Raw genomic sequence first — 72,089 nt, 5'->3', positions numbered from 1 at the left:
ACAATGGACTTGAACCAAGCTAGGGAATGTGTACAAAACGGACTTAGTATATTGGTTAGCAAGGGACATGAACCATGCTTGGGAGTGTGCGCAAAATGGACTTTCTGTATTGGTTTGTTAGGGACATGAATCGCACCGTACACAAGATGACCACCTGCATACATAAGCTTCTTCCCGAAGTGAAGACCCTGATGAAAGAAAAAGTGCTATTAAATAGATACCATGCATTTAATGAAAGCCACGATTGTGTATTTGTTGAATGAAGGATTGTAGCGGTCGGCCTGCACGTGCCTGACATGGGGGCAGCTGCATCGTACATGTTCAAGCCGTATTTTAGAGGTCCTTAACAACAATACTGGACATGGAACACCACTGTATCACTAAAGATGCGACCTGGCACAATCCAATGCTTCAGTCTGAGTGAAGGAACCTGGCCTAACCCAATGCTACATCTCTGAGTGAAGGAAGCCAACCCAATGCTTCATCTCTGAGTGAAGGACGCTAACCCAATGCTTCATCTCTGAGTGAAGGAAGCCAACCCAATGCATCAGCTTTGAGTGATGGAACCTGGCCCAACCCAGTGCTTCATCTCTGAGTGAAGGAAGCCAACCTAATGCTTCATTTCTGAGTGAAGGAAGCCTACCCAATGCATTACCTCTGGATGAAGGAACCTGGCCCAATCCAATGCTTCATCTTCAAGGGAAGGAACCTGGCCCAACCCAATGCTCCAGCTTTGAGTGAAGGAACCTGGCCCAACCCAATGCTTCATCTTTAAGGGAAGGAACCTGGCCCAACCCAATGCTTCAGCTTTGAGTGGAGGAACCTACCCACCCCAGTGCTTCATCTCTGAGTGAAGGAAGCCAACCCAATGCTTCATTTCTGAGTGAAGGAAGCCTAACCAATGCATTACCTCTGGGTGAAGGAACCTGGCCCAATCCAATGCTTCAGCTTTAAGTGAAGGAAAGCTTTTTGGAGTGCAGGTCAAAAAGTGCGGAAGGAAATTCATGTTGCAGGAGAGGCTGTATTGGTAAGTGGGAACGTCTGTGTATGTCATCCATGAAAATAAAATACGAACATGAGGAAGCACATGCGAGGACAAACTAAGCCGGCTCCGTACCTTCTTTACCTCTGCACAGTTGTTGACTTTATACGCTGGTTTTATTCGCCCCTGTACAGAGTACAAAATAATCTCATGTGTGAGGAGGCTCCCCACATACAGCTCTTCTCAACAAGGTGGAGTCAAAGGCTTTTCGTCTTATTAGCTCTCCTCCTCTTACTGGCTTCCTTCAACCTCTGCCTCTTCGCCATGCTGCTGCATCTTTATCTCTTTTCTATCGCTACTTCAACGGTCACTGCTCCTCTGAACTGTCTGCTACTTCGTAGCATCCCTCCACCACTACGATGGATGCGTAGCACACGTCTAGTAACAAACTCTCCTTCCTTTTCTGTCCAACTCTCTAATGCAAGAATTAACCGTTACTCCCAGTCCTCCATTTATCCAACAGGTCAACTTTGGAGCTGTCTCCCTCTGTCTGTATTTCCTACTGCCTATGATCTCCAGTCTTTTAAAAGCAGTGTGTCCAGGCATCTCGAAATGAACGGATCGTGAAATTGGCTCTCTGATATCTTGCTTTTATTTTTTCTTGGAGGCAGCATTTTATTGGCTTCTGTCCTTTGGTTCCTTCTTCTTTGCATTAAAAAAAATATCTGATGTACCTTCTTAAATACCCGCCTCCAGATATGATGGAACCTAGATCCGGGAGTCTGGAACACGCATGCGCTATCGATCCGACCCGAGGTTCCAGTGAATTAATTAATCCTTATGACAAACGTTAATATGGAATTGAGATCAGAATTTCAAAAGCCCTTTCATGCGCCTGGTGAATTACAGGAAAAAAATGGCAGGCAAATTCATTGGCCAGTCAAAACCCGTATTAAAAAAAAAAAAAAAAAAAAAAAAAAAAGCAATTAAGCGTGAGGCTAAGCTCAGCTGCTCAATTAAGCTCCAATCTCCGCTGTTCTCTTTCAGTCTCCAGGGCAAACACGTCTCTGATATCTATTATTATTTTTTCCACGGCGGATAAAAAAAAATGTAAAAATATACACCACCGAGAAAGGGATTATCATGGGCCTTTTTATAAAAGGAAATTATTCCCCTCTATCCTAATACAAAAGTGATCAGCAATCATTTTTGAGGATACCATTTTATTTATACATACACATATGAAATCTGAAGCTAGCTTAGGAGTTATTATGCTAACTGCAATGTAACAGAGATTGGGAAGGGACAATACAGACATACAAGAATAAATCTGTTACACACACAGTTGAATATACTGAAAACACATGGGTAGGTGTAAACAGGAATGAACTACGTACTGTACATCTCCATATATACATCATCTACCCATGCATAGCCATTGACAGATCATCTGCTTACACACCTCACTTCTTAGCTATGCATTCACTGATATTATCCATCCACATTATTCTTAGTCTTCCAAGCCTCATCGTACCGTTCATCATTATTCAGTCACGGTTTAAGTCTTACTATGTGGCTGATTTCATTGTGGCTGATGATTTAAATGAAACCGATTCCCGCTTACTATAAAGTTTCCGAATCTGTGACCCAGGAGGCATTTAATTAAACAATGGAACAAATACATTGGGTTCGTATGTCGGCATTAAAGCGTAAAAATGCAGATATTTGCTGTAGGACCGTGCAATCACGTAACGCTTCCAGCACGAGGATGTTGTCTCAGTTTGATATTGCCAGCGTAACACTATTATAGTCATCATCACTGCGAGTAATACTTCGACTGAATATCGCCAGGAAACAGCAACAACAAAGCTCGATCAAATATGCTAAGACATCCTTACGCGTGACCTTGACCTGTGACTGATCTGATCCCCTCCCTTATTCAGTTATTCTAATTCCTGCCCTCACACTGAATCTCTCCCTCAATGCCTGTTCCTTAATTTATCATTTTAATCTCTCCCTGCTTCTTTCACAACGTCCCCCTCCTCCCCAAATACTGACCCATGCCTCTCCCTGATACTGACTCCCTACCTATCTCCCTCATTCTGCCTCTCCCCCTCCGCTCCCTGCCAAATACTTACCACCTCCCTTTCGTGTCTCCCACCTGTATACTGACCTCTCCCTCCCTTCCACTCTTTCTCATTTCGTTATACTCACCATTCTCTCTCTTACTCAATATGATTTTCTCCCTCACACTCAGCCTCAACCTTCACCTCCCTTTCTTTTACACACACACACACACACACACACACACACACACACACACACACACACACACACACTATACCACTTACCACAGAACGTACTACACCTATCACGCTACAAGCCACACGACCGCACCACGTACCACACAACGTGTACCACACCAGCAGAGCTGCAGGGAGCGGTGAGGAGGCAACACTCACCTGTGGTTTTTATGGAAGGTGTGGATGAGGAAGGTCATCAGGTGAATGTCACTACCCTGCGTCCGGTGCCCCCCCACCTGATGGGGTAGAGGGAAGGGCCTGAGTATGGAGAGGTCACTCACACGATGCATTACAATAACAATACACAATAAAGTAGATAGGTCGTATTTTTAAGCGGAAGTTATACGTACACGTGGTGTTGATATGAAGAGCGTCCAGATTGGGTCAAACCTGTTGTATCTAATCAATAAGCAATATTTTCACACGTAAGTATGGTAGCAGCCGTGGTGCAGTGGGTTAGAGCGCTCCGTTCTGACCGTCGGAGGTTCGAGTCCACCCAAGGGTCACTGGTAGACATCAGGAAGAGTATCCGGCCATAAAATGCTACACGCACCAAACCTAAGTCCTGTACCCAGGTGCAATGCCTTAACTATTATCGAAAAAAGAGGACACGGCGTAAAACTCAAAAAAGTATAATTCTTCCACCTGAACAACTCACGGTACTGTGAAATGAACAAAATGCACATTACACTCAGTGCCATGACGTCGTCGTACTCGCTTAGTCTTGCTCTCTTCAGACGATATTATTCAGCCTTAAAGAGCCTCATAAATGGAGGAGCTGATGAAGGCTAATTTTAATCAATTTAATTCGATACTATTCTCTTAAGAACAAAAAGGTTGTAGAAGTAACAACAATAAAATAAGGAGTCATAGCAATCAATGATATACTTAAGAGTGTTTTGAGCTCTTTCACTTTGAGATCAATCCTATGGTAAGTATAATCGTCCGGTGGCAGCAAGAGCAAAATTATAAACCCTCTCATGCTCGGTAGTAGTTCTGAATAATCTAAAGTCTGACGATTTCATTTAGTCAAGTTATGATGAGTTGGTATTTTCACCAATAATTATCTCATTGTCAAAACAACTATGGTAATTTTAGTTACCACCAGTCATTTACTCGTATATTCAGCTGGGAAAGTGTCATGCATGTTAAAGGAGTCGTGGCACTGAATGGGATGATGAAAAGTGACTGGAACGCCTTCACTTCGAGGGGTCTGACCCAAGCTTTCCTGATCCACCTGAAGTCCGCCAAAAAAAAATAATAATAATAATAAAAAAAAATAAATAAATAAAAAAACACGTCACTTAAAAGCTAGACCCGATAACGGTTATCAGTATTCTGCTACGATCCAGTTTCAAAACACCGATACGTAAACTAAAATACAAACATGCAAAATCTCGGAGATGCACTTTTTTCAAGAAATTTATTCATCTTATTTTGATCTGGCTTATCCATTATTATCTGGAAATTTCTCTCTCTCTCTCTCTCTCTCTCCCTTAGCAATAACTATAAACACATATCTTGCACTCCGTTCCTTTCCGTTCTTTCCTCTCCCGTCTTCTCCCCATTTCTCTCTCCCCTGTTTTTTACCCCTTGCCTCATGTACTCTACTGCAAAATTATTGGAGACGTAGTGTCCGTTTTCTTTTTCCTTCTGTTATATAAATCCCTATTCTTTCCTCCATTTTTTACTAATTTCTGCTGTTTAGCCTACAAATTTTACAGGTGTATTCCAGATTAGTTTTACTTCCATATATCTTGTTTCTGGATTAACGTCAATAAAAACTTTCTTGTATTCCACTCCTTCCCTCTTTACTTCCTTGTTTCGTTTTCAGACCTCTCCTTCATCCCCCCTTTTCACACAATTACTCTATACTTTTCCTTTTCATTTTTGCAATCGATCACACGTGTCATTTTTTAATTTGCCTACCTACCTTTTTTTTTTCTCTTCCCCATCCCTTCTTTTCAACCTTCTTTTCTTTTGTGCGCTTCCCTTAGTAACTACCCATTTTTTTTTTCTTTGTTGGAAATGTCTATATTTCTTGTACCTCTTTCCTTTCTTCCTTCGTCCTCCCTCTTCCTCCCTTTCTTGGTCCTCTCTGTTTCTTCTTTCCTTCTTCCTCTCCCTGCCTCCCCTCCTCTTTCCTCTCCCCTCCCTCCTTTCTTCCTTCGTCATCGTTCTTCCTCCCTTTCTTTCTTCCTTCCAAGTTTATTCTTCCCTTCCTTTCATCTTTCCTTCCCTACTGCCATCCATCCAAACTTTCTGCTGTCTTATCTCCATGCCTTCTTTCGTTTTTCCAATTTTTTGTCCTTTTGACGTTTAATTTTTTCTATTCCGTTACACTTATATACTCTGGTTAAATTTTGTTTCCATTATATTCCCTTTCCCACATATTCTTAGTGGTAGGAGGAAGGCATCGATTACAAATGCTTCATGCACAAATGCTCTCTTTCCTTTCCTTCCCTTGTCTTTCATCTGTGTTCCTCTTTATAACAAAACTATTCTTTGTCTGCTCAAAACATGCAATTATTTTTTCCCTTCTACCGGTAAGGCTTTTCACAATTCTAAGTCCAGACGATTTAATTCAGTGCGAGGACGCCCTTATACTGTATAACTTCTACCGCCAGAACGTTTTATTCAGGTTATGGGAGAACTCTGGTAGTAAACGAGATAAATTCTGTGATACAATTCTGCGCTAGTTTTGCACTGCGAAAAGTTCTGAGAGAAATACTTATGTCTATGAATTTAGATAGAGCATTATGGCTGGGTAATTGTTATGAGTTTTGGTATGAGAAAGAGAGAGAGAGAGAGAGAGAGAGAGAGAGAGAGAGATGAATTCAAGAGAGTCTGCATGTGCGTTTCGTACATACGCCAATCAGAATGTACAGCCTCACTCTAATATCTAAAGGGAATACCACAAATGTAAACGAGACCATTTTACTGCCCCCAACCCCCTTTTACTGCCCCTCCCTCTCTCTCCCTCTCTGTTTGTCTGTCTGTCTGTCTGTCTGTCTGTCTGTCTCTCTGTCTCTGTCTCTCTCTCTCTCTCTCTCTCTCTCCCTCTCTCTCTCTCTCTCTCTCTCTCTCTCTCTCCTTCTCTCTCTCTCAGCAATATATATATCTATACTCATTTCAAAGCCAAAGGTGGCTGTTGTGTATACATACGCAACGACTTATCTTGCTCTCGTGTTCCTGAACTTGATTCTTCTGAATTCTCCACACACTGGCTTCGGCTTTCCTGTCATTCTCTGACTAAATATATCTGTGCTGTTTACTTATCCCCTAATTCTACTGACTATCAAAAATTCTTCGACTATCTTACTTCTACGATGGAACACATTCTGTCCATTTCTCCTTTCTCTGAAATCTCCATTCTTGGAGATTTCAATGTTCACCACCACCTTTGGCTCTCCTCTCCTTTCACGGATCCACCTGGTGAACAAGCCTACATCTTTTCTATCATTAATGACCTAGAGCAGCTTGTACAGCACCCTACCCGTATCCCTGACCGCCTTGGAGAGAGCTCCAACATACTTGACCTCTTCCTCACAACTAATCCTTCTGCTTACTCTGTTAATCTTTTCTCTCCGTTGGGCTCCTCCGATCACAACCTTATTACCTTAACCTGTCCTATCACTCCGGTACGGCCTGTGGACCCTCCAGGGAAACGTCGTCTGTGGCATTTTTGGAGCCGCGGACTGGGAGGCCCTCAGGCAGTACTTCTTTGATTTTCCCTGGAATGATTATTGCTTCCATGGCCGTGAGCCATCTGAGTGTGCCTTGCGCATTACGGAGGTTATTCTCTCGGGCATGGAAGCATACATTCCTTTCTCATATCCTTTGACTAACGCAAGAAAGCCTTGGTTTAATCACACTTGTTCTAATGCTGTCCGCAACAAGGAGAAGGTCTACAAAAGGTACCGGAGCCAACCCACCCCTGAATCACATAATCTTTACGTTTCTGCCCGGAATCGTGCTAAGTCTGTTCTTCGCTCTACTAAAAATAATTTCATCCATACTAAATGCTCTCAACTCTCCAACTCGAATTCTTCCCGCTCCTTCTGGCACCTTGCCAAAAATCTTTCTAACAACTTTACCTCATCATCCTTCCCTCCTCTTTTCTACTCTGATGGTTCTGTAGCTACAGTATTTCTTCTACTGATAAAGCAGATCTCTTCGCACAGACTTTCTCCTCCAATTCCACCTTAGACGATTCCGGTGCTGTTCCTCCATCACTTCCCCCCTCTGACTTCCTCATGGCTGACATTAAAATTTCTTCAGTTGATGTATTTTCTGCCATCACTGGCCTCAGTACTAACAAGGCATATGGGCCTGATGGGGTCCCTCCTGTTGTTCTCAAGAACTGTGCTTCTGTGCTTACACCCTGCCTAAGCAAACTATTTCGCCTTTGTCTGTCAACTTGTACCTTTCCTTCTTGCTGGAAGTTTGCTCTCATTCAGCCAGTCCCAAAGAAGGGTGACCACTCCCAACCCTCCAACTATCGTCCAATTGCTTTTACCGTCCTGGATTTCAAAAGTTTTCGAGTCAATTCTTAATAGAAAAATTTTAAGGCATCTTTCCTATCACAACCTTCTTTCCGATCGTCAGTATGGGTTCCGTCAGGGACGCTCAACTGGCGATCTTCTCACCTACCTTTCAGACTCCTGGTCATCCTCCTTTCGGGACTTTGGCGAAAGCTTTGCCATTGCACTTGACATCTCAAAGGCTTTCGATCGAGTCTGGCATAAATCTTTAATTTCCAAACTGCCCTCCTATGGTTTCTATCCTTCTATCTGTGCCTTCATCGCTAGCTTCCTTTCTGGTCGTTCTATAGCCGCTGTTGTAGACGGCCATCGTTCTTCTCCTAGATCTATTAACAGTGGTGTTCCTCAGGGCTCTGTCCTATCACCAACTCTCTTCCTTTTATTCATCAATGATCTTCTAAGCTGTACATCTAACCCTATCCACTCATACGCTGATGACTCCACCCTTCACCTTTCCATTCGGTTCCCGCAACGCCCATCTCAACAGTTACTTCAACAAACAAGGGATGAGGCTATGGCACACCTAATGTCTGACTTGGCTCATATCTCTGACTGGGGTAAAAATAATATGGTTGTCTTTAATGCATCTAAGACTCAGTTCTTACACCTATCAACCCGACATAATCTTCCACAGGTATACCCACTAATGTTTAATGTTGAAAAAATTTAGTTTTCATGTGATAACAGTGTCGGTTCCTCTGTTTCACCAGAGTCCTCGCCGTTACGGATATCCAGACTTGTGTTCATCATCATCAGGACCACCATCGTCCACTACCAGCAGGTACTCTGGGTCAGTAGGGTCAGGAAGGAACCTAAGATGGTCACTGTCAGATATATAAATGTCCACTCAGCCAACCAGATTGGTCAATTTCCTGGATGTTTTCGAGGTGATGAAACAAAGGACTCATTTATAGAGTGATGGAGGAGCTGGCAAAATGGAACGTGGGACCAGACAGTACACTCTAGATCTAAGGAAGACCCGGACCCGTACCCGTACCCGTATAGGATAGCCACCGTCTAGACTGAACACTAAAGGGTCTGCGTCTTTACTCACGTGGGACAACCAACAACGTCTTTATGACATCCTCTCAACAGAATCTCGTCATATATTTGTACTGTAGTGTTAACGATATGTATGGGTGTCGTGGGGGTGTGGAAAATATTTAGCTCGTCATTAGTTAGAGCAAATTCTTTTTGCCTGAATCGTGGGACGACAGCAGCACGAGTGTTGTGTGCCAATTTTGTTGTTGTTGTTGTTGTGCTTACCAGTGCCATGCCCAATTTCACCGAGTTCACCAATCCCACCCTGCTTCATCACCAGCCACTATCCTCGGCCATCCCTTTCCACCACCTTACCCTCTTTCTGCCCCTCACCCTTTCCTATCGAAGCTTTAGGAGAAGTTATTTCCAGTGCCAGTACCACCCTTCACACAACACATATCTTCACAGGATGTTCTCGTGTCTACCTGCCCCCCCATCCCACGCACCATCCCACTCACTCATCCTGTTCACCCCTTTCCACTAACCCCACCTTCTTTTCTACTCATCAACTCCTCCCCCCCCACACGCACACACACATTAAAGAAATATGTCCCCACTGCCAACACCGTTTCTAAAGCAGTACCCTTCCTCACAGTCATCCTGCCCTGGATATACTGTACAGTACTGTAGACATACAGTGGTCGACCACAAAATGCTTTTCCCCTGCATTATTCCCGTATGACTTCATATATAATTCTGGTTTTCCCGGTTGGTTTTATTTTCCCCGGATGTTTTTTTGCAGCCTAGGAAGGGTGTTATAGTGCAGGTGGTAAACTTGTCCTTTGTTCCTAAACGTTTTCAGTCTTGCTCCGCCATGCTGCCTGTCTTACGGATGGCATAATTTTTATACGCCACTGTCTGCTGTCTTACTAGTGTTCGACTCGAACTTAAGTTTATTAAGCCTATCACTAAGATTGCCGTCTTTATAATATTTTACTGTTACCGGACTATTATGGGCCGTGATTATGTACATTTTCTTTATCAATATCTTATCACATCATCCTATGTATTCTTCCCAGGCCCTTCATCTTCCTTGCGCCATCCTTGCTTCAGATCACCTCGTCTTTATTGATTTCCGTCCCATCAGCATTCCATCTCATCCCTTGTCCTCCTTCCTCCTCCTCAGCCTCTGTTTGCCAAATACAAAAGTGGAACCGTCCGGGACATTCACGTCAAAATAACACCCTCGTTATGTTCTGACCCGTTGTCAGTAATCTTCAAAATACAGTAGGAAAGAGATATTTATGACTGCCTGGGTCTCTTTGTCTTCCCTTTTTTAGTTCTGTTGCGTCAGTAGGCATTTTTATTACACTGACACAAGACCATTATGTTGTATCACTCCAAGGGCACCGTATGAGCACTTTTCATTGTTATGGACGCTTTTAGGTTATTTGGGCTATCGTCCAGTGACAGCTTTCAGTTTAGAGACATCATGGCAATCAGATGGTTAATTATCTCCCCTCAGTTCTCTTTACACCATCCATTAGTGTTTATGTGGAGTCAGAACAGTCTAATTAAGCGTGACTATAAGGTTTACCAAGGCCAAGATTTCTTTGTTTTCCCTTTGTCGTGGGACGCAGATACATACAAGAGTGATCCGTGATTACTTTTTTGTTTTTTATGTACTGTTTAGAGCATTGATTTAAATATTCGTCTCATCTATATCACCCAGCCTGCAATACCCATCTTCACATAGAGTATTACCCTTACCCTACCTCACCACCCACCACAGTCAGAGCCCATCCCGCACACTCCTCATCACCCATCTCATCGTTTTCGTATGGCTTTCTCCCATCACAATAAACATATGAATAAACTGTTGTTGAATTACTTTTTTTCTTCCTTACCAACAGCTATGAGCTACTGGGATTAGATTACAGCTCTTCTAACCCCGTTGAATATTAATTGTTGGTTCAGCAAGTTTTCATTAGATGTGAACACAATGTCAATGCAGTGTAAAGAAAAAAAAATCTACCAGTTGCTTTTGTGCTCGCTGAATTTACACTCACATGCGCACACATTATAAGGGAAGTGCGAGTGAGGCGTAAGTGGGACATAAAATGCTGAAATGCACAGGATTAATAATGTGTAAGGAAGCATGAGCCAGGGAAAGGGGTATAAAAATGAAACTGTTCGTAGGCTTCCGCCTCGCTGCGTATTGCACACACTGCTATTTTCATTCGTGTCACTTGCCCTTCCGAATTTTTAAACCAGTAACTTTGTGTTAGGTAATAACATATTTAGCAGCTTAGTACATTTATCTTACGGTTTATGTCCACACCTGTATGGTCATACCCCTTTAGCAAATAGACAAATGAATATATATATATATATATATATATATATATATATATATATATATATATATATATATATATAGTTGTATGCGGCTTTCATGGATTTGGAGAAAGCATATGACAGGGTGGATAGACAAGGATTGTGGAAAGTATTAAGAATAAATGAAGTAGATGGAAAGTTGTTGAATGCTGTGAAGTGTATGTATGATGGTGCGAAGGCTGCAGTGCGTGTGGATGGTGAACTGAGTGAATTTTTCTCTTTGAAGGTTGGGTTGAAACAGGGATGTGTCATGTCTCCATGGTTGTTCAATCTGTTCATGGATGGGGTAATAAAAGAGGTACAAGGTAGGGTAGTGGATGTTGGAGTCGCTCTGGTGAGAGAGGATAATGTTTGGAAACTCCCTGTACTGTTGTTTGCAGATGATACTGTGTTGTTGAGTGAAGACGAAGGGGAGCTGCAAGGCTTGGTGGATGAGTCTGAGAGAGTGTGCAAGAAACGGAATCTAAAGGTGAATGTAGGGAAGAGTAAAGTGATGGTCTTTGAGAGAGGTGAAGTCAGTGAATGTAAAGTGAGGTTGGATGGTGAGGAATTGGAAAATGTGAGTACGTTTAAGTACTTGGGTAATGTGATGAGTAAGGATGGAGGTTTGGAGAGTGAAGTGCTTGAAAGGGTACAGCAGGGAAGAAAAGTTGCTGGTTCTTTGAAAGCAGTGATAAGAAACAGGGAAGTGAGCATGGAAGTGAAAAAGTTACTACATAACAGTATTGTGATACCAACTGTAACGTATGGAAGTGAAGCTTGGACATTGTTGGAAGGACACAAGTCAAGAGTGAGAGCAGTGGAAATGCGTTACTTAAGAGGAGCCTGTGGAGTCACATGGAGAGACAGGCTGACGAATGAGGATATAAAGGAGCATTGTGGTGTGGATGTGGATGTGATAGGAAGTGTTATGAGGAATACACTGAGGTGGTTTGGCCATGTGGAGAGGATGGAGGGTGAAAGACTGACGAAGAGAGTGTATGTGAGTGAGGTGGAGGGGGGAAGAGGGAGGGAGAGGCCGAGGATGAGATGGAGGGATGGGGTGGAGAGGTATATGAGAGAGAGGGGTGTGAGTTGGGAGCAGGGCAGTGAAATGGCGGGGGACAGGACGACGTGGATGCGATTTGTTTGTGGCCACCCCAAACGGGATTGAGGCGTCTGGCAATATATATATATATATATATATATATATATATATATATATATATATATATATATATATATATATGTATATATATATATATATATATATATATATATATATATATATATATATATATATATATATATATATAATGAGGTACAGTGATAAAGTGTGCGTTTTCGTACATGGGAGAACCAGGGTTCACGCCCCGCCAGGGTAAGAAACTTTGGGAGTGTTCTCCCGGCCACGTACTGATTTGGTGGACATAAAGGGTGCTTTGGTTGAACCAGTGTCGCATATTCTAAAGTATGCTTGCACCCAGTCGGCTTGTACGGGCCGATTGCACTTGGTTCCAAAGCCACTCAAGCATTACATTCACACTTAAAAGCACTTCTCACCCTACATACAATCTCTACCAGACATCCAAAGCCGCTTGGTAGAGATACATAGGCTGTATCGTCCCGACTTCTGTCGGGATAGGCCGGTCTTGCATTGGACACTCAAACGGCTGATAATCTAAGAGGAATGGAGGAGTAACTGAACTACACAAAATAAAAGGTGGAACTAAGAATGTAAGAAAACGTGATGAATTAGGGTATCAGGGAACTGCCATAATATGAGGAACGATATATGAAAGTGTGTGAGAGGAATGAAATGTGGTGAAGAGACAGTGGAAGTGTGAGGGAGTGAGGAGTGAATTACATGTGTGTGAGTTAATGAATGATGTGATTGCTTCATGCTTCACTTTTTTGTGTGTTCAGCTCTGGGCATAGATTTAACCGACCGTTCCCTAAGGCAGTTCCCCAATGTATCACTCACCTTCATATGTCACCATTTAGGCACTAATGCCTGCGGTCCGTATGGAATTCATGTTTCGGCTGTGCCACTCAGACCTGGTATGATGGCTTTAGCTGGGGTGACAATGACATGCTTGTCTTGTTGCAGAACAGCCAATGTCTGTTGTAAATAAATTCGCATAATAAACTGTTCCCTGTCCTTGCGTGGGCTCGAATTTGCGCCCTGTCGAACAGCGTGGTGTATGGAATATTATGAATGTGTGAGTTAAGAGTGCAATAACAGTGAAAGCGTGAAGTATAAGAGTGAATTTTAAGGAAATGCTGGCGCAAAGCGTTAGAGAGAGAGAGAGAGAGAGAGAGAGAGAGAGAGAGAGAGAGAGTATAGTAGAGTGCAAGAGTTAATGTTACAATGTGAGGAAGACAGCAAGCCTTAACAACCCGGAAATTGCATTATATTGTGTGTGTACATTTACTAATGGGATGCTGTTTCCTTTGTGTATAATTGTATGCGTGAGCGTGTATGTATTATGTATGTGCCGTCCGCTGCAAGTGTGTCTGCTTAATTACATTGTGTGTGTGTGTGTGTGTGTGTGTGTGTGTGTGTGTGTGTGTGTGTGTGTGTGTGTGTGTGTGTGTGTGTGTGTGTGTGTATTTTCTCTGTATACGTGTATGCTTGAGCGTGATTAGATGTGCCTTCCAGTGCAAGTGTGTCCGCTTAATTACATTGTGTGTGTGTGTGTGTGTGTGTGTGTGTGTGTGTGTGTGTGTGTGTGTGAGCGTGATTAGATGTGCCTTCCGGTGCAAGTGTGTCTGCTTAATTACATTGTGTGTGTGTGTGTGTGTGTGTGTGTGTGTGTGTGTGTGTGTGTGTGTGTGTGTGTGTAAGATAGATAGATAGATAGAGAGAGAGAGAGAGAGAGAGAGAGAGGCGCGGGATACGGGGAGAGTGAAAAGGTATGGTGAGAGAGGAGAAGAAAGGGGAGAGGAGAGGGATGAGTGAGAGTTTAATAGTAAGTGGAGGGGGGAAAGATGAGATGAGAGGGAACTACTGTAGAATGAGTGGAGGGATAATGGTTGTGAGTACGGGGGAAGGAAGAAGCACTGAGGGGAAAAGAGTGAGGTGTGAGGAACGGGAAAACGCGAGTTGCGAGGGTTGCAGGGAGTAAAGAGTGAGAGGGAGGAGTGGGTATTGAAGGGAGTGGGGATAAGAGCGAGGTTTACGGAAAGGAATAATAGGCCACTGACTGACTGGAGGTGGATAGGGTAAGATCACGTGAGCAGGGAAACTGAGGGATGAACAGAGGGTAGTATGTGTGAGGATTAAGGAGGGTGAGGGTAACGGGTGACGGTGGCGAACATTCGAAAGGACAAGGAAGTGATGTATGAGGATGAGAAGTGATGGGTAAGGTGTGAGGTGGAATGTGAGGCGTGAAAGATGAGTTGTAAGGGTGAGATGTGCTGGTGAGCAGTGTGTGAGGTGAAGTGTGAAGGGTGGGATACGGAGGGAGGGTCGCCAAGTGTGAAGTAAGACGTGTAGGGTGAGGTGAGAGCGTGAGTCGTGCAGCGTGAGGGTAAAATGTCAGTTGATTTGGGATGAGGGGGGAAAGTGAGGTGTGAAGGATAGGGATGAGATGTGATGGTGTAAAATATGGTGTGAGGTGTGTGGGAAGGGCAGTGAGGAGCGAGGTACTAAGGTGTGAAGAATGAAGACATGTGAACAGTGAGGTGTAAGAGATGAGCACTGGAAGGCGAATCAGAGGGTGTATATAGAAAGATGAAGGGTGAGGGTGCTGGGTGAGAGTTACGGGATGATATGGGATGGGTAGGTAAATTGAGAGATGGATAGGGAGACGCAAAAGGTGTGTAGCGAAGGGCGATGCAGGCGAAAACGGACCCAGTTGAAAACGGCCCTCACCAAAACGGCCCCACTCAAACCAAAACGGCCCCACCCTATGACCTGAATTTACACTGGCATACTGTACAGTATTGTGAACAAAAATCCAATTTGATCTCACAGATATGATCTGCTATTTTTTTTTTAGTCATAACATTATTGCCAACATATTAGGTTAGGTTAGGTTAGGTTAGGTTTTGGTTTAAGTGGCAGCATTGCAGTATGCAGAAAATGCGAATACAAGGAGAGATCACAGGGTGGGGCCGTTTTGTTCATAGGGTGGGGCCGTTTTGGTCATAGGGTGGGGTCGTTTTGGTCATAGGGTGGGGCCGTTTTGGTCATAGGGTGGGGTCGTTTTTGTTTAAGCGGGGCCGTTTCGGTGAAGGCCGTTTTCAACAGGGGTCGTTTTCTCTCGAAACCGCGAAGGGTGCGGGGGTGAGCATGGAGGCGTGCAGGGTGAGATGTGGAAGGTGAGAGTTAAGGCATAAGGGTGAGGGGATAAGGATTTTGGGTTGAGTATCAAAGACCGAGAGTGGAGCAGCGAGGAGAGATGGGGCGGGATGAATATAAAAGACGACTTTCCCGCGCTTAGTTTGCATATTGACGACACTGCCAGTATACACGAATTCAGATTTTAAAAAAGGAAGTAAAAGTTAAATGTTTATACTGTAAATGCACCCTATAAATGAGAAACCCATGACAAGTTGAAAAAAAAAAAAAAATCCACTGATACTGGAATGTTTTAAATTCAGAGAAAATAGCATGTGAATGTGGATCGGGGCGTTTCTCCCAACTCTCGAGTCTCATTCAGTAAATGAATGTATATGAATGTATGCAAGTATCTATTTTGTTCACCTTGGTCCAAAAGACTTCGTATCGTCTGGCAGTGTAAAAGAAGATACACGAATATTTAAATGAAATGAATGAATGCATGTCTAGATGTAAGTTTAAACAGTAGGGAATTATATTTATGGCCACATAAGCCATATTCAAGGGAAGGTAAGGGCACCTTTGGGTCATTTTCCGGTTCACTGAAAGTAGTGTATTAATCACTGTATGTAGGTATGGGCACCCATGATCCACTCACTCGATGTAGTGCAGCCTTCTGGTGACACTCTACACTGAGCGACAAGCGAATTGATTTACTGTAACTCAGGAAACCATTTACCACATGACGCCTGGAGGTCTAGTGGGTTAAGTCACTTCAGATGGATGATGCCCACAGTGATAATGCTGATATAAATGCCATTCAAGAGCAAGTGACATGGTCACCTTCGCCTGAAAATTAGGGATTTTTTTTTTTTTATGTGCCCCACTCTGGGCATAGGCTTCACAACCTGCTCCCAAGGCCCAGTAGTCCTACATTCCATACACCTCTATGTTTCACCACTTCGGGGCTAACACCCACCGTCCATATTGAATACATGCTAGGGCTGTCTCATACAGGACTGGTGTATTGGTATTAGCGGGGGTATTTTTACATGTCGGCGGGTCTTCTGGTAGATCAGTAAAGTCTGCATTTAGTAAAGTCAAATCCTTAAACTGTTCCCTGCCTCAGCGGGGATTTGAACCTGCGTTCGGTAGGACTGCAGGCCACCTCTCTACCGACGGAACTGCGTTGCCTAGCCCCGGACCTCTTAATTGCATGGAAAAGTATTGGATGGTAATGATGGAATTAACTGTGTGTGTGTGTGTGTGTGTGTGTGTGTGTGTGTGTGTGTGTGTGTGTGTGTGTGTGTGTGTGTGTGTGTGTGTGTGTGCACGCGTGTATGCTGTCCTCTGTTGGTGTTGAGCGTTGTATGCATTTTCTTGAAGGAAGCTGCATGTCTTGAATGGATAAATTAGCCTTTCTTTATAAAACCATTATTACGCTTGTATCTGTCTGGTGATTAATATTTTACTTGCTGTCACGTCGCTACATTGCCCGTGTTGAGTTGCCACCGTATATACTCCAGTTGGCGTGGCAGGCTCGCCTGAATAATTCTAACCAGTTTATATTTGGATGTTGCATGTTAGATATTCCACCTTCGTGCTGTCGTATCCTCTTTGACTGATAGAATAATAATTACGTTAGTTATAATCTACCCAATAACAAGCTGCCTTTAAAGGACTGGTAGATCTGTTGTTGCTCTACCTTGTGCTCCTTTGTATCCTTAAAAGTTACTTATGCATTCCATATTAATATTTCAAAGATTTGTATATTATCTAACACGGTGTTGACTTATTACGCGCTAAATACGTCGCTAGAGAAATTGACAAGGAGTCTGCAGATTCAACGAAAAAATGACCCTTAGTATAAAATTCCCTGTGCACGTTACAGAGAGAGAGAGAGAGAGAGAGAGAGAGAGAGAGAGAGGGAGAGGAAAGGAGATGTAAAGGAGAGGGAGAGGAAAGAGTGGGGTAAGCAACGTGTAGAAATGTGTATTAAATAATTAAGGTGGAGCTTAGGGACCTGCAGTCCCAGAGAACAAGTCGTCAGTGTACAGCATGTAAGTATGTCTCGGGGCGCGCGTGTTGCCCAAGAAACGACGACGTCTCACTCAAAGTTAGGAAACCATGACTGTGGAGTTTGACTGTGCTTCTTGTGAACCGAATACCTCAAACTTTCCCTCTGATTAAGTTTCCCAGTTTCAGCAAAGCACTGATTGTTCTCGTTATTATCCTCACGGGTTGGACTACATTGATGTCAGAAGTGGACGAAAGTGTAATGTTTGCACTTTTCAGTACATCTTTCTATACTCTATACATATAATACTCCGGTATCGGTATATAATATATTTTTTATATATTTATCAGTATCTATCTATCTATTTACCTATCAACATATAGAATATACATATATTTTATATAATATATCTATATTATATCTATATCTCTGTCTGTAGCTACCTGTCTGTTTATCTATCTGTCTATCTATCTATATGTCTGTGTGTGTACATATGCTGACGGTTTTTTCATAAGAAGGAACTAGGCTCCCTCTGTGTTTCTATAACATCACTGTATCTGTTTGTGTACCAGTTTTTCCCAGTTTTCATAACAGATCATGTCGTGGTACACATAGCAAGTTCACTTATGTTGGTTTGTTTCATACATTTATGAATGTTCGTATCAAATTTCTGTTTGACTTCTTCAGTCCTGGAAGCTAAGTGACAAGGATGTGATATCTGTATTGAGAGCTTTTGCATGTCCGTCTGTCTGCCACGAAGCTCAGTCTACACTATTGGATGGATTTGTATGAAGCGTGGCATGCATGTCGAACGAACAAATGGCAGGATGTAATGTAATGAAACGTGGCATGCAAATAGAGTTGTATCACTTTGATGTCGGCTAAGATTTGTGTGTTGTGGCACTTCCACTTCGACACATGGCTTTTTGTTACCCTTTCCACCCACCCACACTTAACTGTGCACCACAGATATATCAGATAGCAGTGCACCTCCCTCCCCTCCTCGACCCTTTTCTCAAGCACTACTCCACCCAAACTGCTGCAGAATGTGTGTCACACTCTTCCCATACCACTACTTCATGTACTTTGGGCTCATCAGCTGACCTGACAGATAGCATACAATATATTTAGTCAAGTGTACATGCTGAGCTAAGACGTGTACATTACATACTGAGCTGACCTCGTAACCCCATTCGTCCTGACTGTAACTCAGAACACTTACACCTCCAGAATAACTGCTCCACCACCACGCAACTCTTCCTTGGCACTCCCACCGTCTCCTTTAACACCCGTGACACAGCATATCAACAGACATGCAAGTCTTTTTTTGAGACCACCTCATCACACCATCCCTAGACAAACTTAATATATTCGCTTAGCAATTCTGGGAAATCCCGCAGAAATTACATCCTTGCATGGTGGTACAAATCGTGACCACAAATACATTGAACTGCTTTACCACAATTTCATCACTGGAAGTCAAATTGTGCTGCTTGCCAATATAAATAATTACACAACTGGAGGAAAAAGACCCACAGAACATGGAAGCAACATTACAGAGCCCTGCATGATAGGCCTGCGCTACATCTTTGTAAGTATGGGTAAGAATGGGACTACGAGGAACTTGGCTTCGTGGACACTGGCTTGATAGTTATGGTTATATTCCATCGAAAGTTGAGAACCACACATCCTCAGATATGGAGCAGAAAAAGCCCATTTGTCAATGTCATTTACTCTGCACTGAGAGTAAAGGCAGTGTTACACCCACACTACCACCTCACACACATTCCCCCAAAGTGCCACCTTACGTCTCAGTGCCACTTCAAGTACATTTCCCTCAGTCAACTTACTGTGTGCCTATAGTACCACCATACACACATCTCCCTCAAAACTGTTTTATGCCAACAGTGTCACCTTATACATACACCCATAGAGCCTTGTTTTGGACAGTGCCACCCTACACACATTCTCGTAGAATAATTTAATGTCCACATAACCATTTTTCATGCATTCTCTTCAGTGCCATCTTATGCACAGACAGCGATCTAGCACACATTCCCTCAGTGCCACATCAAACATTCCCTTAGTGCCACCTTACACACATATCCCTCATTTCGACCATACACATATTCTCTCAATGCCACCTTACACATTCCCTCAATGCCACCGTGCACACATTCCCTCAGAACCATTTTATGATCACACAGCATTATACATACATTCCACCCCCCAGTGCCATCTTATGTTCACAGAGCCATCTTACACATAATACCCTCAGTGCCATCTAATGACACTGACTATAGACTACATACATTCCCCACAGGGTCCCCTCATTCCCGCACGAACTTCATCCTTATCGCATCCTTGTCGAACTCACTATATCATCGTCTTGAAATCCCATGTCCTTCAAGATTCCTCGTTTGTTGCCAAAGATGCCCAGGACACAGCCATGACGTCCTCACTTTACGGTGGGGCCATATCAAGGCTTGGTGCAGGTCTGAGGCCTCAGTACCAAAATGAATATATTGAATATTCTTCCATAGGCATCACTGGAAGATGATTCACAAGTGAAAGAGGATGATAACCCTGAACTTCTAGTGGAGGAGCTATGACCTTCGACTAGGTCTTTTCATTTTTTTCAGAAAAGGACTGACTAAAGGCTAGAAGCCTGCACAGCAGTTTTTTTTTTTTTTTTTCCTGAGAGAGAGAGAGAGAGAGAGAGAGAGAGAGAGAGAGAGAGAGAGAGACATTCAGTTCTAGATGCCAGGGCACATTGCTATAAAAGACTGGTCATAGTTGAAGGGACGTACAGACTGAGGAAGAAAGCTTCCACGTTGGCCTGTTGCATACGTGAATGCCAGAGTATCAGTTAACTCTTCCTTAGATAAAGACCCCAACCACTCCTTGGATGTGAACCCGTGCCGGGCCTCATCTGCCTGAATCCCCCTAACCCACTAGACCACCAGACGTCATTTGGTTATACTGGCTACCACCCGGTGTAGTAAATTGTTTCCTGGGTTGCTGGAACCCATTTGGTTTGTCACTCAGTCACTCAGGGGCAGCCCTACGTCAAGTGAGTGGATGGTGGAGGCCGCCATTTTCCACCATATATACTGTAAATAGCGATGTCAGAGTCCCAGATGAAGGTCATGCTTTCTCAAAGATATAAATGGACATTTCACCAGTCTGTCAGTCAGAATTGTATCAGTTGACCTAAATTGGTATGAATAGGCACAGTTACTCATTTTCACCCTTGTACTATTATTATTATTATTTTTTTATTATTATTATTTTATTTCTTAACGCCGATGACGCACTCGTATTTTCCATTTATTTGTTGTCTGTTACATCCAGACGATGTTATATATCTTAGTTAGCGTCATTAGCCGTTAAGGGGTTTATTAAGCTGTATGTATACCCTCTCAAGTCAGAAATCTCTTAGACTGAATAAAATCGTCTGTAGATAGGCAGACAATACAAAAAATATTTGTCACGGCTTTGAAAGTATTGATTATGATTACTGATATGTTTGTTAGTATGTCGATAACTTTTACTATTTATTATTATTATTATTATTATTATTATTATTATTATTATGTATTATTATTATTATTACTATTGTTATAATAGTATTAGTAGTGTTGTTTTGTTGTTGTTGTTATTATTATTATTATTATTATTATTATTATTATTGTTAATTTTATTGGTTTTATTATTATTATTATTATTATTATTATTATTATTATTATTATTATTATTATTATTATTATTATTATTACTCGCTTAAAGGCCATTTTTGGCGGCCTTTCCTCTCGAAGTCAAAAGGCCAGAAGAGTCATAACTCGGGAACCAGTGGCGCGATTGGACTGGATTTTATTCTATTCCTCAGGGTAGAGCATTTTAACGGTACCTCGCTGTAACAAAAGTTGCACTACGTTGCGCAGGTTTGGGTGTACGGTGACTTCAATGCCCACAAAGAAAGTAATCCTCCTAAAGGCCCCCGATGTCGCTCAGTGTCAAGAGGCCAGAAATGAGTCATAACATCGGGAACCGATGGCCCGATTGAACTGGAAATTGTTTTAATTTTAAAGTTTGAACATTTTAGTGGTACCTTGCTCAAACAAAAATTGTGCTACAATGAGCCATTTTTGCAGTGTTACGGTCACAAACGGACAAACCAACAAACCAACAAACATACAGAAATCGGATCATTATAATATAGATTATTATTATTATTATTATTATTATTATTATTATTATTATTATTTTATTATTATTCTTTTTGTAGGTAAGTCATGTTCTCCAACAAAAGCTGTAAGTACTAGTGTATGCTGAAAGTTAGATAATGTTTAAGAATATGTTGAGTCACGGTGCAATTATTACCTTACTATACGTGATGAATATCCATATATTCCTTTTTTTTTTTTTTTTTTTTTTTTTACTGTAAACATTTAAACTGAAGCTTACGAGTATATTTTGACATATAAAGTTAGAAATACGTCGAAATGTGAAAATCAGTATTGTCTAATTTAACGAGATTCTTATCTTCGCAAAATATAATATGCAGTGTATTTATAATTTATGTGACTGAGTACAATTAGGTGTATAATTGTATTTGTGCATGTTTATTAGCTGAAATATCTGAAAAGTGGAATGTGTATAAATACTGAAATGCGTCAGTTACTTGTATTGATAAAAACAACACCCGCCTCCTAGAATTGGTCAAAGGCCGAACATTTGACTTTTCCCTCTGACCCTGACCTTGACATCTTAAAATCCAACTACTTCATCCTTGTCTTCCCCTCAACCCTTCCATTCAGGTCATTATCGAAATAAAGCTGTTTGGTTTAACCGTGCCTCTGGTATTGACCCCTGACTTAATGTTTTGAAGCAGAATCTCTTTATCGTTCCTCCTTGCCTGATCCTCAACACTTCCATCAAATATGGTCAAAACCAAATTAAGACTTCAAGTTACTGTATTTGGTCGAAATTTTAACCTTTTTCGCTGATCATTACCTTGTTTGATTGTTCTCAAAATCCAATCATTTAATTCTTGCCTTACCTTCAACCCATCCACCATGTTCGGTTCATATTGGATCAAAATTCTTTATGTTGACCATGCACCATGCCCATTACTTTGAATCGATTCTCTAAATAACAGAGAAACCTGTTTGTAACCCTTTGTAAATATTATATAGTACCGGTATGTAAATATAGTATGTAAGTAGTTGTAAGTAGAATCCAAGTAGGGCGTCACCGCCCAGTGTTATGTCTACGAGCACTTATATTATGTCTGGGATTTGGATGAATCACGACTTCCGTAATCGCACCGCCTCTCTAGCCGGAGGGAGCCGGCGATCAGTAGCTGTCTGTAATGGCCCGGGGTTGGACACGGATGCTGTCCTCTGCTGTTGTACAAAGATTCAAGACGGTGTTTAAAATATTGTCAGAAAACTAACTCCTACACTTTGTCTTCACCTACGTCTGGCGTCAAGGGGCGTTGACAGCATTAACAAACCTCTTAGTCTCTTTCTTCAACTTTTCCTTCAGGTTTTGTTAAAACTGGATCAAAACTTCGAGTAATACTGTTTTTACACACACACACACACACACACACACACACACACACACACACACACACAGGCTCCGCTCAAAATATAACACCTGCCCTGTCACAGTGAGTGGGGATATAATAATCGTTAAGTAGGAAATAATATGGCTACTTTTACCTGTGTTAAGGAATGAGACTCAATTATGCGTTGATGACCAATGAGCGACGTTTGAGCATCAACAACATGAACGACAGTTTCTTAAATTAAGTCAGTATTATAAGGGATCCTAAACAATTTACAAAAGTCTCCATAAAAGTTAACTATTACCACAGGTCGTTTTGGTTTTTACTTTTTTTTTTTTTTCACACGAATATTTAATGTGGTTTGCTTTCAAGATGTTTGGCAGTTACAGAAATAAATATATAAAGGCAGATTTATCAAGCTGTCCCCCGATGGATAGTTCATATGTCACCCGGACGACAAAAACTAATCATCATGCTCGTCCTTCTTGCTGCCTGTGACCCTCGGCTTAATATACCGGAATATACCTCGCTGGGTTAAAATTGCAATTACACTCTTGCTGCCGGTGCTGCCCTATCTCCCCCATCAACATCATTACTCTCTCTCTCTCTTTCTCTCTCTCTCTCTGCCCTTCCACTTCTCTTCTTTCTCTTCCTTCAGCATCCTTTCCTCTCCCATCAGCACTATTACTCGGTCCCTATATTCCCTTCCCTCTCCCCTCATCACCAGCAGTATTTCAGAATTGTTATATTTACCTTGGCTCGCCATTAAAGCCTATGAAGAGTTGTATGAATATTTTATCGGCAATTTTTAAGGAACAGATTTTTTATGTGACCTTCAGTGGAATATGTTTCCCTGGATATGTGAATGTCTTTCTTCTTGAAATGGGTTAATTGTAATACGTGAAACAGTTTTACACTATGTTCTCTATATTTTCATACTTGCAGAGTGCTGGTCTTGCCATATCTGGTCGATCATCACACACAAAAATTTTAATTATGTAGGTATAACTCTTCCATAAATCCGTGTATTAATTTGAGGAACAGAGCAAACTTTTGGATATTTAATGAAAGATAGATTATATTCAGATACCCTGCTACTTAACAAATAATATACGAAAAAATAAATAAGCTTCTGTGTTCGTTGACCGGGTAGTTGCCTTGGCAGCACAACCGTCTGATGACACAAATGCCAGTAAGCATACCCGTTAACCTGCATAACAGTCAAACGAACAGCAGTCGTAATGATCCATAATTTGAACGGTTGTCTTGTTGGGAATAACTAATCCAGTGGTTAATTCACACTTAGGTTCATTCGGGCCTTCTCATCCAGTACAGTCTACAGGTAGTCTTACAAAATCATAGTTTGTTGAACTGAGAGAAAAACTTTAAGTTAAAGAATCGTAAATGTGTGTGTGTGTGTGTGTGTGTGTGTGTGTGTGTGTGTGTGTGTGTGTGTGTGTGTCCGAGCATTGAGGTAAATTATTACTAGAATATAAAGATAATAAAAACACAAAAGTAAAAAAAAAGCTAATCACGATTTAGAAAGACATAAACTATACTACAGATGCTGATTGTCAATAATTATCATCTATTTGTTCTCATGTAAATAAAGTTAACTTGAATTATTCATGTAGTGTGTGCCGACATTTGATTATTATTCTTGCTCTGGGTCAAAGCTTTGCATTGTAAGTTCCGAGACGAGGAATGTCACTCCCAGTTCGAAATGTAACGTTTTGGCTCTGTTGGTGGTACGATGGCAGAAAACAAGACAGTGGAATAACGCACAGTTGTCTGCAGAGGATCACAAGGCTAACCCAGCAGCTGTTGTTGATAGTTACCTCTGCCAACGGAGATGGAGGAGGTTATGTATATACCCCCGCTTTTTTGTCCATAAGAAATATGAAAAAAAAAAATATTGATGGGAGTCAATGAATTTTTATGGATGTGTGAGTTATAGATCAAGGAAGAGTTGATTAAATTTTGGTAGAGATCTGAGTTTGAGTCCTGGTTCATTACTTTTTTGTTTGTTTGTCCAGAGATATCGGAAAAAGTTATTGATGAATTCCAATGAAATTTTGTGGATATGAGGGTTATGGTCCAAGAAGAAGTTGATTAAATGTTGGTGGTGGTTCGATTTGTCTAGTACAGGCGTTGGCGGAGGTATGCGTTCTCTTTGTGCTGTATTCTTATTTGTCAGCGTTACGCAAGCGTCTCCAAGAAATCCAGCATCATGATGACATTATATTCCTGCCAACCCCGGGCGAGTTTGTGCATATTAAGGAGGAACCCTTGTAGTGAAGATGTTACAATCCAGCCCATAATTCAGCTTTCACTTTGAGGATAAAATTCATCACACTTAGAAAAGGAGGCACAGTGGGAATAGTCCTTGAGTAAGTGAAGGAGGGTGATGTGTCGTGGGCAGAGGAATTCTAAATGATTAAGGACTAATTTACAGAAAACGGTCTTTTTGTCATGGTCACCAGTGACAGGACGCCGCACCAAGCGTTACACTGATACATTACTGAGAGGAACCAATGGAAATTAGATCATTCAGTAGTGAAAATTAGATAATTCAGTAGAGAACATTGTCGTAAAAAGCGGCTAATTTCATAATAAATAATGTGTGAAACGGAAAGTTTTTCTTGCGAAACATCCAATAGTTTTAATAAGGCATCATAAAGGCAGCAACAGTCTATACAAAAACGAGTGTTATTACAGTGTAAATAAAAGCTAGTGTTGTTGCGGTACTGGAAGTAGAGGCCAGTGTTGTGTTGGTAAACAAAGGCCAGTGTTGTGGTGGTAGTGTAAACAAAGTCCAGTGTTGTGGTAGTAGTGTAAACAAAGGCCAGTGTTGTGATGGTAGTGTAAACAAAGGCAGGTGTTGTGGTAGTAGTGTAAATAAAGGCCAGTGTTGTGGTGGTAGTGTAAACAAAGGCCAGTGTTGTGATAGTTGTGCAAACAAAAGACCAATGTTGTGGTAGTGCAGACAAAACAGCCCAGTGTTAACATGGTAATGTAAACGAAGGCCAGTGTTTTTGTGGCATATTCTAAGACAGACAGATGGAGTATAGTTCTCCTGGGTAAGCTGTTTACACTGGTTCCAGCACCCACCTTTTCTGTACCATCCTACATTCTCTTACATGCTTCTAAGCCAAAGATGGATGTTTCATGTGTGTGTGTGTGTGTGTGTGTGTGTGTGTGTGTGTGTGTGTGTGTGTGTGTGTGTGTGTGTGTGTGTGTGTGTGTGTGAGTAACACCTGTTCTTGGATGGTCTTGTGTTCCTTAACGTGATTTTTCCGAGTTTTACTTTTTATGACTACTGCTATCTTGCTAAATTCGATTTAAATATATATGTGCTGTTTACTTGTGCAGGGAACTTAGGCGACAAATGCTCACAGACGTGATTGCTTACCTGCAATCGACGAGTCTGTTCAATGAGATGGAGTGGGGATGAGCAACATCAATATCTTCCTTGCTATTGCTGCTTAGAATTCTTGGACCACCTCACTTCTAGAGTAACTTCTCTCCCAGAGAGGTCCTTAGAAGCCAATGTTCACCCTCACATTTAGCCTTGTCTCCTCTCATTGATTCACCTGACGAACAAGGCTCCATCTTTTCGATCAATAAAATGAAAAAAAAAAAAAAAATGTCATTATGGTCATTTGGATAACTGCTTTTTTTTTTTTTCCCCTCCATTTACTGTAGAAAGGCCTTTCATGAAAAAGTCAGTCACTGGAATGCAGGCAGAACAAAATAAAATTATACCCTCATATTGGACGTGTTAACTTAGTTACTTTCATGACATTTGGCTCAGAGGTGATACAGGTCGCAGCAAAAAGTAACACTTCACGACCAGAGTCTCCTCTAAGCTTTATAAAATCGTGTGGGACTACCAAGAATAAAGACAGTGCAGAGTTTAATTTCTTTCGGTGATTAACAAAAAAAAAAAAAAAAGGTACTGTTATTAACACCGTTCACTAAAATTACAGAACATAGGTAACTGTAGAACTAAAAAAAAAATCCTTTCTTGGAGGTGAGGAAAAATTTAAATGATAGAGCAAATTCTGTTTATGTGTGTGTCTGTCTGTGTGTTTGTTCGTTTCTTTCACGAGATCGGCAATAGATATCGACCTAATTCTTTTTACATTAGGTCGGGGGATGTCTACGGAGTGTCAGAAAAAAATGGCGATCGCTCGCGACGCGACGGTGAGAAATTGTCGGAAGCGCGACACGCGAAAATGTCGGCCTTTGCGTTTGTTTGTTTCACGTGAACGGTAATAGATATCGACTTAATTCTTTTTGCATTAGGTCGCGGTAAGTCCAGGGAGAGTCAGAAAAATGCTAGACAGAAATTTAGGCATCCAGGGTGACGCGACGGCGCGAAATTTTCGGAAAAACAACACGGGAAAATATGCGAAAATAGTTTTTTCGACTTTCTGGTCAGAATTAGTCATTGTGGCCTTAATAACGGTACGGAAGTAAAGGTCATGGTATTTGCATACATTTTGTCATGGAAAGCCTATTATTCCCGCAAATTCTTGCAGGCAAGCACTAGTACACTGTGAAATAGTCATATTGATGTTTTAGCTGTGCACGTTGTTTTTACTAATATTATATCATTATCGTAATAGATTCTCTCTCTCTCTCTCTCTCTCTCTCTCTCTCTCTCTCTCTCTCTCTCTCTCGTGGAGTCAGTTCAAAAATGCCCAAAATTTCCTTCATTTTAGCGGAGGCGAGTATCACCATGCTGTGAAAATACTAAAATGTCTTTCACCACCTTTGAGTGAAAATACGTACAACCCAAGAATCATGTTTTCCTAAAGTGAATGAAATCGTTTTTCATTACCTAGATATAAACGAAAGGGGGGGGGATGAAAGAACCCAAGATGAAGGCTTTAAAGAACAGTTTACTCGTATATAACATCAACACCCCAAACAAAACACACTGCTTCAGTATACATTACATCCAAGGGAACCATCCGACAAGCCTCCACATTCTGCAGGGGTGAGGGGTTGGGGGTCGGGGAGGTGGTGGTGTTTGAGTTAGATGAACCACCACAACAGTCAGGTCACATGTGCATGCTGTATCTTTACTCACCCAACCTAGATATATGTACAGCCTTCAGTATACTATTTTTCGTCATTACAACCTTAAACCTACCATTTTTTTTTTTTTTTTACCCTTACGATCTTCCAACTACCCTTTTCTCACCCTTACAATATTCTACCGACCATTATCTCACCCTGACAACCTTCCACCTTTTTCAGCATGACTTCTTTTTTTTTTTAATTCAGTTTTTCTAGCTTCAGAATATTTTGTTCAGTGTAAGGATCTTTCATTAGCAGCTGTCCACCTACCTACCTCCCTGCCTCCCCTCCAACCATCCAGCATTCCCACCCACCTTCTTGTTTCCCTGCCTATTTTTGTGCTTCCCCATCTATTTACCAGCGTCTCCACCTATTTCGCTTCCTCTCGAACCACCTCCCCACCTACTTCCCTGCCTCTCCATCACCTTCACGCCTGTCATGCCTTCATTCATACCCATACCCACCTTGCGCCTTCATCACTCTTTTAACTGTCACTCTCTACCAACCCTTGCCATCACTCTCATTCATTGTTTAACTTACCAACACATTCCTATAATTATTTTCCCCTCAATCTCCCCAGTTCCTTCCCGGCTTGTTTCCATTTACTTTAACCTTACTACTACCCCAGTCGGCCTCCCTGTATTCACTCTCACTACCCCTCATTCCTCACGTTCCGTCGTAGTTTTGTCTTCTTAATTCTCCTTGGATCATCCTCACAATTTATTCCGTTTGAGTCTCTCCATTTCCCTACCTCTCCACCTGCCTACCTGTTTATCCTGCCTACCATGGGGCTGTTGGTCAGGGGCGTTGGAGGTAAAAAGTTAGGCAATTACTCGTGCGTGGTCGGACAGGCGGGGTGACACAGTGTTCTTTATTAGGAAACTTCCGCCCTGATATTTCACGCCTATCAATTACGGTTGCGACTCCAGTTTTGTAGTGATTGTGGTGGTGATTGTGATAGTGATTATAGTGCTGGCTTGGTAAGGTACTTGTGGTTGATGTGCTAATATTGGGTGGCTTTTGTGGCTGTGGTAAATGACTGCTGTGGTAGGTGTGTTGGTGGAGCTAAAGTGGTTGGTTAGTTATTATGGCTTGTATATGTGTTATTAATATTGTTACCGAGGTTGGTACTATCGTTATCATTCCTGTGTACTTTTATCGTTTCTTTGCTTATATTTTAACGTCACTGAAGTTGCTGTTAGATTACTGATGTCATTTTCAGAAAGGTATTATTGTTTTTTGTTGGTAGTGATAATGACATCAATCTTAACTTTCCCTTCCACTCCCGTCTCCTCATTTATCTTTGCTTCATGGCGTTCTAAGTGCTTCCAAACCACAAAACATACCATCAGGACGCCAATTTACCCTTGACGACCCTATACCTATTTTGTTTTTAGTCCTTTAATACAACCTCTCGAAAAAAAAAATGATTGTAGTACTGCACAGGGGATTACCGCTGGCTGAGCTTGCATATGCAACTAGTTGGGTAATTACGCCATGGGTTGTAACTGACTGTTTGTTAAAGCGAAAAACTATAACCTATGATATGAAGTGATTAATTTTTTAATATGGCCACATCTTGTATGTCTTTAACCCGTTCAATCAGTGGACTTCCTAAAAATATTTGTTTTGTTGCCTCCACACGAATTTATTCAAAATCTGAAAAGGCCATCAATACTGAAGGAGTAAATGGAGGATACATTTAACTCCACCAGATCTAAAAGTTTTTCATAATCTCCGTTCAGCTTTACTTGTTAAAAGAAAGCCTAATAAAGGTAAATAGAATGCCATTGTAGTCAAGGGATAAAGATTTGAAGAAAGAATCCGAATCAGAAAGTGAGAAAAACTTAGACTGGTAAAACAAACACCAACAAACAGGTAGTGTAGTGAGTCTGAAAATACACAGTATACACAGTTGATGAGATTGTGCCAGCAAGTAAAACACTAAAGAGGAAACTTCAGCTGTATAACCAATTTACTTTACTTCAGAGAAATCGTACAAAGTTGGAGTTGAAGTGTATTATCAAATTTAGGGAGGGAGGACAGGAGGAATCGAAGCTCTGAAAAATTATTTAGGTGCTGACGCTCAAGGTTTAAAAAATAGAATTGAATCAAAGAGAGAACTATCACACAGCCAACGGAGTGTGTAAAATTGGAAGAGAAAGAGTGAGGCATGTCAGGGTTAGGGTTTGTTGATACATATCCTGCATGACAAGCCCAAGGTTCGTATCCCAGCTGGCGTAGGAGGCTCCTACGCAGACAAATGTAATCGTAATCAGGACATTTAATCAGTGGAACAGACTTTTTTTTTTTTTGAGGACTCGTAATCGTAACTGATTCCCAATTAACAAAGTCAAAGTAGTCGTAATCGATTTCACGAAAAAGTAATGACAATCATGAGCCAGCTGTGAAGTTGTTTTATGTTCTGTAGTAGTAAATACTTAATTTGGGGGAAAATAAAGAAGTTGTATTAAGCCTATCAAAATTTTGGGTGCCATTTAACTCTAAAGACTGGATAACTAGAACAGCGTTCACTGTATTGCCAGACCCTCCAAAGACGCGGTTGAGCTACATGGAAGTATTTTATTCTTATAATTGTGTACCATTAGTTAGATAGGATTAGAGGAAGGAGGTAGGGAAGGCGAGTAGTTAATGAGGCCTTACTGGCTTCTACAACCACACTGAGAGAGAGAGAGAGAGAGAGAGAGAGAGAGAGAGAGAGAGAGAGAGAGATGCATTGCCAGCTAGGGGATGCCAGGAGTATAGAAATTATTTACATTTGTTTGTGTTGATTTACGTGTATTTTTTTCAGCTGTACTTTTGTGACATATATGCAATATCTTCTTTGCATATTTTATAATTATCTGGAGACTCTAGACACGATGTTCACATGAGATTTAGTATTACAGTACGACAATGTAGACTGCACTGGTGGTAAGGCACGGGCCTGACGGGTGCAAGTTAACACGCGTGAAATACTCCGGTTTAATTTGAGTGAGAGACAAGACGTTTATCGGCCGGCCCTCAGTAGGCCCGGCAAAAATACCCTTCCATATATATCATCATCATCATCAGCCGTTTGAGTATCCACTGCAGGACCGGCCTATCCCGGCCGAAGTCAGGACGATACAGCCAATGTATCTCTACCAAGTGGCTTAGGCTGTCTGGTAGAGATTGTATGTAGGGTGAGAAGTGCTTGTAAGTGTAATTGTAGTGTTGGAGTGGCTTTGGATGTGTGTGTGGTCTGTGAACCAAGTGTAATCGGCCCGCGCACGCCGACTGGGTGCAAGCATACTTTATAGTATGCGACACTGGTTCAACCACAGCACCCCTTGTGTCCGCCAATGCAGTACGTGGCCGGGTGAATACTCCCAAAGTTTATTACCCTGGCGGGGCTCGAGCCCTGGCTCACCGTGTACGAAACGCACACTCTACCACTCTATATATATATATATATATATATATATATATATATATATATATATATATATATATATATATATCCAGGTGTTACGCTGGTCAGATGTTAACGACAACGTGAGAGCTGGGGACAAGAACTGTTGATGATATTTCTGCTGCCGGGTTTGCCAGTAAGGTACTATATGCCTAAAAATACTCCCCCCCTCCCGTCCTCTTTCATCTGTATTTTAAACATATATTAATCCTTGCGAGCTGGGCAATATTATGAGGATATTCAAGGAAATTCGGCTTTATTCTCGGTTACCGATAATTTAGCCAATTATTAAAGTAAATCCAGGTAATTGGTAAGGCAGTGCCCTTCCACGTCGTTTGCTGCATTGATAGATTGTTAACTTGCACTATTATTTATTATTATGCCTAATAACTTATTCTAAGTCATAATTTCATCCAACGAAGCCTCTGGTTGGTATGATAATAATGTCTTGTTTTCCTTCGACAGTGTATTTGTAAGCATAATCCATTACAAACCTTTGGAATCGTAATCGTAATCGCTTCCAACGCTTCATCGGTGAATACATAATCGTCACTGTAATATGTATTCCTAAGTAATCGTAAATAAATCGATTCTGTGGACATTGGAATCATTACATGTCTGCCTCGAAGTACATCCTTCATACCAAATCCCGTTCCATGTATATTCTGGTGTAAGTTATATACTCAAATTGTATTGGCAGTCATTCGTTCAGTGCGGTGACTTTTTCATATATATCTAATTCATCGGTTATATTCAACTTTAGTATGGGACGGAGCTGACTAAGGTTATATCTTACTCCGCCAGTTTGATAAGTCCAGCTAAGCTGAATAGATTGGCATGGAAATAGCAAGAATAAAATGAGACGTTCTCATAAAGAAGATATAAACAGCATAAAAAAACAATACTTAGACGTAGTGTGCACAATACGTTAAGAAGATGTTTGAAAGCTTCCGACAAGATTACATATACAAGACACTTCACTAATTGAACCATTCCTGGAGTAATTTTACCCGTGCACGCCAGAACAAAAAAAAAAAAAAAAAAATGGAAACAGGAAAAACACTAATGGATACATTGTATGTTTGGTGTGATAAAAGTCGCTCATTATCTTAACAACCGTGCAAACGAAGTGAGTAAAGCAGTATAAGTTCTGCAGTTTCGTCCACCATACCTTGATGAAATGTGGGGTGTCTTTTTGCCCATCCGTCTGTCTGTTTGCCATCAAACAAATTCCAACGGGGTGGACTGGAATGAAAGTTGGAATGCAAATAGATTTCGAGAACTCGACTGTCAACAGTGGATATGTCCTCCTTGCTGCCACTGGACCTACTGTATATATCTATCCATCTATCTACGTATGTAATATATTTATAAATATATCTCTGTATATACTGTATATCTCTACCTATCTATCTAGGTATAGAATATATATATGTACCGGTATGTATGTATCTATCTATCTATCCATCTATCATCCACCTCTCTCTCTATCTGTATATATGTATGTCTGTCTCTGTGTATGTATGTATCAATCTATATATGTATGTATAACACAAGAAAATGTGTGTGTGTGTGTGTGTGTGTGTGTGTGTGTGTGTGTGTGTGTGTGTGTGTGTGAAAACTGATTCATTTTTGGAAACTATGAAAGGTACGTTAGATTCATGTCCTTATTGTAAGACTTATGGATAGTAATGAATTTTACTTGCGTGGTAAAACACACACACACACACACACACACACACACACACACACACACACACACACACACACACACACACACACACACACACACACACACACACACACACACACACACACACACACACACACACACACACACACACACACACACACACACACACACACACACACACACACACACACATTGCTGAAAAGCTGAAAAGAGTAAAAAAGTACCAAACTAAGAACAAATATTGAGTCCAGTGTGTAACCTGGCATGCCTTGGTGTTTGGGTCCAAATCCTTTAAACTGGTAATATACGCATTTAGAACTAAGGTGGATCAAAGTTCGCTATATTTTCCTTTATATTAGACATATGAAGTGGGCCTTCTTGTGTTGCTAAAATAATGGCATTATAGCAACCTTGCTCTGTCGAACACATTCCTCCCATTTTTGTGTGGACTCCAATAACCTAATTAATTATTCTCATCCCGCTCCCCTCCCTTGTAAGACACCTCATTCCCACCCTGCTCTGCCCTACCTTAAACAAGCAACACACCTTATTCCCACCCTGCTCTGCCCTACCTTAAACAAGCAACACACCTCATTCCCATCCTGCTCTGCCCTACCTTACCTAGTAGTACCCCATCCCACAATCCATCCTCGCTCCCCGCACCCCACATCCACCTCCATGCTCATACTTTCATTCCATCTTTTCCACCACATCCCTTCCCCTCCCCACCTCACATCACACCACACACAGCAAACCATAATCTTCCCTCCCCGTCCCCTGCCTCACTCAAGTCTGACGGTGCAGTCATCTAACCGTGGTAAAAACTTTTGATTGCCAAATTCTGGGAATGCATAATTTTTCAGTTTTATATGCCCTTTTAAAGCCATCAGCTGATTGAGAAAAAAAAAACGGAATTGAATCTAAGAAAAAATCATTGACGGGGAAAATGGAAGAAAGTTGTGTTAAGCACCGATAGTAGAGAAAAATAGATCATCCAGATAGAACAATATCCATAGTGAAGTTAACGTAGAAAATATTGTTTCAAATACCAACGAATGTGAAAACCAATAATGAAAGTAAATAACTGACACTGGAAAATAACTGCTTGGATCATCGCGAAAGGTATAAGGGAAAAAATTTTAATCAAATCTACAAGTTAATCAATCCGTGAATTAATCAGTTCATTTGCGTGGGAAAGCGTCATCAGATATGTTATTCCGCAGTTATTTATGGGCGGTAATAACGTTACAGGTATTGGGTTGAGAGATGGGGGGAGGGTAGGTGGGGATGAAGGAGAAAGGGTGGTAATAGTAGGAGTGAATTAAAAAGCATAGTGGAGAGAAAAGACTTGTGGACTATAACAGATACAAGATGTTTGATATGAGGGGAGCAGGAGGAAAAGAAAGGAGAGGGTAAACACGGAAAGGAACTGACTGAACAGAGATCAGAAAAGACCAGAAAGTAAGTGAAGGGAGGAAAGAACAAGCGTGAATATTAGATAGTACACTGGAGAAAGAAATGACTGAATGAATAGGGTTGAAAGAGTGAGCATATTGCGAGAAGAGGGAATGAAGAAGCTCTCATAGAAACAGGAATACCACAATAATTATACGAGATAGATCATAGTCACTGCTGCATATAGGTTGTTGTTATGAAGGTGAGATCTCGCAAACTCTATATCGATTTGCCACCAAGAATACATGCTAGCACACACACACACACCCCGTTATTTTGTTTTAACTTCACCCCCAAAGACGTTTATTTGTCTTCTATTCAAAATTTTACCAGACAAGTTTTATGGGACGCTTTTCAAGCTAGGAGGATTAGATACAGTCTAGATTAACCGATTTCCAGCTAGTATTTTTAGCTGAGCAAGATCTTCTGGAGATAACAAGAATAAAAAAATGACCATCGTCGTGAAGTGTTTAATTTGGTTTCACAGTCATTTTCCTTTTCATACATACCCTTTCAGACTTACATTTTCACTTTTTGCAAATGTCTCTTATTTTGCCATCAACGCTGCATCATCAGCATACACACATGGAAGAAACACTCACTTCCAGGCAGAAAAACATCTGAATCTCCTGTCACGACACACCGAATGGATTTTATGTTATTGAACTTCGTCCCAAGTTTGCCCGGGTAAGAAAACGTTTTAAAAAGTAGCGTGGAATAAATGAGGGATATTCTTATATTTTTGTTCGTCGACGTGTGACTTAGCACTCAGGGTGGAGAGAGCAGGGAGAGTGGATAAAATGGTTGGAAGGGAAAATGCAGGAAAATGCTTAACCTTTTCAGTCTGATGACATCTTTTCAGTTGATCCCTGCTACTTTTAGACGATTTCGTTGACCTTAGGAAGACCTCTTACTGAAGGAATTAATGAAGGCCATGTCGAATCCCTCCGGTTCCAAAAGTCTCTAATAAGATTAGGAAGATCATCTGAAAATTTTAAAAAGCGCAGTAAAATCATTCCTGGAGTGAAGAGAAGTTTTTTGCATATCAGAAAAAAAAAAAAAAAGTCGCTTCTGAAATGAGGTTCTCTATTTCTCTACCATGTCTGTTGGCCTACACATGGTCTCTCCTCACTCCTTCACAAACCAGCCCCTTCCCCTCAATAATGCATCCCCCTTACCATTCCTTCACTCTATATATAGCACTCTTCTCACCCATTAGCCCTTAAACCAATAATAATGATGATGATAATAAAAAAAATAATAATAATAATTATAATAACAATAATAAAAATGATAACAGGATCAATAATAATAATAATAATAATGATGATCATGATGATGATGATAATAATAATAATAATAATAATAATAATAATAATAATAATAATAACAACAACAATAATAATAACAATAATAATAATAATAATAATAATAATAATAATAGTAATAGCAAGCTGGTAGGTGACGATGGCCAGCTTTAAGTGGACAAGGCCTTGTTAGTGACCGGAAGTGAATTTCGGTATGAAAAGTCACTTCTGTATGGCGGTACTGAAAGACAACATCCCACTCAAGAATCATGTCTGTGGCCTAAAAATCATCGGAACCTTAGCGTTTTGCACGAGCAAGGCCGTAATTGTACCACTGTCATATTTTCTGTACTTGATAACCTTTGACCCCTGACCTGGTGGATATAGGTCATGCATGTACGAAGCACACTTGTAATACTCATTAATGTCTATAAGCATGCGAAGTTTCTTTCGATTCCACTCTCCCACTGTAGAGCTAGAGAACTTGAAATTTGCAGAATGGCCCACCAGAGGTACAGCTTTTAAGTGGCACTGCTAGCAGCTGGAAGTGAGTTTCGACACTAAATGTCTTTTTTGTATGGAGGTACTCCAGTGCAACTTTCCACCCAAGAATCATGGCCCTGGCTTAATAATCTTCGGGGCCTTAGCATTTCACGTGAGCATAGTTGCAATTTTAGCTATTTTCTGATTTTGCATTTGGTGACCTTTTATCCCTGACCTGGCCAATGTAGCACATAGGTGTACTATAGAAAGTTGTTGTACTAGTCAATATCTATAGGCATGCAAACTTTCATCCAATTCCATTATGCTGCTGGGGAACTAGGGGGGTATTTTTGAAAATCACTACTGGTTGCTAGGGATGCTGAGGCCAATTTTCACAGGGTTGTCACTCGAAATCTAGAAGAGAGAGAGAGGAACGTGATGGCAAACTTCCAATAGGAAATGACCACAGGATTATGCCTAAAAAAGTCAGAGCTTTCTACGCCCACTAATATTGCTTCTACAGTTCAAAACGTGAAAAGTATGAGGGCCCTTACTACGCAATGAGCAGTTGCCTAGCAACCAAAACCTTGCAGACACAACTAGGTCATAGGCTGGTCATTTTTTGCAAGTTTGGTCTAAACTGGTTAATACGGAAGGGTAGAAGTGCCTGCCACAATTAAACAAGACAAACCGTTGGATGACGATCGCCAGCTTTAAGCAGACCCAGCTTTGTCAGCGGCTGCCAGTGAGTTTCAGTATGAAGTCACTCCCATATGGTGGTACCGAAGGACAACCCAAGGATCATGGCCCTAGCTTAATAATCTTCAGAGCCTTAGCATTTTGCATAAGCATGGTTGCAATTTTGCACTTTTCATAGTTTCTGCACTTGATCATCTTTGAACCCTGACCTGGCGGATATAGGTCATGCATGTACGAAATACAGTTGTAGTGCTCATTAACGTCTATAGGCATAAGAAGTTTCATTTAATTCCATCTACCCACTGTGGAGCTAGGGAACTTGAAATTCGAAGAATGACCCTCCAGAGGTATATCTTCTAAGTGGTGCTGCCAGCAACTGGAAGTGAGTTTCGAATTGTAGGAGGTACTCCAGTGCAACATTCCACACAAGAATCATGGCCCTGGCTTAATAATCTTTCGAGTCTTAGCCTTTTGCGCGAGCATAGTCATGATTTTAGCTAATTTCACCGTTTTTGCATTTGATGACCTTTGACCCCTGACCCAGCCAATGTAGCACATAGGTGTACAGTAGAAAGTTGTATCACTAGTCAATGTCTATAAGCATACAAACTTTCATTCAGTTCCATCGAGCCACTTGGGGACTAGGGCGGCATTTTTGTTAACTGATACTAGTTGCTAGGGATGCTGAGGTCAGTCTTCACAGGGTTGCCACACGAAAACTAGAGGAGAGAGGGGAAAATGGATGGCACACTTCTGATGGGGAATAACCTCAAGATTACGCCCAATGAAGTCAGAACTATCTATGTCCATTAGTAATGCTTCTGCAGCTATACACGTGAAAATTACGAAAAAAGGCGGGTTTTCGGCTGTTTCAAGACAACGATATGTTGCCTAGTAACCAAAACCTTGTAGACACAACTAGGTCATTGGCTGGTCATTGTGTTCAGGTTTGGCAGTAATCGATTAATTCTGAAGAGTAGAAGTGCCCATCACAATTAAACATGAATACAGGAATAGAAGAAAGAAAACGCGACTAACAATAAGGGCAGCATGGAGCTGGTCAAAAGAAACCAAGCAAGAAAATGCGACTAACAGTCAGGGCAGCATGACCTGGCCAATAATAATAATAATCTCCTTACCATGTCATGCACTTCAACCCTTCAGTCCTCTCGCCTCTCCACACAAGCCGCTCAGTGTCTATGTAGCATCCACGTCACAATTCCCTCACCATAAATATTATATTCATCTCATCCTGACTAAAGTATTATCCCTTTTTCTTCCCTCAGCCTAAATGCAAGTCCCTTGTACCCTGTTCTCATCCCTCTTCACACCTCCAACGCTCCTGAAGGTCCACTTGGTAACATTACTTTCTTATAAAAATTGCTGTGGCTGGTGATAACATGGCTCACCCTTGACCCCTGAAAACATGGAAGCATCATGATTTTTTTTTTTATATGTCCGACTCTGGGCATAGGCGTCACACCCTGCTTTCAAGGCCCAATAGTACTCCGACATACCATACACCTCTACATGTCACCACTTCGGCTTCAACACCCATCGTCCGTATTGAATACATGCTAGGGCTGTCTCATACAAGACTGGTGTATTGGTATTAGCTGGGGTATTTTTACATGTCTGCGGGTCTTCTTGTATATAAGTAAAGTCTGATTTTATGAAACTTAAATCCTTAAACTGTTCCCTGTCCCAGCGGGGACCGAACCTGAGTCCGGTACGGCTGCAGGCCACCACTCTACGGACTGAGCCACCGCCTCCCCCTGTGGAAGGTCTAACCAATATACTGAGCCTTTGTGTGCACTTGTTAATTCGGGAAATTTTGAATAGGTCTTCCATCATCTGCCTTTCCCCCCTGATCGTGACCAACAAAATCAGTGTGTCCAGACATCTGGATATTATCCTGATTTTTTTTTTCACTCATTTGCATGAATTTCTCGATAAGCCTTGTGCTTTTGGCCTTTGGTTCCTTTTCTCTACATAATAATCATAATGGGATTTTTACGGCTGTGTTGTATAGCGGTTATGAATTGTTCCATCCCCATCATTTCCCGTAAGTATGATGTTCTTGCAACTGAAAACATGGGATTTAGGGCCTTATTATGAGGGTGGACGAAAAGGAAAGGAAAGGGGATAAGAGAGCGAGAAAAAAGACGTGTGTGTGTGTGTGTGTGTGTGTGTGTGTGTGTACTCCAGTCCATTTTGCCTGTTGCAGTGAGGGTAATAAGGAAGGCATGGAAGCAAAGTTAAGGAGAAAAGTATACATCGTAGCAGTGATAATAAAGTTATAGCGATATAACACTAGGGAAAGGTGAGGGAATGAAGAGAGTCAGTGTGAGGAGGGAACTGAGACGAAGAGCCTTTATTTCCAATCTCGTTAGGGGTGCTGTGTGTGTGGTGAGTCCCTCACTAATTACAGCAGTACTTCATACTGGAACGAATACGGGTTTTGTAATGAACCAGCCTAAGTACAGGGTTAGAGAAAGCACTGACCTAGTCCAGCACAGCTAACCACTGGAAAAAAAAAATAAGATCACGAGCAAAAGGTACTTCATGGATAAAGACATGGGAAAGAACTAATGTACATGGTCTTCATCTGAAAGCAGCATACATTTCATAGAACGACAAACAAGCATTCAAAGAAACAGTGACTTTTGTTATTTCTTATGCCGCAAGTGAAAGCAACAATCATCCCTAAAAAGGAGAAGGACTACACTTTGTAACATAGGCTACCGTAATAGCATATACCTGCAATATGAGGAAGACTTTCTTTTTCATTCATTTCATATTTGCTATCCCAGCATATTTTATTCAGGTATGAAAAGACCTCTCTTACTGGACGTGTTAGTGAAGGCTTTAGCTAACTCCTTCAGTTGGAAAGATCTCTTATAAACTGAAAGGGAAATGCCAATATATATATATATATATATATATATATATATATATATATATATATATATATATATATATATAAAAAAATATCGTCATCGTTGTGAATTGCCTGCTACAAAATTGTCACATCTGCTGCTACGTAAAAGTGTGGACTCTGTCTTCTTGATTGGCGTTACTGTTCGTTATCTTTCAGTCAGACAAATTAATTCAGTTCATGAAAGTCCTACTCCAAAGGGAAAAGTCGGTTTAAAACTTATTCAGGGGTGGTGTCGCACATTAATATTTAATTTGGATTAATACTTAATGAATATATTAACCTAATGAAGTGTCTACCCATCAGAGGGTTGAAACACTCCCTGAGCGTACAGCAACATGTTCACAATTTAAAAAAAGAAGTATAACATATAATTTCCATTCAAATTCACACGAGTATACACATGAAACAGACTGGGCGAGACGCTGAATAATTTCAGGGACTGAAATACATTACACAATGAACTTAATGACCATGATGACAGCACTGTGGCAGGTTATTAGTAGCAGTGGTGATAACGAGGGTACACACTACTAATGACGTGTTATGCTGCTTCTTATATGTAACACGGTCATTACACCTATACACTACTTTGATGAGGCATGAGATAACACATATCTGATAAAGCACGCACACACACACACACACACACACACACACACACACACACACACACACACACACACACACACACACACACGGCTTAGGAAGACATATCTGATAAAACTAACACTTACAATTGCTATCACATCTTCTCTTGGTAAGGTATTTGAGACTAATGAATAGGCACATTGTTAAACTCATTGAATCTAACAACTAAATTAGTGACAGACAGTATGGGTTTCGCCATGAAAGATCCACTCTTGATATACTCAGTTTCCAGACTCATACATCCATCATTCAATTGACCAAAATGGAGAAACTCACGCAGTAACCCTTGATATTTCTATGCGCTTTTGACAGAGTGTGGCACCGTTCCCTGATATCCAAACTCTCTTGCTATGGCCTATCATATTTGGTTCCTCTGATTTCCTTATATCTCAACGACAGAAAGATAAGAGTAAAAGTAGATGTATATTCCAATTTCCACTCGATTAATGTCGGCATGCCACAAGGATCAGTTCTGGCTCCTACCCTGTTCCTAATTCATATTAATGATCCCTCATCTGTCACCCATAATGTCATTCAGTCATATGCAGATGACTCAACACTTCACAGTTCATTCACACTTAAACACCCATTCAAGTGTTTGATATCTCCAACTCCTAACTCAGTACAGCAACCTCCGTAAATCAAGTCATCTTAAGATCAGTGAATGGGGACAAAACAACATTCTCATTTAACGCCAGGAAAAGGAAACAGATACAACTTTCTAATAGACAGACTTTGCGTGATTGTCATATTACCTTTAGTGTTGCTAATATTCGTATCTCTAAAAGCTTTGAAATTCTTTGTGTTTTACTTAACAGTGTCCTCAGCTGGACCTCTCATGTTAAATCACTTGTTAGAACCGCTTCAAAGAATCTTGGATTATTGTACAGAATCCATAACTCTTTCAATGACGAGCAGTTAGGTAAAATTTACAAGAGGCATGTTCGCTCTCACCTGGAATATTGCTCACCCTCGTGGAGTGGATGTAGGGAGATTACACTAAAACAACTGGAAAATTTCTGAACAAATCTGTTAGAATTATTAATAACCCTGCTGTTACAAATGAACTACCTCCCCTACAAGTAACAAGAAATGTTGCCTCTCTTACATTATTGTACAGATACTTTTTTGGCAAATGCTCAGATGAAGTTGCATCCATTGTGTCACCTCTTCACGCCTTCCTCCGTGTAGCATTTGTATCTGGTAGCGCTCATGACTGATATGTCACAGTGCCATATTGCAGAACTTCTACTTATCAATATTTTTTTATTCCCCAAACTGCATCTCTTTGGAACTCGTTTCCTCGAATAGTTTCCCCCCAAACTTCAACCTGCATCTGTTCAAGTCCATCCGTTACAGATTTTTTTCTATGAATGGAGGACATCTGTAATCTTGTGTATGGATAATTTTTTTCATTCATTTGTTTTTCCTTCCTCTGTTCATTTTCCGTTAGAAAATACATGCACGCGCCCGTATGAAGAGGGATTCCTGTTGTTGCTCCTGTCTGGCCTGTCTTGCCGAGCCGATCTATCAACCACAAACGAGCATTCCACTTCCTGTGGCAGACGGCTGCCCGTCAGAACCGAAACAGGGTCATTCTACTTAGCGAGATGCAGGGGAAATAGAGGAGGCATAACTCTCAAGAGGAGGATGAGTTGTGTATAAGAGATATGTATGTAGTAGTTTTAGCCAGGATTTTGACTACTTGATAATTGTTATGAGCTCCCCTCCTGGAAATAGTGCTCTGTAGAAGACCAGTTACCGGATCTTGGCACAACGTCACTCCCATAGTAGAACATCCCGGGACGATGGTAACCATCCACCTGAAGACGGTTAATGAAGGGGGAAAGGAAGGTGAGATAAGGGGAGGCGGTGGCTGAATCGGTAGAGAGGCGGCCTGAAGTCCTAATGGACCCGGGATCGAATCCCGACTGGGGCAGGGAACAGTTTAAGGATTTGAAATTCCTAAGAGCAGACTTTTCTGATCTACCAGATGACCCGCCGACATGTAAAAATACCCCCGCTAATACCAATACACCAGTCCTGTATGAGACAGCCCTAGGATGTATTCAACATGGACGATGGGTGTTAGCGCCGAAGTGGTGGCATGTGGGGGTGTAGGAGGACTACTGGGCCCTGGGATAGGTCACTGCCCCCGAGAAATAGGCCCTGAAGCCTTTGCCCAGAGTCGGACACGTAAAAAAAAAAAAGTAAAAAAAGAAACACACACACAAAGTAAAAACATGGAGGACAAAGAGCAAAAGAAGAGGTAGAGATAAAAGAGAAGAAACACAAGACGAGACAGAACAAGGTATGGAAACGTGTGAGTAAAACACTCGATGCAGAGAGAAGGAATGTGTCGAAGTAATGCCCTATAGTTCCAATATTAATCTTGCACTAAACTGTCTGAAGCTCTCAGTCACCCAGAGAGAGAGAGAGAGAGAGAGAGAGACGGGGATGGTGATCAAAGTAGTAGTTCTCAGAGTAGTACTAGGAAACAGAAGTTGATGTCTTCCTATTCTGGGGAATGATCCGGGGAGGGGAGGGGAGGGGAGGGGAGGGGTGAATATGGGACGGGAGAGGGAGGAAGGGGGAAGGAAGGGACGAAGGAGAGCAGGGAACTGGAGAGGGAGAAATTAAAAAAAAAAAAAAAATAGTAAAGGAAGGGGAAGAGAGCAAAGGAAATGAGGAAGAAATGAAGGAAGAAAGGGAGGAAAGAGAGACAGGAAGAAGATATGAAGGGAAACAGAATGAAGGAAGAAATAGTGAGAGTGAATGAGTGAATAGGGAAAGCGGAAGAGAGGAAGTACGAAGAAAACAAGGAGGTACAGGAAACTACGTAGAAAAAAGGAGATGAGACGGAAAGAGGAAGGAGGCAGAAGAAAGAAAGGATGGAAGGAAGGCAAGATAATGAATGAGAAAATTAAAGAGAAAGGAAGGAAGAAGTGAATCATAGAGACAGGAAGAAGTAAATCAAAGTAGGAAGGAAGGAGGCAGGAAAAATAAAGGCGTACTGATAATGGGGATTGAAAGAGGAGGGATGGAGGAAGAAATGAAGGAAGTACGTAAGGAAAAATTAATAAATAAAGAAAGGAAAGAAGGGTGAAAGGTAGTTGGAGAAAAGAAATGAGAAGAAAGGGGAGGGAGAAGAGGAAAGAAGGTGAATGGGAAAAGGGAGAGCGCTAAAAAAGGAAGAGGGTTAAGAGAGGAGGGAAAGGAGGAGGAGGAGGAGGGAGGAAGGAGGAGGATGAAGCGACCGAGGAAAGGGGGAGGGAAGGTGGAGGAAGAAACCAATGAAAAAATAATATATAAAACGTTTGAATGAAGAATAGTGATAATACAGAAGCAAGAGTTTGGATGCTGATGATAAAGGAAGACGATGCAAGAAGTGGGAGTAGAGTGAGAGAGAGAATGATGGGAGGAGAAGGATGAAGATGAGATAGAGAACCGAAGAAAATGGTTAGCAGGGAAACAGGAAGGAGGAGGGACGGATGAGTGAGAGGTTGGAGAGAGAGGGAATAGGTTGGAGAATAAGGAGAGGAAGGAATGGATGAAGGTGAGAGAGGGAACGAAGAGAAAGTGAAAAGAAAGAGGATGGGAGAGAGGGGAGACGAGAGGAATTTGAACTGTTCTTGTTGTCGCCAGATAACACAACTTAGGAGTGGCCTGTCATCATTTAATGGTTAAATTAGTCTCCCTAACCTTGGGACGACCACAATATTGTTACCTTTATTGTTCTTGCTCTTGCTCAGTTTACGTGCATAATATCCATATCTGCTGATCACAAAGCTTTATAACAAAGCGGATACTATCTATCTATCTATTGCCAGACGCCTTAATCCCGTAATCGGTGGCTACAAACATATCGCCTCCATGCTGCACTATCCAACGCCATTTCACTGCCCTGCTCCCAGCTCACCCCCCCCCCTCTCTCATGTACCGTACCTCTCCACTCCATCCCTCCATCTTATCTTTGGCCTCCCCCTCCCTCTCCTCCCCTCGACCTCACTCACATACACTCTCATCGTCAGTCTCTCACTCTCTATCCTCTCCACGTGGCCAAACCACCTCAGTGTGTTTCTCCTAACGCTTCCTATCGCATCCACATACAACAACATTCCTTCACGTTCTCATTTGTCAGTCTGTCTCTCCATACGACTCCACACGCTCCTCTCAAATAAGTCATTTCCACTGCTCTCACTCTTGACTTTTGTCCCTCCAACAAAGTCCAAGCTTCATTTCCATACGTTAAAGAGGATACACCCTCACAAAAACATCTAATTCTGGATGACCTTGGTAATTTTTTTTTTTAACTTGGTTCGGACATGGAAGATATAATTTGTTTCAGTAAAATGCTATTCCATTTACCAGTAGTAAAAACAGGCTTACCTTCATTCTAAATAAAATGGAAGTCGTCAGTGTAAACCCAGAAAAAACGACTAAATATCATTAAAATTTTTAACTAGCTTAGGTACACAGAACAATAATAACTGGATTCATGGGCGGAACATATGATCATCAATATTCCCACGTTATTCAATTCCTCTGTACGCACAAAGTAGAAGTACTGCGATCATTCGTGGTCACGGTTTAAAAATGAAATGATTATTAACGAGAGTGCAGCCAAGGTTGATTTAAATGGTACATAAACTGAGGGAAACTGACAAGAACATTTAGAAGAACTCAATCTGTTTAACTAAGCGTAGAGCCGCAGACTACAAAAGGCTCAGATCCTAACAAAAAGTTTTCAGAGGATTTGGTAATATGGCAGTTGTTAATTTCTTCAAAAACTGACCAGTGTAATTATTCGGGAAATACCACAATGGGAAAAAAAATGACAGACTTGTTAAGTGAAAAGAAACAAATGACTTATTATATAATAATTCGCAATATGACGCTTGTTGATTTTGTAAAATTGACCGATCTAGTTACTTTGTTAGTACCGTAATTGTCTAATTTTTCTTAACGTTTCAGGTCAGATGAAAAGAGAACTCTTTAGGCTATAAACATACGGAAATAATTGCATTGCAGTATGGTAGTGTGTGGAAAATGATATCATCTAAAAACGTCGATCGGACAAGTAACTATAACTTCATTTCTTCGGCTAAACACGTTCCCGACTGATTAATACAAAACTGACGTAGTAGAGGTTTCTCTCATGTCTATCACAGAGAATACGAAAACAATACATCATCGTCATGCACAGTTTCTCACTTTTCTCAAACAGACTAAGTTACTGTCAAGTTCATTCCGCTTTCCTGAAATATCCCCTTTCTAACTTTTTTTAATTGCAAATCATGTCCGCACAATTTCTTGCCGTCTTGTGTGGAGGGATCTGTGGATGAGGGAGGGAAATTCGTTTTCCTTGGCTTTCTTAGATAAAAGCAAATACCACATCCAGTCAATGCAACAATAAACAGTGTTCAAGGGACTATCAGATTATGTTACTGTCTCTTTTCCTTTTCACTTCCCTACCCTCGCCTTAACCCTCCCACACCTTCATCCTCAGCTTCACTCTATCCCTCACACTTACTCATACTTTCCCTTTTACCCACATCCATATCCACACTCGTCTTTTACCTACTTCATCCCTCTCCCTAAACCCTACCCACCACCACTCCTTCCTCCACCCCCTCCTTCACCTCTACCCACCCCCACCCCACCCCCACCCTACCCCAACCCCCACCTTCACAACCTCCCACACCCCTACCCACCCCCACTCGCCGCCAGCCTCACAGGATAAGAAGCTATGGCATCAGTAAGTAAGGTGCAGCAGCGGGAGTGACGTAGCGTGGCGTGATTGGCCCCCTGTTGGCCGCCGGATTTATGGGTAGTGGCCGCCAGGGGGTGCACTCACTAGCGTACATACCTCACCCGAAATTGCCGCGGGGAGAGATTAGCAGTACCTTTACCGTGAGAGAGAGAGAGAATGAGCGTTGGATGAGCTGAGTGAAAATTCTGAGGTGTGTGTGTGTGTGTGTGTGTGTGTGTGTGTGATGTAGACCTTATGAACGCACTATACTAAATTAACAGTAATGACACCAGGAACGCGAAAACACAACTTAACTTTGTTCAAAATTCAGTGCGTTGATTTTTGGTGCCTGGGATGGGAGGGCGGGAAGAGGGGAAAGGGGAAATGAGAGAGGGGATGGAGATGAGGAAAGGGAAGAGGATCAAATCTCAAAAGGAGGGAAAAGGGAAGAAAAATATGAAAGGTGGGGAGGAGGATAGGGAATCAAGATGAGGGAAGTGCAGGAAGTAGCGGAGAGGGATGGAGATAAGGGAGGGGAGGATATGGGGAAGGGAGTGGAGAGGGTAGAGGGAGAAGGTGATCGATGGGAAAGAAGGAATGGAAGTAGAACGAAGGGGAGGAAGAGAGAGTTTTGCCCTCATTCAGCTTGTCGCAAAGAAGGGTGACCATTTCCAACCCTTTAACGACGATCCATTGGCTTTAACTCTTGCTTTCCCAGTCTTGAGTCTGTCATCACTAGGAAGACTTCGAAGGATTAGCCCCCTCATAACCTTTCTGCCTGTCAGTATGGGTTTCGTCAGGGACACTGTACGCCTGATCTCATACCCCTACCAGATTCTTGGTTTTACTCTTTTGGGAACTTTAATGAAAAAGTTTGCCATTACATTAGACATCGCAGGCGGTTTCGACAGAAGCTGGCTTAAATCTTTAATTTCCTAACTGTCATTTTACTGTTTTGGTCCTCCTGTCTGAACCTTCATCTGTAGCGTCGCTTCTGATCGTTCTGTAACTGCCGTTGCTGACGTACACTTTTCATCTTCTAAAGCTATAAATAGTGATGTTCCTCAGGTTTCACTAAGTCTCGTCCTCATATTCATTAGTGATCTGAACTGTCTTGTCCACACATAAACTCATAAACTGATGCTTCACCTTTCACATTTCATCTGATTCTCATTAATGCTTGTCACAGCAATTCTTTCAACAAGCAGATGAGGCTATGGCACTCCTGGTCTCAGTTTAGTCAGTTACTTGTATAGGGGTAAATTATGTCATCTTTGAACTCACCAAATGCTTCTTCAGTACCATCCCTTAATATTTAGCAATATACAGCTCCGTCCTTCATCATCTCTCAATATCCAGGGAATATCTTTTCACCCGGGACCAATCATAGTAATATTATGAGACTTCCGTAGGAAAATGTACTTCTCAAACGCAGTGTATGCTAAGTAGAAATTGTTTTTTTTCCTTTACCCTTGTGTAGTTGCAGATTTTGTACAAGGGACTTATGCGCCCCCTGCATGGAGTACATGCTGTTTCATGTTTACGTGTGTGTGTGTGTGTGTGTGTGTGTGTGTACGGGGGGGGGTTAGGATCATGTGAAGCCATTTTAAACAGGGTGGAGACTGACTTCATGTCTTACCAGCTCCCCCTCTCTGACTGACTCTCTTCAGCCTTTCTCTTCTCCGCAGCGTTACACCCCTTTTCCCTTTACTGTCCCATATTCATTTATCATTTGCCTTTTGAGCTGTCTTCTCAATATCGATTAGACCGGTGTGTTAGCGTTCGTCATGTAACGCACTCTCATCCCTTTTCTGTCTTGCTCTCTAAGAGAATACAAAAGTTAACGAATACTCTCAGTCCCTTGCCAACTCTGGAACTTCCTCAACCTGTATTTCCCTCTGCCTGCGACCTACAGTCTTTTAAATCCAATGTGTAGTGTCATTTCGTAATGAACGAACCATAATTCTGGCCGTTTTTCCTTCAGTTTTTCCAGGAAAGTGCAGGTTTTTCATCAGATCCCAGCTTTGATTCTTTCCTTTTATATAAAACTGGGGAAAAAATGGCTTTAGAAAAAAAGAGGATAGGAGCAAGGGAGTGGGAAGAAAGTTTGGGAAAAAGTGGAAAAGCCATCGTCGTCGTCGTCGTCGTCGTCCTCTTTTTCCTCCTCCTCCTGGATGAAATTCTCCCACCTCAACTAACCTCCAGTAATTTAATCTGACTTCCCTGACCCACTCCGACCCCATCTGACCTCACCTGACCTCACCTGCCCCGCTTGCTTCACCTGCTGCTTAGCAAGGCAACATGCACTGCAAGGCCTCCATTCAAAGCCGTGTTTATTCTTTGCATTGCCGTAATAAAGTTGGTGTTGTGACGGCCGCCAGGGAGTTGCCCTTAAAAGTCACGGGTTGGGAAAAACGGCTTCTTCCCTAATGCAATGCTGGCGACTGGGCTCAGTGGGGGAAAAAGTATATGAAACTAATGAAAACAAAAAAATATATATATATATGAAAACTGATGTGATATATATATATATATATATATATATATATATATATATATATATGTATATATATATATATATATATATATATGTATATATATATATATATATATATATATATATATATTTATATTTATATATGTATTTATATATATATATATATATATATGTATATATGTATATATATATATATATATATATGTATATATGTATATATATATATATATATATATATATATATATAGTGTATATCCATCCAACCATCATCCAATCCTATGTTGTCCCATGAGGAGCGAAGGAGCCCGGGGCTAGGCAGTTGGTCCCGACATTTAAGATGAGAGTGACCAGCCTCACTCATCCCTGAGTGGCATTACATGAACAATCAACCCCAACCATCCCTTGGATATAAACCTTCACCGGCTCAATCCGATTGGAGCGCAATAATTACCCACTAAACCACCAGGCGCCAAAATTTGGTTATATGGTTACCACCCATCGTAGTAAGTGGTTTCCTGGTGTACAGGAAACCATTTGGCTTGTCACTCAGTGTAGTGTCACCCACAGGCTGAAGGAAGTGGAAAGAATGAAGGAAAGAAAGACAGAAGAGGGAGTGTAAAGTCACCCGTAGGCAGAAAGAAGAGGAAAGTATGAAGGAAAGAAAGACAAGAGAATGGAAGGAAAGAAGTTTGGAGAGGAAAGGGCTGACACTGGAGAGCAGCACTACACCGAGTGAGTGGATATCTATCTATCTATATATATATATATATATATATATATATATATATATATATATTGTTACGGTTTGCGCCAGCCCGAGGCTATTACAAAAAGACAACAAGTCAGCCTTAGATGATCGGCCTCCACTGCGTTGCAAAAATAACGCAGACCCTGGCACTGACACTCCGCAAACTAGAGAAAAAACTGCGCAACGGAAGAATACTTACTTAAGAACGCAACACTCTGTACTTTGATAGCAAACGGAACAGCCTACCTATAGATCTAGCCTACTATCGTCACTACCGGAAGTAATACCGCCCGAGACAGTATACAGGAACACCTCCCACTTACTTCCGGTGGTGACGACTTTCTACTTAACCCGTGTCCAAGGGGGAACGCAGTTAATAGCTCACGATGGTTCTCACTAGCCTTGAGCAAAGAGATGGGATTAACTGTGTAGGGGTTAGGGGTGTGTGTGTATGTACGTGTGTTGGGGAACGTTAACAAAGGCAGCGAGAGGACCACGGTGAGCCAAACTGGCCCTCCAAAGACAACACGGTTACAAAAACAAAATAAAATAACTACTTCCCTCAGTCAGCAACAAAAGAATAAAAATAAACTTAAATGAAAACGCCAGCTCGGCAGAAAAATGACTGGGGAGAGAGAGAGAGTGTACAAGCACCCGATACTAAAGCTGGCTGGGAAGAGACTGGCAAAGGCTGGCTCGTGTGCAGCCAAGTGCGAACGCATGAATCAGATTAATTAACAAGAACTTATATTCGTGCCCCTCTCTCTCTCTACAATAAACTGGTACTTCTAATGCAAGCAAAACATCATTAAATATACTGGTAGCTCACACAAGACAATCAAAATAATCAAATGCATTCTCAGCATGGTATTAAATAAAATTGCCCTCAGTGGCAGGAACGAAAGAAACAAAAGAACTTGTAACACTCGCTAATGAAAACTCCGCGAATGACACGGATACATACTGCATAATCCCCCTAGCCCAGCTGTAACGGCTGCACCCGTGGGAACGGAAAGGCGGACAGCGTAACACGCCCTTCCCCAAGGAAAAATTTTGAGCCCTGGATCAAAATTTTCAATCAAGACCCTGACCCCTCCCTGGATAAACAATCAGCAATTACGTTATCAATCCCCTTAATATGCCTAACTTCTAAATTGTACTCCTGCAAAAACAAACTCCAGCGGGTCAAACGCTGGTTCTTGAATTTAAACTTGTTCAAAAACTGCAGGGGATGATGGTCTGAATAAATCTTGATCACAGGGCCAAAAGGGGGCAGGTAGACAGCAAAGTGTTGCAGGGCCAGGATAATCGCTAATAACTCCTGCTCTATGACGGAATAGTTCTTCTGGGCTCTATTAAACTTCTTTGAGAAGTATGATATGGGATGTTCAACCTGGCCCTCATCCGGCTGCATCAACACTGCTCCTACCCCTACTCGGCTAGCATCAACTGCCAGCACAAAAGATTTGTCAAAATCTGGTGCACGCAATATAGGGTGGTGGCACAGCAGAGACTTAACCGTAGTAAAAGCTTGCTCACACTCGGCTGTCCACTGCCACTTCTTATCCTTGCGCAATAAGTCAGTAAGAGGGGCAAGCACTGTGGAGTAATTCCCAATAAATCGTCTGTAATAGCCGATCATGCCCAAAAATCGCTGGAGGGCACGGCGACACTGGGGTGCTGCAAAGTTGGAAATGGCATCCACCTTAGCCCGAGGTGGAGCCACTTGCCCATGTCCTACAACAAATCCAAGGTACTGGACCTTAGCACGTACGAACTCGCACTTGTCTAAGTTGACTACTAAGCCAGCTTCCTCCAACCGCTTAATGAGCATTTCCACATGATCAAGGTGCTCCTCCCACTTGGTGTCATACACAATGACATCATCGATGTAAACGACACAATTAGGTATGCCATCCACCACTTTATCCATAAGCCTCTGGAAAGTGGCTGGAGCATTCTTCAATCCATAAGGCATCACCTGGCACTGATATACTGCACCACTGACAACAAAGCTAGCCACTTGTTTAGCCCGTTCCGTCAGCGGGACCTGCCAGTATCCTTTTACTAAGTCAAGTTTGGTGATATAAGTGGCATTTCCCACCTTGTCCACGGAGTCATCGACCCGAGGCAAGGGATAAGCATCGGTCTTAGACAGTGAGTTAACCTTCCGGAAGTCCACACACAACCTAACCTTCCCATCTGGCTTCGGCTGCAAGGTAACTGGTGAACTCCACTCACTGAAACTCCTCTTGATCAATCCATGGTCCAACATATACTTGATCTCATTATCGAGAGCTTTCTGTCTGATAGGGTTGATGCGGTAGGGAGCTAATTTTACAGGCTTACTATCCCCAACGTCAATGTCATGAGTAGCCCAAGTTGTCAATCCCGGTGAATCTCCAAAAACTTTCGGATGTTTCCATAATCTGTTGCACAGCTCTTCTCGCTTTACTGGATCAAGGTGTCGCAATTTCTCCACCAGAGCTGCATAACCATTGCCCTCCCATAGGTCAGCTGGTAACATCTCACCACGACTAAGCACTTCCTCCTGCTCCTCCAACTCACTACCAACCACCAAAACTACAGGAGCGCTCTTATCCCTGGTTCCCTCGACGTCCGCTCCAAAGTCACCTTCCAGGGACTGTGGCTGTAACCCTGGTCCACTACTCACATCATCGGCACCAACAGCTCCCTCCACAGCACGTTCCTTTGATGCCACGTCCTCCTTTCCCCGTCCTTCACATCCCAGGTGGGAGACATCAGCAGTCATCCCATAATGAGAATCAACTGGGCGGTAGTATGGCTTAAACATATTAATGTGGCACAACTGAGTACTCTTCCGCCTGTCTGGGGTAACAATTAGATAGTCAAGTTCCCCAACTTTCTTCTTCACAATATAAGGACCACTGAATCTAGCTGCCAGAGGTTTTCCTTGCATGGGCAGCAGTGCCAAAACTTCATCTCCTTGCTTAAACTCACGACTTCTGACCTTCTTATCATAATGAGCCTTCATTTTCGCTTGAGCCCCGATTAGATGGTCACGGGCAAGCTCTAAAGCGCAATGCAGTCTCTCCCGAGTGCGGCAGACATAGTCAAGCATGGATTCCTGATTGCCAGATTTGTTGTTACTCCAGGCCTCTCGCACCACATCCAAGGGACCACGAACTCTGTGCCTAAACACTAACTCATTGGGTGAAAACCCTAACGACTCAGTTGGTACCTCTCTCACTGCAAACATAACAAAGGGTACCGCTAGGTCCCAATCCTTTCCACTATCATAGCAGAAGGTGCGCAGCATGGTCTTTAAGGTCTGATGATGCCTCTCCAGGGCACCTTGTGACTGCGGATGGTAGGCACTGGACAAAATGTGTTTGATGCCCAACTCTGTCATTGTCTGCTTAAATAAATTAGATGTAAAATTTACTCCACGGTCTGACTGCAACTCCTTGGGCAGGCCAAAATGAGTAAAGAACAGGATAAGTTGCTTGACTACTGACTTCGCCTGCATGCTTCTGATTGGTATAGCCTCTGGGTATCGCGCTGTAACATCCATTATGGTTAACAAATACTTGTTTCCAGCAGAAGTAGGAGGTAAAGGGCCCACGATATCAATGATTACCCGGGTAAACGGAGGTTCAACTGCAGGAATGGGAGTCAAAGGGGCCACAGGAAGAACTTGATTAGGCTTGCCCACTATCTGACACGTGTGACAGCTCTTGATGTACGCAGCAACTTGTCCCGGCATACTTGGCCACCAAAAATTATATCTTAAGCGCTGCACTGTCTTTCTGTTTCCCAAGTGACCTGCTAAAGGTCCCTCATGTGCTAACTGTATTAACGGCACCCTATACTGCACAGGCACCACCACCTGCACTAACTCACTCACTCCTCCATCCACCGTGGCGCCAGTGGGCGTCCATCGGCGATGTAAAACATTGTCTTTAATCAGGAACTCCTCCTTACCACACTCCATACTTCTTTCTTCCCCTACTCGAGCAAACAAGGGCTTTAATGTTACATCCTCCTGTTGCTTCACCCTCAATTCTGCTGATCCAACACCCGCCAGCTCTAGTGAGGACTGAGATAAGGGACTGGTTGGGACACTGGATTGCGAAGGGCGATCAATCTCAGCGTCACCTCTAGTACACTCGACAGGGGGAGGAATGTCAGACTCCACACTGACATCATCACCTTTACCCTCAACAGTGACACTCTGTTCCTCAGGCGCTTTTGACGGAGGTCCTGCATCCCCGCAGTCGACCCCAGCGTCCTGAAATTCTTCTAATTCAGTCGGTGGGCTGGGTTCAGTCTCCACACAGACACACTCAGCACCACCTCTAGTGTCCTGAGTGGGAAGTGGGGCGGCGCCCATGCACGCATTCCCACTCTCCTCACCCACTACAGCAACACTCTGCTCACTAGGTTCCTCCATTGGTGGCCCTGCCTCATCACAGTCGACCCCAAGAACCTGTGGCTTCACCAGTTCTTCCTCCCGGGCTGCAACCTGTGCCACAGATCGTGTAATTGCACAGACTGGGAACATGGCTTCCACTTCTGCATCAACTTCAATACCAATTTCTGGGGCGTCAAAACACTTCTCTGCCACAACAACTGGTGGGGGAAGAGATGGAAATACTTTCTCTCCAGCCAGGTCGTTCCCCAGCAGAAAATCAACCCCCTCTAGTGGCATTACATCAGCAACAGCTACTTGAGCTGCAGCCTGAACAATGGGGCAATCGAGTTCCACATGAACATAATCATAGTATTCATCTGCGTTTATGCCTCTGCACAACACATACTTCCCTGAGTTTAAAGGCCCTCCAGTCACGTTTCTGCACACAGACTGTTGTGCACAGGTATCACGAACCACAGTAACTGGATAACTGATCCCATGAATTTTCACTGTGCCGTGACACATAAAAGGTTTACACCAGTCTAGGGACGATTTCTGAGGCAGTTCATCCGGAGGTGGCATAGCATGTTGGGTAACTTTTTCAGCCTGAGCTGGCAGCGAGCACAGCCGGCTACACTCCAGCTTTCCACAGACTTCTCCCTCACCGTTACCACTCTCCCAACTCCTCTCGTTCACCTGACTCGAACCTACAACTAGTGCCACTGGTTTGGCATTTTGGGAGGCCTTCCACTTAGGGCAGTTAGGCTTGATGTGCCCACTCTGTTTGCAAAAGTAACAAACTAGCTTCGAACTGGATACAGGGCTCTTTCTCCCTGAATTCTTTTTCTCCTCTGAACTTCCCTTGGACTGATTCACGGGAGATTTATCCCAGGCAGGGCCACTCACAGTCCTCCCCCTGGAATACTGAAAATTAGCATACTTGACCCCCATACTCCGCAAGGCAAACACCCGGTCATCAGCCCACGTTGCTGCTTCCTTCAAGGTCTTAAATCTCTTCTCCCTAATTTTAACACCAATTTCTTTGTCAGCCATGTTGGTAAAATGTTCCATCAAAAACAGTTCACGCACCTCGTTATACGAAGTGGCGCTCTCACTCAGCAACCACTCGTCTAACCTCTCCTCCAGATACCTAGCGTAGGCCATATAGGTGTCAGCAGGCCTTTTCCGAGCACCACGGAACAACAACCGATAAGCCTCTGGTCTAAGTTCATATGCCTTCAGGATGGCTGTTTTAAATTCATCATAATCATCTACATCCTCAGGGCTCAACCTATTATACACTTCCAAAGCTTTTCCCTTCAGCACAATAGATACCAACCCCACCCAGCGCTGCCTTGGCCACTCAAACTCCCTAGCCTTCTTCTCAAACCTGACAAACCATTCTGTCACCTTCAACTCATCAAATGCTGGCACTAATTTTAGACTCCTTGAGAACCAACTCTCCCTATCCTCTGCACGGCCTGAGGTTTGGGTATCTGAAGTTGGTCTATTAGCAGTCAGCTCCAAGCGAGTCTTCTCCAGCTCAAATCGCATTTTTTCACGCTGAAACTCCATCTCCCTCTCTTCTTTTTCACGCTGCATTTCCCTCTCTTCTTTTTCACGCTGCATCTCCCTCTCTTCTTTTGCACGCTGCATTTCCATCTCCAACTTTTTCAACTCCAACTGCAACTGAGCCTCCGGTGACAAGGCTCCAGGGTATATGGGAGTGGAATGAACAACTCCAGGGAAAGCACTAGACATACCTGGGGGAACTGCTCTAAACTGGCTCGGCGGCATCATAGATGGTAATAGTGGGGTAGCGAAACGAGGCATTTCAGCACCATAGTCAAACTCAGGGCTCACACGGGGAGTACCTTTGCTATGTGCCTCTCGTTGTTCCATATCCACAGGTGACTCAGCACGTACGCGATCTGGTGTAGACACGCGTGACTCCATGGCGACAAATCAATGGCAGTACTAAATAATGAAATACTAATGCTGACTGAGAAACTACAAAACACATCAACTTCACCTCAAAGCACAGAGAACGCCAAGGTAACGATATCCTAGCAAGAAGAAGGCACTGTTAGGATATCCTGATGCGAGGTCGCCACTGTTACGGTTTGCGCCAGCCCGGGGCTATTACAAAAAGACAAGTCAGCCTTAGATGATCGGCCTCCACTGCGTTGCAAAAATAACGCAGACCCCGGCACTGACACTCCGCAAACTAGAGAAAAAACTGCGCAACGGAAGAATACTTACTTAAGAACGCAACACTCTGTACTTTGATAGCAAACGGAACAGCCTACCTATAGATCTAGCCTACTATCGTCACTACCGGAAGTAATACCGCCCGAGACAGTATACAGGAACACCTCCCACTTACTTCCGGTGGTGACGACTTTCTACTTAACCCGTGTCCAAGGGGGAACGCAGTTAATAGCTCACGATGGTTCTCACTAGCCTTGAGCAAAGAGATGGGATTAACTGTGTAGGGGTTAGGGGTGTGTGTGTGTATGTACGTGTGTTGGGGAACGTTAACAAAGGCAGCGAGAGGACCACGGTGAGCCAAACTGGCCCTCCAAAGACAACACGGTTACAAAAACAAAATAAAATAACTACTTCCCTCAGTCAGCAACAAAAGAATAAAAATAAACTTAAATGAAAACGCCAGCTCGGCAGAAAAATGACTGGGGAGAGAGAGAGAGTGTACAAGCACCCGATACTAAAGCTGGCTGGGAAGAGACTGGCAAAGGCTGGCTCGTGTGCAGCCAAGTGCGAACGCATGAATCAGATTAATTAACAAGAACTTATATTCGTGCCCCTCTCTCTCTACAATAAACTGGTACTTCTAATGCAAGCAAAACATCATTAAATATACTGGTAGCTCACACAAGACAATCAAAATAATCAAATGCATTCTCAGCATGGTATTAAATAAAATTGCCCTCAGTGGCAGGAACGAAAGAAACAAAAGAACTTGTAACACTCGCTAATGTAAACTCCGCGAATGACACGGATACATACTGCATAATCCCCCTAGCCCAGCTGTAACGGCTGCACCCGTGGGAACGGAAAGGCGGACAGCGTAACAATATATATATATATATATATATATATATATATATATATATATATATATATATATATATATATATATATATATAATATATATATATATAATATATATATATATATAATATATATATAATATATATATATATATATACATATATATATATATATATATATATATATATATATATATAATGTATACCACAAGTATACATACTGTATATATATATATATATATATATATATATATATATATATATATATATATATATATATATATATATATATATATATATATATGTATGTATATATAATCATCATCGTCATGATTAGCCGTTTTCTGTGTCCATTGCAGGACCAGCCTATCCCGACCGAAGTGGGGACGATACAGCCTATATATCTCTTCCAAGTGGCTTAGGCTGTCTAGTAGAGATTGTATGTAGGGTGGGAAGTGCTTGTAAGTGTACTTGTAGTACTTGTAGTGGCTTTGGATGTGTCTGTAGTCTGTGAGCCAAGTGTAATTGGCCCGCGCAAGCCGACTGGGTGCAGGCGTACTTTATAGTATGTGACACTTGTTCAACCACAGCACCCTTTATGTCCGCCAAAGCTGTATGTGGCCGGGTGAACACTCCCAAAGTTTATTTCCCTGGCAGGGCGCAAACCCTCGTTCTCTCATGTACGAAAACGCACACTCTACCACTGTACCACACAGGCTTCAGAGAGAGAGAGAGAGAGAGAGAGAGAGAGAGAGAGAGCATATCTCTAGGTACAGATAGATAGACAAACAGGGTCGTCCATATATTACACAGGATGTTTTCTATGTGTTGCAGGAACGTCACAGTAAGCGTCAGCGTACCACTCGCCACAATGTATTGTTCTCCACTTTACGTAGCTGCGTTTGTGTTTTAGTAATTCTGATATTTTTCTTTACGTCCATATATTGCGTGGATGATTAGTAATTTCATGAAGCAGGCAAAATGTTCTTATTTCTCACAAATGCCGAGTGTGTTGATCCTACACCACACAAAATTCACTAGTGTAGTTTATTGATCACTCTGTCTAGGCTATATTATTACAAATGTAACTCGTACATCGATAATAGTCTGATATAATATTGTTTCTTTTTTAGGTTATTAGTTGTGCAGTACCAGGTTTTTGCATGTAAGAACCAACTATATCCAGTCGGTCATTTACCAGTGTTACTGATATCCCTTTTAGTAACTAGGCATTTATTCCTTATTTAAATCTTATTATATGTGAGGTCCTTGGAATAACGTATTTGTGTAAGAGCCAGTCGTGTAGCTTTCTTGAGGTTTGAAAGCATGTGGGACTTCGCTCTTCAGTGTTTACCGAGAATTTGCTCACTTAGGTTAGGACAGAAGATGCCAAGGTTAGGACACGATGCTAACATTATGACCAAAGAAATGTATGCACTAGAAAAAAAACAGTTGGGTCTTTATGTTCATAGTTAAGGTGAACCATTCAAAGGGAAGAACTTTATTGGTAAACTCAGAACTTGTGTTTGATGTTGTATAATGTGCTGCCTGGCGTGACCAACACAATCTCGGTGTGTTGTACAAAGACCAATATGTATATGCAAATGTTTATGCATATACAGCAGCACTTGTGGTGATGGTAGTGGCGAGGGAGGTGGTGGAGTAGTGAAGAAGTGAGTAAGTGTCCTCCAGCTGTGTCCCCAGCTGGCATGGTGGTCACAAAAGTGGTGCGTCAAAAGTTAGTCTCTCTCTCTCTCTCTCTCTCTCTCTCTCTCTCTCTCTCTCTCTCTCTCCTCCTTTTCCTCCTCCTCCTCCTTCTTCTCCAAAAGGTCGGAGTCAGGAGAGAGAGGTGCGACATGCAAAATCCAACAGTCAAGGACCAAAAAAAAAAAAAAAAAAAGGAAAGTGGGGAGAGAGAGAGAGAGAGAGAGAGAGAGAGAGAGTATTTAAAAAGGTGAGGTGATGAAGGCAGTGGTGTGAATGAGTGGAGGGGAAGCAGCACCCGAGGGTAAGATGTATACTAAAGTCATCAATAAACTCTCTTTGCGCACCTTTTTCTTTTTAGTCTACATCATCACCTCACCCAGACTTGACAAGATGCGTTAAATTTTGCAGGATTATTTGTCTTTCTCTGTTCCACCACCGTAGCAGCTCATCCAGATCATTCACCTCCGCCCTCCCCTGTCCTTTTTGGTATGAAAAATCCCCACATCATAAACCCCCACTTCATCCCAAGCCCTTCTCTACGAGATGTACTTGCTTTGCCCTGCCCCACCACCCACCACTATCCCAGCTCTTCCTACCGACTTCTCTCCATCCACATCACATAATGATTTTCACCTGACGAATCCGAGGAGAAAGTCAGCCGTATCGAACATCTTATAATCACAAACTGTCATAGAGCATTCGTCTCCCATAGTGTCCTTCCACCCACCAGCATTTCAGCCTAACCCCCTTACTCCTGTCCGATCTTCCTATCCAAACCAGATAGATCTTAATCAGCTTACCTCTAAAACCATTGCACGGTTGGGAATGAGTTGGGGCAATTGCCTTCATAGGCAGAATCTTAGGCATTTCATTCTGACCCGCCGCGATCTTATGGACCTTGAGAACATGCAATGGGATGAGAGAACCGGATGGACCAGAATTTTAATATCCAAACGTCATCGTACTAACAGAGTGATAACGTGGACAGCTTTTCAAAAGGAAAACTCCGTTGAAGCATAATACATTTTACATTAGCAACTCGAGTATGCTGTCTGTTCCCAGCTACCGATTTCCCCTCAAAAACATTCCCATGGACATTTTTAGTCCTGGCAGAAGGGTGACGTCATTTCCTACATAGTTCTAGATACCTCCAGACGATTATATATAGCCTACCTCAGAGGTCATCTCTTACAGTAAAGGGGTTATTGTTGGATATATCTGATACCTTAATTTTGAAAAGTCACTCTTTAACTGAATAGAAATATTTAGAAAAGCAAGAACAGCATAAGAAAAAATACAATTCAGCGCAGATTTCATTTTCACCCTGATCCAATTTCCTCTTCCCAGAAAGACTCCATTCCCCACCCACCGTTTTTTTCCCCCTTTATCCCAGCTGCTTAATTAAAAACATTCCCTAAGGCATTTCAGAGGCGCGAGACCAATGCTTTACTTAAGTGCATCACGCACTGGTGACCCGGGGGAAAAAATCGTATTGAAAACATTCGCAGGTGTACGTTAATAGTTCTAAATCCGTTTTCCTTCCTCACTCCTTCCCCACAGCTTGTTTCGTCTTTTACGTTTGCTCTCTCTCTCTCTCTCTCTCTCTCTCTCTCTCTCTCTGTGAATGGGTGCCTGGGAGGGGGGCCATGCACCCGCTTTTCTGTGTGTGTGTGTGTGTGTGTGTGTGTGTGTGTGTGTGTGTGTGAGAGAGAGAGAGAGAGAGAGAGAGAGAGAGTTTATGCGCGTGTGTGTGTGCATTAGTGTGTATATGCGTGCTTGTGAGTGCTGCGTTTATGTGTGTGTGTGTGTGTGTGTGTGTGTGTGTGTGTGTAATTCACCGGGTCGGTCAGGATCACTTGATGGTCGTGATTGTCAGCTTTTACCCTCCCGGAAGGGAGCTGGGAGCTCATATAGTTCGATCTAAGGGCAAGGCTGTGACCTTCACACACGCACACACCCGTCCCCTTGCTCAAGGGGGACAGTAACCACCCACTTTGTCAGTGAAACTTTTCGCAACCTGAGCGAGGCGCGAACTCCCGTCCACCAGTTGGCAAGCGAGAACGTTACCACTGCACCAGTGTGTGTGTGTGTGTGTGTGTGTGTGTGTGTGTGTGTGTGTGTGTGTGCGCGCGCCCTTAGGAGAGGGAAACCTTATAGAAGCAGGAGAAGGGAATACTTATTTCTGGAGGGGATACCCAGACAGTGTGAGAAGAAACCATGGTATTAGCTTTGTCATCCGAAGCAGTCTTCTACAGAATATCCACGAAACACCTGTGGGTATATCAGGGAGGCTGATGTCTTGACACATACCACTCTCTAAAGGCCAATATGCAACACTCATCATTGCCTATGCCCCAACACTTGATTCTAAGGACACCATCAAAGATTCCTTTCATTGCTCTTTGGATGCCACCATTCGCTCAATACCACCTAATGACAAACTGATTCAGCTTGGAGATTCTAATACATGAGTAGGAAAAAAATAATAATCTCTGACAATGGCCTAAGGCTGCTTTCATTATGCTCAGAACACAGTCTGGTCATCACCAACACCATTTTGCAACTTAAGAATAAACACAAAACCACATGGATGCACCTATGTCCCACGATCTAGACAGTGGCACCTAACTGACTATGTAATTGAAAGGCAGCAAGATCGAAGGGGTCTTATAAACAGAGCGATAAGAGGTGCTGAGTGACAACAGACCCATAACCTTATAGTCACTAAATTGCAGCTAGTCATACGCCCACAAATGTACCACAGACCATCCATGAAGAAACTAAACTGTAGTAGCTTAAAGAATGTGACAACTTGTAACACCATCTGTGGCACTATTACAGACAAGCTCTCTAAATGCCCACCACTTCATCCAAACAACAGTGCATCAAACCTAGATGCAGAATGGCTAAACATTAAGACACTGCTCCAAAGCACTGCCGAGGAAGCACTACTGGAAGTTTCTTTCTCCACTTGCTGCCATAAAGACTGGTTTGATGAAAATGCTTAGGGCATCCATGACCCTCGTGCAATGAACAATAAAGCACATAACAACTGATTGGCTTAATCCTATCTCCATGACCTTAAAAAGTGGGTTCCAGGATCTCAGAAATGAGACCCAGAGAAAACGGCGTGACATGGAGAACAAATGGTGCACTGAGCAAGCAAAAGAGCTCCGAAGACTGACTGATATTATTACCAACATGGGTTCTACAAGCCCATTAAAACCATCTATGGACCAACCAAACACAACATAAACCCTGTTCGATCAGCTGAAGAAGAGCTCCTGAAAGACAAGCAAGAAATCCTAGAAGGATGGATGCAGCAATTCAACACCTTATTGAATCGAAGAAACTCGGTGGAGCACAGTATCCTTGGCAATATCCCACATACCCCTCAAGCTACGTATCTTGATACCCTACCTACACTTGCAGAAACTGTACAAGCCATCTGATCCCTAAAGAACAACAAACGCCCTGGCCTTTATGGCATACCATCTGAACTGATCAAAGAAGGTGGCCAGCTACTTCACCAGTGCCTCCATAATCTCATACCGACTATCTGGAACCAAGAGCAAATGGCTTGCTTCTGATAATGTAGCCATCTACAAGAAGAAAGGGGGCAACTCATACTGTGACAGCAGCAGAGGCATCTCCCTCCTTGTGAATGCTAGTAAAGTAATAGCCAAGATAATGTTATCCAAACTGACGAAACATTTGACTGAGTCAACACTTCCTGAAACACAATGTGGATTTCGGAAGGAGTGAAGTACCTGCGATGTGATCTTTGTTACCCAACAGATACTTGAGAAATGCCATGAGCAGAACCGTGACTTGTATTTTGCATTGCAAAAGCATATGACACTATCAACAGAGAACTTTTATGGAATGTTCCTTCAAAATTTGGAGTTCCAAACCATTTTCTTACCATCCTGAAGAGCCTGCATGATAACAATAATGTTCGTGTGTCAATAGGTGGGAGTAAATCCAAATCCTTCAATGTAGATGTGGGTGTAAAGCAAGCATGTGTCCTGGCTCCTTTCATTTGCAACATCTGTCTCACTGCTGTCACCCCTTTAAGTCACCAACAAATGAACCCCGATGATGGAATAATAATCCAGTTCCGTCTAGACGGTAAAATACTTATTCTCAGACGACTTCAGGTACAGTCAATGGCTGAAATAGCTCAATTCATAGGGCTTCAGTATGCTGATGATTGTGCTTTCCAGACACATACCCCAGAAGTCCTACAACAATCTCTTACCAACTTTTCCAATATACACCATGCAGTAAGGTTTAGAAAATACGCCAATAAAACAGAAATGATATATCAGAGAAAGAATGGAATACAGCGTCTTGCATTTCTGATAAATGGCGAAAATGCACATGCAGCTGGGAAAGTATCGTTACAGCTGGGTACGATGGATATCTGAGTGAGCATTATGGGTCTGGTCATATTTGAAAGGTTAGTAAACCTGTTTCCGAGGTGCCTTTTATAATAATGTTATTCCATTTGTAGGTCTTTCATGTTACCCTGTGGAATGAAGTAAATAGTGACGGCTCAGTTGCATATCTACCTTTGTTCCGTTTCTTTCGTCTGTTGTGTCATTAAGTATGACACCGAAAGTGTAGCGACACTTTCCCGGCTGTGTGTAAAACAGGTGGAGAATTTTACGTCCCTTGGAAGTGTGTTCACAGATAAACATAACATTGATGCAGAAGTCCTTGCACAGATCAGTCATGCCTCAGCCTCCTTTGGGCATCTCAGATCCAGAGTTTCTGAAAACACCAACTTGAGAATCGAGATGAAGGTATCAATATTTACAGCTGTATGCCTCTCCACCATCTTATACGGTGCTGAATCCTGGACTACCTACCAGCATCACATCAAGCAGCTTGAGACTTTTCACATCCGATGCTTACAGCACATCCTATGACTCATATGGGAGGATAAAGTCCCTCACTCACAAATTCTCCATAGGGCAAAGTCAACCAACATAGAAACCATGCTGGCTAAATAATAGTTCAGATGGGCTGGACATGTGTTCCGCATGCCTGAGCACGCCTTCCCTGCCAGGTTCTGTATGGCCAACTCCCTGCGGCACATTGCAACCCAGGGGGACGAAAGAAGAGATTTAAAAATCTTATAAGGAAACTGCGACATCATGCCAAAAGATTTTGAAACCAATGCCTCTGACATAAAACAGTGGCGAGCCCTCTGCAGTGAAGGAACCATTCATTTAGAAGTTCAGATCCTGGTCAGAGAAGAGCGTAGTCAAAGGAGGTACTACCAAAACACAGTTCTCCCAGCAAACCTGGTCTTGACATGCCAACTGTTTGGCAAAGTTTGTGGATCCTGAATTGGTCTGCACAATCACACACATTGGCACCAAAGACTGAGAAATACACCATCTTAGTGAGTATATTAGCTGTCCTTTTCAGTAGTAAAAGGACAGCTTTAAGTTTGTGTGTGTGTGTGTGTGTGTGTGTGTGTGTGTGTGTGTGTGTGTGTGTGTGTGTGTGTGTGTGTGTGTGTGTGTGTGTGTGTGTGTGTGTGTGTGTGTGTGTGTGTGTGTGTGTGTGTGTGCATGTGTGTGTGTGTGTGTGTGCATGAGTGCGTGTGTGCATGCGTGCGTGCGTGCGCGCGCGAGCAAGCGAGCGCGCATCTCACTCACCATTCTCCTCTTGCAACCCTCCTTCCTTCCCGGACTTAATCTAAAATTTAGAGCACCTGACTCGTAAGTTAACCCTTCCTCCTCCTCTCCCCATTTAATTCTATCCCCTTTCCTTGTCCCCCCTTCCCTCCACGTCTCCTCTTTTGTCTCCATCCTAACATCATTCCTTCCTTTATATCTTCCTCCTCTCTTTTCCCCACTTATCGCTCTCATTCTGTTTTTATTTTTTCTTATTTACACCATGATCTCTTCTCCTTTCCTTGTTTTCCTCCATTTCTTTACGCCAACCTCTTCTATTTCCTCTCCACGCTCCCACAATTCTGTATTTTCACCTTCCCTTCTCTGCCTTTTGTCTCCTCTTCCCCTATCCCCATCTCTCTCTTTCATTCCTAGCTCCACTCCTCCTTCTCTCTCTCTTCAGCGTCCGTCTCCCCATGTAGTCCTCATTCCTCCCCTTCCTATACCCCCGTTCCTCTCTTCATCTCTTCCTATACTCACTCTCTTCACCTCTTCCTATACTCCCTTCCACTGCACCCCTTCTTATACTCCCTTCCTCTCATCACCTCTTCCTATACTCCTATCCTCCCATCACCCCTTCCTATGCTCCCTCCCATCACTCCTTCCTGTACTCCCTTCCCATCACCCCCTCCTATACTCCCTTCCTCCCATTTCCCCTTCCTATACTCCCTCCCATCATCCCTTCCTATACTCCCTTCCCCTATTCATCCATCTCCTGCATGGTCTCCCCCTTCCTCTCATCTTTCTCAGCCTCCCCCTCTTCTTTAATACTGATATGTAACAGCTCATTTGATTTTATGTCGGTACACAAGCTTAGATGCGCAGTGGCAGAGCTGGATCGTATTTATATTACTTCACGCTTATAAAAAATACGCAGACCAATTCATACTCCCTCCCCACACGCTTACACGAATCCTGCCATAGAAGCAAGGCATAACACACACACACACACACACACACACACACACACACACACACACACACACAAACAGCAATCTTCATAATCCGTCTCCCAACAGATGCTGGCGGATTCCAATATGGCGCCATTACCGCTACACATGGAGGGGACATTGTTGCTTAAGGGTGTCCAATTTCAGAATGGCATTGACTGAGCAAAGTGTTTTCAAATGAATGCAGTTAAGCGGGGAAACAGAGGTAGGAATACTCTCTCTCTCTCTCTCTCTCTCTCTCTCTCTCTCTCTCTCTCTCTCTCTCTCTCTCTCTCTCTCTCTCTCACCACACACACACACACACACACACACACACACACACACACACACACACACACACACACACACACACACACACACACACACACACACACACACACACACACACGCGCGCGTAAGGGAGGTTAAGCAGTGTGAAAGAGGAGGTATGTGGGGAGAGAAGCTTAGGAATCTGGGAGAGCAAGCTATGTAGAGGTACCTTATGTATGGCGTCTGTGTGTGTGTGTGTGTGTGTGTGTGTGTGTGTGTGTGTGTGTGTGTGTGTGTCCTGAGGGTACGTTAATTAGTATGAGAGAGAGAGAGAGAGAGAGAGAGAGAGAGAGAGAGAGAGAGAATTATGTGCCAGGGATTTTGGAATGTTTTGGTGTGTGGAAAATATTTTGAGTGTGTGTATGTGTATGTGTGTGCGTTTGTGTTTATATATATATATATATATATATATATATATATATATATATATATATATATATATATATATATATATATGTGTGTGTGTGTGTGTGTGTGTGTGAAGGAGGATGGTGAGGGAGAGTGAGGAGGGTTAGGAGGGGGCGTAACAAGGCAGGCACTAAAACAGGATTTGGCAGCGTTTGTGTTGGGTGTAAGCTGAGGACGTTTATGTACACAGCCTCTGAATGGCCGTCTGTGTCAGGCATCACGGCGTTTTGGCTCATATACTCTTAAAACCATACCCTTTACAGCACATGTATTCTCCAGCTTCAGCAGGAGGTATCGTGGCAGCTTGGTAGTTCGTGTTGTCCACTGAATTCTGGCTGGTGCAGTTGGCATGAGAGCTGGGTGTGGTATTAGTATCAAATGTCGTGAAAAACACTTCCCGTGGGATATTGGGCTGAAATTAATGTTTAACTCAGTGTGGCAGTCATTAGGTTGGACGGTTGGTTTCGAATTTTACACCCCATTTCCCCTTTGGAGGTTTGGGGTGAGAGCTAACGATGAATTTGCTCGATATCTCATACGTAACCAAGGATTTTTATGTTATTAGCGTCGTTTACAGGTTTCCTGTGATGAGTTCATTTATGATTCCTTTGAAGTACCCATGACAGCTCTCTCTCTCTCTCTCTCTCTCTCTCTCTCTCTCTCTCTCTCTCTCTCAAGTGAATTGTGTAATTTGGTTTGTGTTTGTGTACGCGTACGCCTGTGCTCTGGTGTGGGTGGGTGACTAGGTGCGTGTATACTTTCCCAAGATGAGGTCACACCGCTTTGCAGCTCCTATTATTGAGAAACTCCAGACACAAGGGTGGGATGGAGAGGGGAAAAGTTTCGTGGCGTAGGTGTGAAGAAAGGGAGGGAGGAAGGGGGGGGGGAGGATCGCAACAGAAGAGGAATCAATGGTATCACGAGCCAACCTGACTTTAGATGACAGAGTGTCGAACCTGAGACTGTGAGTGGCAGTGTTGGACTTGAGACTTTAAGTGGTTGAGTGTTGGGCCTGAGACTTTAAGTGGTGGTGCTGGATTTGAGACCTTAAGTGGTAGAGTGTTGAACTTGAGACTTTAATCGGTATTGATGGGCAAACTTAGGCAGGGCCCGGTATGGAGATTGTATTTTGTCAGAGTAGTAATATGTGTCTTCCACATGACCGTCGATATCTACAAAAATTACTACGCTAATACCACAATGCCAGTCCTGAATTAGCCAGCACATTCACGCATTTAGTACGGGTGGTGGGTGTCAGTGCCCAAGCAGTGACATGCGATGGCTTGACCTCATCTGTTGTGTGTAGGAGGCTCATTGTGTCTCTGGTAACAGACTGTCTTGTTTCTAGTTAGAGTTGGTCGCAAAAAAAAAAAAAAAAAAAGTCAATATGAGTTCCATTGTCTTCTTCATACACTATACAGCTGTGTAGGAAAACCACCAAGTGCAGAGAAAGGGCCTGTTTTATTCGACGGTTCGGCCAAGCAGTCAGTTCTTGAGGATGCCTGCTTGGGCGAAACGTCGAATAAAACAGGTCACATCTCTGCAGTTGGTGTTTTTTCCTGCATTCTGTCTCAGCCAGTGCTGAGTACTGTACAACTATACACACTTCATTCCCTGTGATACAAGCGGCACAGTATATTCTCGGTCATTCTGTGCAGCTTGAAAACACATTTTATATCTGATTGTGCAGGGAAAGGGAAACCATTGATAGTTACTACAGGAATAACCGCTTACTACTACTACTACTACTACTTACCGGTAAGTAAATAAATTGGTTTAACTTCAAGTGCCTGAGCACTCAGTGTTTATAATACCATGTTAGTACTAGAAAATTGTACCAAAAGTCAGTGTTCATTTGTTGTCACATGTACAAAGTTGTTCTGAAGAACGAGAAGTTTTGTGTTAATCTCTTGTTATGAGCATTTAATACGGTCCTGGGTACGTCAGCTTCCTTTAGTTGCCTGTTTTCATTCACCAGAAGGGTAGGGTGAAACTCACAAGAAAACTAATTACTTTACATGTAAAATACAAAAAGACCAGGACTCGTTTACAAAAAGGGGAATTCACACAGGCTTAGAACACAGATATAAAAATGAGTTATTTCTCATTCCTAACCAAATTACAACAAGTGGAAGCTAGGTACTCTCAGCCTGAGGAACTAGGAGAACTGGTTGGTGATATAATCCACACACCAGTATTATTATATTTTTTTTAAATAACAGAGCAGAGGAAGGAAAAACAAATAAATAAAAAAATATAACCCATACACCAGATCACTGGTATCCTCCATTCATAAAATATCTTTAACAATTGGACTTAAACAGCTGTAGGTTGAAGTTTAGAGGGAAACAACTCTGGTGAAGCGAGTTCCAGAGAGATGCAGTTCAGGGAATGAAAGAATTCTGATAGGCAGCTCTGCAATATGGCTGAGTGACATTCCAGTCATGAGCGCTACCAGATGCCCGTGTAGCACGAGGGAAGGCATGGAGAGGTGGCACAATGTACGCAACTTCGTCTGAGCATGTGCCATAAAATATCTGTAAATAATGCAAGGGAGGCAACATTCCTTCTTACTTGCAGGGGAGGTAGTTCATTTGTAATGGTAGGGTTATTAATAATTCCAACAGCTTTGTTCTGAATTTCGTCTAGTTGTTTTAATGCAACCTCTCCACATCCACTCCACAAGGGCGAGCAATATTCAAGCTGAGAGCACACATGACTCTCATAAATTATAGCTAACTGCTCGTCAGTGAAGAAGTTACGGACTCTGTACAATAATCCAAGTTTCTTTGAGGCGGTTTTAGCAAGTGATCAGACATGAGAGGTCCAGCTGAGGGCATTGTTAAGTGAGACGCCAAGAACTTCAATACATTTGGAGATGGGAATATTAGTAGCATTGAAGGTAATATGCTACCCTGGGAATGTCTATTTATTAGTAAATTGTATATATTTGGCTTTACTAGCATTAAATGAGAAAAGGTTGTTTTGTCCCCATTCACTGATCGTAGATAAGTCATGATTTATGAAGATGGCTGTAGTGAGTTGAGAGTGGGATATTAGACTTTGTAAATGGGTGTCTGAGTGTGAATGAACCATGACGTGTTGAGTTATCTACATATGAATGGGTGGGATTGTGGGTGACAGATAAGAGATCATTAATATGAACCAGGAACAGGGTTGGCCCAAGAACTGATCTGCGTGGCACGCCGGCGTTAATTGAGTGGAAATTGGAATATACATCATCTACTTTTACTCTTATTTTTCTGTCGCTGAGATATGAGGAAAGCAGAGGAACAAAAGACGTTAGTCCATACCATGAGAGTTTTGACAGCAGGGAACGGTGCCATACTCTGTCGAAAGCTTTAGAAATATCAAGGGCTACTGCATGAGTTTCTCCATGTAGGTCAATTGATTGATAGATAGTATGAGTCAGGAGATTGAGTATGTCAATGGTGGATCTTTCGTGGCGAAAACCATACTGTCTATCACTAATTAAGTTGTTGGATTCGAGATGTTTAACTGTGTGCTTATTAATTAAAATTTCAACTACTTGCCAAGAGAAGATGTGAGAGGGGTCAGAGGAACTTCCTTTCTTTGGCATTAGGAGGATATTGACTTCTTTCCATGAATTAGGGAATGAAGAAGTACGTATGCATAGTTTGAACAATTTGGCTAGAACAGAGGCAAGTTCTGGGGAACACTTTTTCAAAACAATTGGAGGAATTCCGTCTGATCCTGGAGCTCTGTTGGTAGGTAAATTGTCTAGGATGGATTTTACGTATCTTGTCTGAATTTTCTGTGGAACAGTTTCGGGAGAGTCAAGTTCTAGTACTGTGACATTCTGGCTGGCTTCCTCTATGTCAGAATTTCCGGCAAATGTACTAGCAAAGATATCTACTTTCCCACACGGGTCATTTGTAATGTTGCCATCTGAAGATTTAAGTTTGGGAATGGATGATGACTTGTTAAAGCTATTTTTGAAAGAATTGGTGAGTTGACCAGAATATTCTTCTGTCATTAGGGTTGTTTAGTAGTTTTGATGCTTGCTTTTGAAGAAAGTTTGATTTAGCGAGATTTATTACAGCTTTTGCATGGTTTCTGGCAATTTTAAATTGAGAGAGCGATTCAGATGTTTCTGTTTTAAGTAAGAGTTATATGCTAATGACTTTTGGGCTGTTGCTCTGGCACAGTTGCTATCAAACCATTTTGGAGAGTTCAGTCTTTTAGTGAACTGTTGACTTGGTATGCATAAATCAATACCAGCTAGTATTAAGTCGCAAATGTGGTACTGGGTAGAATTAGCATCACTAGAGAAGAATGACTGCCATGGAATGTCAGCAAGATAATTTCTTAATCCATCCCAGTTTCCCCTATCAAAGTGCCTTTCGGTCACCCTGACAGGTTCAGAACGGGGAGGTTTGGGTGGGCTAACTAATGAGGATTTGATGAGATTGTGGTCAGAGGATCCAAGTGGTGACAGTACCTCTGTCTTGTATTGATCTGGATTATTTGTCAGGAATAGATCCAAGAGATGGGCATTATGGTCAGGATTATCTGGTATTCTGGTTGGTTGCTTTACCAACTGTGTGAGATTAAACGATTCTCCAAACAGCTCACACTCTAGACCAGCATCGTCAGTCCTGGCAGAATGCAATAAGTATTCAACATTATGTACATCAAAATCACCCAAAATGGTAATTTCGGTGCTAAGGGCAAGGTTAAGGTTACTCAACTGTGTGGATATGGAGTCAAATACACTGGGTTCTGAAGAAGCATTGGGGGAGCAATAGACTACATGGATATATTTGGTATTATTTAAATAATTTACTTTATACAATGAGTAATCAAAACTGGATGAAGTGAAGTTTAAAATAGTGTCAACTGCATATTGAGATTTGATATAACAACAGGTGCCGCCCTTGTTACGGAAGTTTGTGAGGAGTTGGTAACCAGGAAAACAAAATGGGGATATTCCGGTACAGGGTGAGATTTGTGGTTCTGTGAGGAAGAGGGCCAGAGGGGATGTGGTCTGTAGAAGAAAATGAACTGAATTAAGATTGGTGCTAAGGCCACGGATATTGGTAAAGAATAAGGCCTCACCTTCACTTCTCCGCTGACGAGCATGACTAGAAATTGCAACAGTCGCTGCCAGCACACTCGCTTGATGGCGACCGGGAGTACCCTGTGCTCAATCTGTGTTTTGTAGTCAAAATGAAAGACTCTGTCTGAATATGTCTAGTGGGAAATGTGTCCCGAATGTGTCTAATGATAAAATGACTGTCTCGCTAGTTCCTCATGCATATATAGTAGTTTACTCTGCCTCCTTAGACTTAACAAGCCTATGTTCTATCTTAATTATAATCTGCACCCCATTACACACAAAGGAGGTTTCGGCTACCAATTACAAGCTAACACATCCTAACTCTCAGCCAGTTAAGAGTTGTTAAGAAGGCAGAGCTGGTCAGTCATTAGTGAACACTCTCATTAGCTCCTCCTATGGGGTATGTCACGCCCTCTCTGTCAAGCACATGGTAACACACAAGGTCGCTCCTGCGTATTATATGGGAAATTAGTGGGATGTTATTCTGCCCAGAAGCAGAAAAACATACAAAATGATTTAGTGATCTTATCTGCTTCCTTGTGTGGACAAAGGCCTTTCTGACAGCTGTGTACGTTGCAGAAAAATAGTGAAGTAATTTCTCCAACCCGGGTGTCAGACGCCAGATAGGG

The sequence above is a fragment of the Coenobita brevimanus genome, chromosome 80, assembly GCF_032717465.1.
Source record: "Coenobita brevimanus isolate Jiangsu-jjx chromosome 80, ASM3271746v2, whole genome shotgun sequence".
NCBI classification, from domain to species: domain Eukaryota; kingdom Metazoa; phylum Arthropoda; class Malacostraca; order Decapoda; family Coenobitidae; genus Coenobita; species Coenobita brevimanus.
Note: the sequence above shows the minus strand (reverse complement) of the source record.